The sequence below is a fragment of the Uloborus diversus genome, chromosome 8, assembly GCF_026930045.1.
Source record: "Uloborus diversus isolate 005 chromosome 8, Udiv.v.3.1, whole genome shotgun sequence".
NCBI classification, from domain to species: Eukaryota; Metazoa; Arthropoda; class Arachnida; order Araneae; family Uloboridae; genus Uloborus; species Uloborus diversus.
This window is the reverse complement of record NC_072738.1, coordinates 91,668,715-91,740,803: the sequence shown is the minus strand read 5'-3', so window position 1 is coordinate 91,740,803 and position 72,089 is coordinate 91,668,715. Positions and strand designations below refer to the sequence as shown.

General features: G+C 33.1%; 3 protein-coding genes across 3 annotated transcripts in view; 1 reads left to right on the top strand and 2 right to left on the bottom strand.

The window, feature by feature from the left end:
• Window positions 1-3,866, top strand: part of LOC129228485 (uncharacterized) — an 18,925-nt gene extending 15,059 nt beyond the window's left edge. Inside the window, exon 6 of the mRNA XM_054863166.1 lies at window positions 1-3,866. This exon is cut by the window's left edge and continues 597 nt beyond it. Within this exon, the coding sequence (XP_054719141.1) occupies window positions 1-3,866 (3,866 nt within the window).
• A 5,121-nt stretch (window positions 3,867-8,987) lies between these two features.
• Window positions 8,988-20,375, bottom strand: LOC129227614 (NADH dehydrogenase [ubiquinone] flavoprotein 2, mitochondrial-like). Its single transcript, XM_054862202.1, has 2 exons — window positions 20,296-20,375; window positions 8,988-9,813 (listed from the first exon to the last, which is right to left on the bottom strand). The coding sequence occupies exon 2, from the start codon at window positions 9,803-9,805 to the stop codon at window positions 9,053-9,055; it is 753 nt and encodes a 250-aa protein (XP_054718177.1). The 5' UTR covers window positions 9,806-9,813; window positions 20,296-20,375; the 3' UTR covers window positions 8,988-9,052.
• Window positions 20,376-32,344: 11,969 nt separating this feature from the next.
• On the bottom strand, window positions 32,345-70,725 carry LOC129228484 (cyclic AMP-dependent transcription factor ATF-6 alpha-like). The gene is made up of 10 exons (XM_054863165.1): window positions 70,638-70,725; window positions 66,317-66,492; window positions 53,936-54,019; window positions 51,265-51,372; window positions 49,146-49,246; window positions 46,467-46,700; window positions 45,280-45,441; window positions 43,194-43,314; window positions 41,007-41,091; window positions 32,345-33,787 (listed from the first exon to the last, which is right to left on the bottom strand). The coding sequence occupies exons 1-10, from the start codon at window positions 70,723-70,725 to the stop codon at window positions 33,555-33,557; spliced, it is 1,392 nt and encodes a 463-aa protein (XP_054719140.1). The 3' UTR covers window positions 32,345-33,554.
• Window positions 70,726-72,089: the final 1,364 nt, after the last annotated feature.

Sequence of the window (72,089 nt, the reverse complement as noted above, 5' to 3'; positions counted from 1 at the left end):
AATTTCAAGTGCCACCGACAACAGAGACACCAGCTACTAATAGTGTATACGATACTAAGGAGTGGCAAAAGCACACAATGGCACATCAACACCTGTCCAAGTTAATGAACGACTTTTTCGCCATGTCTGCTTCAAATGCACCCGGAAGAATTCAGTTAGATTCCAAGAACAGTGGAGAACAAGCATTCATCCCGAATTATAGAATTCCAGATGAGGATCTTTATGTAGGAGCAGAATCTGTTAGAGATGAACTAGAAGATTTACCTCCAGAACTTCTTGAAGTCGTTGATTTACTAACAGGCCGAGGAGAAGATGATGATCTTAAACCACAAGGCAGTCATGAAATTATAAAAATCAATGGACCAATAACCGATGCTCACTTGAGAAAAATATTTGCTGAAGAAAAGTTTGATGTGGAAAAGCCCCAGAAAAAATCAGAAAATAGAATTTTTAAGAAAATTGTTGTAGTCCCGGAGGAAGATAAAGACGATATAAGGGATATTGATGATATATCGGATTTTGCTTCATTAAGACTTGAACCGCTGTTGAAAAAAGTAATTTCGAAAGAAAAGTCGATCTCTGTCGTACCCTTCAAAAAGGAAAATTTCAGAGCTCAGTCACCTACAGTTTTAAGTGCAAAAAAGGTTCCGGTTCGTGTGCTTTATAGAGAGCATGTGAGTGAATCGAGACATCAAAAAGTTCCATACAAACCAGATGTTAAAATAGTAAGATCACAATTACCATCTCCGAGTTTACAAGTCATTCACAATGGAAGGTTAGCACAGAGTCGTCAGATGAAGTATCCAATGCAACAGCTACAACAACCTACAGTTGTCTTGCATCCACCTTCAATATATCCTCCACATCCTCCCCCACTTAGGAAACGCTTCCCTGTACCACCCTACCCCTTCGGAGGTATCAGAGCCACACCACACAGAACAAGATATGTTCCTAGACGAAGAAAGCGCTCCATAATGAGTAGATTACGTAGGCAGATCAGACACAATCATCAGCATTTCCTACCATATTCAAGTCCAGTATTTCCTGCGTATAATCCTAAATTTGTGCCAACATTTTCACCTTTCAAAAACATTCTTAGTAGAAACGTAATGCATGCATCGGGTACCCATTTAGCACCCTTTAGATATCCTGGATTTCAAATACCGAAGCCTTCATATAATAGGCCCCACATCTTCCCCCAAGCCCACCCAAGACCAGCTCCTGTACAGCATGTTACTCGAAACGGACATCAAACAGTCATTGTAGAGGAGGTACCTGTTCCAATCCCTGTCGAGGTACCAGCACCTAGCATGATGCGCCCTTCGCTAACCGGACCGCAGCAACCAAAACCTCTGAACGCATATCCTCCTATTCCTTTTAGGTCCCCATCATCTCCAGCTATTCAGACACCACCCCTAATTCAAAGACCGCAAAACCGATTTCCGTATCAAAATAATTACCGCCACTTCGGCATGCCATCGAATATAAGACAACCAACATTGAGTTATCAACACCCGGGGCCTTTCGTACCGCCATTACCACAAAGTTTCACGAGTCAAGGTCAAGTCTATGCACTCGGAGTGACATCTAAACCGTTTGCACCAGTTAAACAAGTGCCTCCTCGACCACCAAGTAACATACCGAGGAAATTCCCTAGACCTTATGAAAGCATGGATGGACTTATTGATAGCTATCCCAACTTCCCGTACTTTCAAGGAGCTTCGACAACACCAATATCAAATGAACCTGCTGTTGGTAGATTGATGTATAGTGGATACAAACCTCCAAAATCTACTTTAGGCACCAAACCACCTAAAACCAGCTTACATACAAAAAAAGAGCGAAAAGAGTCATCTACAGAAGCGAAAAATGCTTCTCGGTCAAAAACAAAACCAAGTTATTATTCGTACCACGAAACTCAAGCAACTCCAGTGCGAGAGCATCGAAACAACTATGACGAAAGCAAGCACAGAGGAAATACCATTTCAAAACCTAACAGTGAAAATACATCAAAAGACACTTCTGAATTTAAAGCACCAACTCAAAATCTGAGCACCAGCTTTTCAACATCATCGGAAGAAGGTGTGCCCCGAAAGCGAAGACCTGTAAGAAGACGAAAACCGAAACCTCAAAGTTCTACAACTGCAGGAACAAATACCCTAAATGATATATCCCCTACACCACCTCCACCAGAACAAATACCACCACCTCCAGCAGTTTACACCACTAAACCCGCCCAATACGAAACTCCTGAACCTCCGCTGAGTTTTAGAGAAAACAATAAGCCCCCCGAGACAAGTAGTATCCTCTATCCCCCTGCAGGTTATTACGGTAAAGATCAATTAGGGCAGTTTTTCGATTCATCAGCAAAAAGTTACAAGAAAACCTCAACTCCAAAACCATATCAGCAAAAATATCTAGGAGAAAGTGTGGCAAGTGATGAGCTCAAAGACTCAGTTGAAAGTTTTTCTGCTGAATATGGAGATGAACCTGCTTTTGGTACAAGATTGAAATCAAAACCACGTACTCAGGCTAGAAGCAAATCTTTAAAAGCAAGACAACCAAATCCTTCTCAAACACAAAAACAAGAAGTTCGGACCAATCCTAACAGTAAACTAGGCTCCAATCAGGAACAAATGAAAAAGCAACAGTACCCAGCTGAAAGGAATAACGATGCCAGTTTGAATGAAAAAAGTAGAGAAACGAAAAATATGATGCCGCCTCAAAGGCGTAGAAGACCACTTCCTCCAAGACCAAGAGTTCGTCCAGCAAACATTCCAATTTCTCAGCCTGATCCCGGTGCACATCACTTTAACTACCAAGAAACTCCAGGTGGCTTTTATGCAGTGCCTAAGGGGTTACAAAATTTCGTCGCACCTGGTCAAAGGGGGCCATCTTCTTTCTCGGGTAGCACAGATATGTTTGGCATTCCTCATCCTGTCATAGATCAGAGCATTTACTCATTAAGGCCGCATGAAACTCCGATTGATTTTAACCCGAATTTCTTTTCAGTTCCTAAACACGTTGCTCAGCAGCAACAATCGCCGCTGCATAATATGAACATCAAACCGATACCGGAATCAGCAAGAGGATTTTTTACAGCTCCAGATCCTTCAAAATTTCAAAAAAAGAAATCTGAAGAGAAGGAAACTCAAGAGAGAAATCCCTCGGTCGAATCAGCGAATGAAAATAACGAACAACAAAACTCTGCCACGAGAAAACTTCGAAAACCAAAAAGAAAAAACAGATACAACCCGAGAGTTAATGAGAACAAAGAGAATAAAGAAAACAACCACTACAAGCAATCCGAGGAGGGAAATGTTGGGGAAACGACACCTTCAAACTATAGAGACAGGACAACAACATCAAGTACCACTTTTGAACCAAGAACAACAACATTCACTGCCAGTTCCCCGAATGACATAAAAGAATCATCAGCTGTCTTCAAACAACGGCCACCACTCCTTCCAAAATCACTGCCAGAAATTTCAAAATCTCTCCTGGATGGCAAAATAGACTTTCAAAAGCTAAATGCCTCGATATCTACCTCAGTTTCGGTTTCAGGAGCTCTGCCTTCCCCCAATAATTCAGAAGAAAATAAAAAAGTATTTTCTTCCCAAAATGGAGGTTTGGCTGTAATTAAGAAAGGTCCAAAAAGAAAAAGAATACGACAAAGAATGACCACAACAACGGGTGTTCCTTTTCTCAATGACAACGAATCGAGTACTAACGCAAAATATGAAATAGCTGCTAGTGTTTTAGATATCATTAAAGCAACTACAGAAACAGAGAGACAGGCTTCTGGTTTTTATTCTAACAATTACGCCGACGAAATCCCATCTGCATCTAAAGTGTCAAGCTCTTAGTCACCAAGAACAGTTAAAGAAACCACAGACAAAACTATTAAATAGAGCAAATGAACATTTTTTATTGGAACGAAGCAAAGGGTTTTATAGTCACTGAATATCAAGAAAATGACAAATAAGCTTACTAGCTAAAGAAACCAATATTTTTCTCATTACCCTTTACTGGAAAGAGGGTGACATTTTCGCAAAACTTTTCTTTCCATGTCATGGCCTGTTTCGTTTGTTGTAAACCAAATCATACGTAAGTTTAGAGGATAAATGTAAAAGCGATGTAAAATTCCAGCTGCTGAATGTTACATAATTTTCAAGGACAATGTTTTTCAGATGCAACAAAACATACTTTTGACAAAACAATGAACTGAATACACGCTGCAGAATTGATGTTCATTTTCATATTTATGACAGAGATTCATATTACGATGGCAAAAACTGTTAATACTGCATCGTTAAAAATACGCAACTCAATAAGATAAGTGGAAAATTTTCTTCGGTTTCATATATCCTATTCATCATTACTTTGTATTGATAATTATTATGATGATTTAATTGATAATTACGATCCCATTTGAAAGTTATGGATGCGTAAGAGTCAATTTTGACATAATATTTGACTGAATGGTATCAAAAAAAAGGCAAATAATTAGTTGAACTCATCTTATAACATTAATAACCTTTTTATTTCTAACTGCACAAATTAAAGTAAAAATAAAAAAGTTGGTATTCTGAAGAAGCTTCATAACATTGAGTGGCTGGCTCCATCTCAAATGTGTTATTTCTCGCACAAAACTGGACATCACTCGAAATTTTCATTAAAAGAAACATTAGGTCAAGTGTAGTTAACTACTAAAATTTCAAACTTCAGTTCTTCACAAAAACTATATGGCAAACATTCAAATAGAATCAGTAGCAACTTCAAATGCATGTACAAAAAAAAACAATACTCAATTCCCTACTATTAACTTCAAGATATTCAATTTTGAACATAAATTACTTATTTGAAGACTCAAAAAGTATTCCACTGATCACTAAATCCCAAAGGCTTAAAAACATCAAATGTACTCATCACTCGTAGAATTGGGTCAACAATTTTTGCGATGAAATCTTGCCCTATGTTTTATAGAAATACATTTTGGCTGTGACGCTACAAAGTTTATATTTTTGTAGTAATATCCCTTCATTTTTATAAATAACACTTAACCTACTAAATCATAAGTTCTGCACATGTGTACACATACCTATACAATACAAATGCCAGCTGTTCGCATTAAGATAAGTTCTGCAGTGAGAAGTTTGATTTCGAAATTGTGAAAAACTTTCTACATGACTCGATTATTATTTGGATAGAGAAATGTTTTCTGCAGAAGAATTCTATCTCGACAATATATACTGCAAAGGTCGAAAGTAAACAAATGTACAAAATGTAAAAGAAATAAACATAGAGTTTAAGCAAAAAGTTGCACAGGAACAGTTTATTCAAATTGCTCCAAAATATAAAAGCAAATAATTCTACAAAAATTTGAACTGAATAGATTTTCAGTGTTTTTTTTTTAAAGAAGTATTTCATTTGCTTAATATCAGTTTAATAATGTTAAACAAAGTGTCAAAGATTAAGCGAAATTTGGAACACCTTATACACTAAAGATAACAATGAGTCAACCCGTGAAACTGGACAGAGTGAAAACGGAACTCTAGAAATTGTTTACGTATATGAGATGAAAGACTACGTCTTTTTAATTCATTCCTTGACTTTTCTCGGACAAACTCAATGTCAGAAAAAAGGGAAGATATGAAAGTGCCCATTTTTATGCGTTTCATTAATGAAATTACGAACAAAACAATGAACTTTAAAAAGCAATTGTTTTGGCACGTGCTAAGTGGTAATACTTGCTCAGATGGACTGAGTTGCCAGATGAACTTTTAATTTAATGCAATAAATATTGCACTTGTTGTTGAATGTTTTTGTACTGTTTGATATCATTTATGCCATTGTAGAACAATGAAAAAAATCATGTTAAAAGTATTAAACATATTATATACTGTTTTTGTGATATATTTCACCCTTTCTCTCTACTTAGCTCCGCCATTTTCAGTTTCATTATTTGCTGAAGCGGTAATTTTACCATTGGAATACCTTTGTCAACATCACTTTTTTTTTCCAGTTATACACCCAAAACGGCATGTTAAAAAAATGCTTGCCCGTTATGCAAGCGGGAAAAAGAACAATATTTTACCAAAATTTGGGATTCCCCAGGAATCCCAAGAGGTTTTTTGCATACGCTAATTCGGGGAGAGTTCGAAATAGTCATATTGGGCCACTGGTTGATGAGCACGGAATTTTAATTCAGGACGATAGTGATATTGCTAATGTTCTTAATAACTTTTTTTCGAGTGTTTTTAACGATAACTGTATTTCAACAGTTGACATCAACAAGACACAAGCTATAGTACAGCTTGAGGACTTTGTATTTTCCAGGGATGACGTTTTACTTCATTTGAAAAAAATTAAAGAGACTAAGGCTCCGGGACCTGATAATATTTATCCAAAAATTTTAGTTGAATGTGCGGAGGAATTAGCAGATGTAATCGTAAATATTTTCAATGCTTCTTATAACTCGGGGACAGTGCCAGAGGACTGGAAGCTGGCTAACGTTACACCGCTCTTCAAGAAAGGGTCTAAAAGGAGTGCGGGAAATTATAGACCTGTGAGTCTAACTTCGGTGATTTGCAAAATTTTTGAAACATTGATAAAAATTAAGATAGTAAATTTTCTAGAGACTAATAATCTATTGACTAGTTTTCAGTACGGTTTCAGGAAAGGTAAATCTTGTGCAACTAATTTATTACATTTCTATGACAAAGTTACCATGGCTTTGGACAATAGGAAGCCTGTAGATGTTGTTTACATTGATTTTCAAAAAGCTTTCGATAAGGTACCGCATGTTGCTCTACTTAGCAAATTAGCTGATATAGGAATAGAAGGGAAAACTTTCATTTGGGTAAAAAACTGGCTGACCGGAAGGAAACAAAGGGTAGTTGTAAGGGGAAATTATTCTAATTGGAGTGAGGTTTTAAGCGGGGTTCCTCAAGGATCAGTGTTAGGGCCTGTTTTGTTCATTGTTTTTATGAACGATATTCACAAAAATATTTCTGGGAACATGAATTGTTTTGCTGATGATGTCAAAGTTATGGGGACTGTAGAAAATGAAGAACAAGCAAAACAGCTGCAAGAGGATCTAGATCATATTACGGAGTGGGCCGATAAATGGGGGATGGCTGTTAATGTTGGAAAATGTCAAGTGCTACATTTAGGGCATGGAAATAAGTGTACAAGTTATTATTTGCAAGGTTCAGTCATTAGTCAGGCAGACAAAGTTACTGATCTGGGGGTCTTAATAAGTCAGGATTTAAAGTTTAGCCTACAGTGCAGCATTGCTAGTAACAAGGCCAATAAGATGCTTGGGTTTATCAATAGATCTATTTAATTAATTTAATTGGCAATAATTGGCAATTTAAAAATAAGTCAAAACAAAAAACAATTTTTGAAACATGCAATAATTTATATCATTTGCCAAACTACAGCTTTATATAGCGTAGAATATTGAGTAAGCATTAAACTTCTGTAGAATTACATTACGATTTCATTTTAATTGGTAGAGTTAAAAATAAACATTAATGAAAAAATTCAGCAAAAAAAAAAAAAAGATGATGAAAGAAAAGAAAAGTTATACTGGACATACGAGAATATTTTTAGCTGCTTTCATTTCATACAAGCGTTGCTACAGTACAACAAATCAAAATCGCAAAACTGATTTTCTTTAAAACTTTTGAACTACAATTTTTCAGCACTATTTCATTCAATGTCTTTCAAAGAGAAACTACGTGACGCGTTTAAATCTAAAAGCATAAATCCATTTGATCGTTTGCGCATTTAATATAGGCATCATATGGTAAATTTACTGTATTAAGTGGGTTTTTTTTATAATCGACTATTGTGGATGAATCTCGTCTCTCACAAAAGCTTGTTTACTGCTTAAAATTCACATAAATAGATTCGTTTAACATAAAAATTTAAAAAAATAATAATCATTTCATCAATTTTTAAATTACATTTAATGTATTTAAAAATGAAGTCCACGTTTTGATTAGTAAAAGTTGTTCAGTGCTGATCAATTTGATGTATTGGATAGAGCAAATTAAACAACTTGTTGCATACAAAATAAAAAGTTTGTGACTGAAAGAGTCACAATCCCATGAAATTTGATCACAATGATTCAGTTACTATGCTCTGATTCGTGAAACAGATAATTTGTGAACAATCTAGTACTAACCACTATTCATTTTTCTACATTAATGCAGAGCAAAAGATTGGCAATACCTGACGAAATTCTTGCCATGCGCAACTAGAAGTTTTAAGTTCTACATTCGGCGAAATTTCAGGGAGCAGTGTATTTTCAGTATTATTCTCAGCTCCAGTACTGCAATACCAAAACTACGAAAATGTATTTTTTAATAGATAGAAACAATGAACTATCATTAAGTTACAATACAAGAAAGATATGATATAGAGCTATTATCAAAGCATATTAATTTTTTCACAAAATGTTTTGGATATAAAAGCTATAGAATAGAAAGGAAAGACATTTTTAGAAAGCAAGATGTTTTAGACGAGGAGCAAACGAACTTGATAATCGTTTCTCTAAATACTTACAAAAAAAAAAAAATTAAAACACTTAGACAATAACTTGCAAATTTTCAATTACTGTCACAAGTTGGTGCACTTAACGTTGTACAACATTTCTTTATCTGAGGCCCTTAAAAATTAACAAATAAAATAAATGAAAGAAAAATAAGTTACATTACTTTTCATCATGAATTAATTTAATTTCTTTTAAGTCGATAAAGCACTTCCTTCCCTCTCCCATCAAGATCCTCTACCCCACAAAAAATTTCATTGGCGCAGTGTCTGCACCATGCCCCCCCCCCCCCCAAGTAGCACAAGTTAGAAGTTAATTCTAAAAATGCGATTTAAAAGCCCCAAATCTGGATCCTTGTGAAGACTCAATAAAATATATGCAGACATTAAAATAGTAAAAAAAGGACAAGAAAACAAAAACAAGGAAATCATATTTCAGTCACTTTTATTCTAAATTCATTTTATGTACAATAATATAACATGAAACCAAATTCTAAAGATCTGATCTGACACCAACTCCAGGTCCTGGTGGAGGCTCGTTGAGAGATGTTAATCCAGTCAACGGCTCACATGCAAATCTACCATTGCGAGGTCCAGCTTTTGGTACCCGTCCAGCTTTCAGGTCATTCAGAATCTCATCAACATCATCCAAAGACAAATCCTCGTAGTAATTGTCATTCACTTGCAGCATGGGCGCATTGACACATGCCCCAAGGCACTCGACAACACTCAAGGTAAACAAACCGTCTTTCGTCATGCCTCCGACATCGATGCCCAAGTTCTTCTTGCACCTTGTCACCACGTCCTCCGCGCCTCTAAGCATGCAGGGGGTTGTGGTACACACTTGCACGTGATACTTCCCGGTAGGCTCTCTGTTGAACATGGTGTAGAAGGTTGCAACCTCGTACACCCTCATGTAAGGCATTTTCAGCATGTCGGCCACATAATGCATGGCCGATATAGGTAGCCATCCAAACTGCCTCTGCGCCAGGTCTAGTAGAGGTATGACAGCAGCAGCCTCATGCCCTTCTGGATAGATGTTGATGATGGACTGAGCACGTTTTAGATTTTCGGGGGTAAATTCGAAAGGTATGTCAGGATTGTTCTCTTCTGTGTCACGATGGACAAATAGTTTGTCACTTCTAAGAGAAGCTGAAGAGAAAATGGTGCGGGCATTGTTCTCTGTGCATTTTCTTAGGAAACACCTCCGACCCGTTAGGAACAAGGACCTCGCAAGACTCTGCATTCTCAAACCTGCGGAATAAAAAAATAAAATAGTAAATAAAATCCTTTAGAGTGCACTGACATTAATCTTTGTTCATAATCAGTGCCATAAATTGATGATCTGAAGCTACTACACTTCTAAACAAATACTGGACTAAATGTTGATCGAAAATTTTCATTCAAAGAATGTAAAATTGTCTTTGAATAAACATGAGTTGAAGGGCAAAAGTTGAGAAAAAAAAAGTGAGAAGAAATACTTTTCTACTTTCACTCATTATGACTTCTAGTATTCAGTTAAAAAAAGCTCAGGCGACATTTACAAAATCATGAAAGGACTGTAGAACATAGCTAAACAACGAATTTACCTAGCCGTGTAACAGCATCGAAAGTCTATCGGCAGCCATACATCCCTCTCAGCAAGCTTAAGGTTTCAAGTTGTTCCAACAAATCCAGTTGTTTTTTAAAAAAATAATATTTTAAATATAAAACCAGCGTAAAATTCATTCTCTCAAACTGTTAAGTGCAATTTGTCGGCCAATTCTGACTATTAATGTTTTTTTTCCAGACATTTAAAACTTTAATCCCCTCCCTCTTAATGCAAGCATATAATTGAAATAAAGCTAATGTTTTTTGGGTTGCAATGCTATTTATCGTGTAGTTTATTGTTCAAGCTAATTTTTTATCGACTGAATAAATTCGTCGAACTCAGTCATCGTTAATATAACTGTATCTGTCATTGTCTGATCGAAGTATTTGAAACTGATTGAAACATTTCAGAGACACAATACTGCAAAGCAGAGAAAACAGCTCTTCAAAAAAAAAAAAATTGTCGCTCTGAATTTTTTCACATTTTTACGTTTTCAAGTGAGATTATTTCTCCACGAATAAATTTACCAAAGTACCTACTGAATGTGCCCTAGTTTTTATCATTTTTGTGTAGCTCATATTTTAAACAATAAATATCTTGTTACCAATAAAATTTATGTTTCCAGTCAAGATTCGGTTTCTGCATTTTTTCCGCGCATAAAAGCATCACATGATCCCCTAACTCTGCAGAGCAATTGATATTTAGATTGTTTGACAAATTTAAGTACACACAATGTGCTCTGGATAAGATGCCATGTATAAACACTTTTGTTTTATTTGCTGAATGTTGAATCTAATTCATACAAAATTCATTGGGAACAAGATGTGCCTTTGAGAGAATCCTTTACTGTCGGTAAATTAATGAAATGAAAACGCAATTAAGGAGTCGATAATAAGCAAAGACAGACAAAATTATACATTTCATGTCAAGTTAGGTATAATAAAACTATTTGTAAAAGCGTTGGACAAGGAAGGAGATTGCTTCAAATTAGATGTGTCTAAAATTTCCTAAGCTCAATATGGAAAGGTTAAAAGGCTGGAGATTTGATGGTCCTCAGATTCAGCAGTTGATTAAAGATGCAAATTTTATCAAAGTTATGAGTATTCCGGAAAATGAAGCTTGGAAGGCTCTTGTATTGGTAATAGAAAATTTCCTAGGTAACAAATAGAGCACCAAATTACAAGGAAATTGTACAAAATATCTAGACAAGTTCAAGATTTTAGGAGCAAATATGAGTATCAGGTTATACTTTCTACACAATCACCTGGATAGATTTCTGGATAATTAGGGATATTATAGTGAGGAACAGGGAGAGGGCTTCCACCAGGATCTAAAAGTAATGGAAGAAAGGAAACAGGATGCATGAGACCGTCACATGATAACAGATTACGGCTGGTTTTTAAAAAAGAGATTCTCCTAGAAAAAAAGTATAGAAGAAAATCTTATAAAAGGCATCTTGCTAAAGTATAACATGGATTTCCAACATTTTTTACGTTCTATTTACTTCGACGTATACTAATTTAAAATAAAAAAAAATGAGGTGTGAATAACTATTATTCTTTTTTCACATTTTCCGATGGTTGTAGTGTAAGATGAAAATTAAGATTTAAACAGAAACTAGAGAACATTTTGTAAATTCTTTCTAGTTTCATGAATAGTAAACAAAAATAGAAAAGAAATAGTTACATCCAGGGCAAAAAAATCACAGTTGGCCAGTGCATTTAAGGAAATAAAAAAGTTTTAATATACCATGTTTTTAAAATGAACTAAAAACAATAAAATATTTTCTCACTTTAGTTAGATTTAAAGCCCAACACAGTGCCAGAAATTCTTACTACATTATCCCGAAAATTTGTGATTGTGAGTTTTTAATAGCTGTCAAAATATCTGTAAGCATTAAAAGGAAAAACATGGAGTGCATGTACTACATAACTATAAGTATAAAGGATAGCTATCAATGAGAAAACGTACACCTCAGTTTATACCATTTTCAGAGCAATAAAATTATTTTAATAATAAATGCATCAATTCTCTATAGCATGCTCCCCATATTTTTCCTTTTAAAACTTACAAGTATTTTGATAGCTATTAAAAACTCCCAATCAAAAATTTTCTAGACAATCTGTGAGAAATTCTGAAACTGTATGGGGCTTTGAATCTACATGAAGCTTAGATGCTTAGATAAATTGTTTTTTTTTTTACTTTTTAGTTCATTTTTTAAACGTGGTACATTAAAACTTTTTCATTTGATTCATCACTATTTTTTGTTGTAGCTGTGTAGATGAACCTTTCAAAAGCGATTTGTCAGTTACCTATTTTTTAATTTTGATGCATTAAGAAATTGGTAAGTCAGATACTTTAAATTTGATTATATGGGTCGAAAAATAAGTGTTTTGACATTAATGAATATTTTTACTTCTTTTTACAAAAAAGGAAGTACTGTATTCGCGAAAAAATTTTCACTCAAAATTCGACCTTAATTTCCATTTTACTCACCCCCGAATGAATGTTGACGTTTTTTTTTTTTCGACTCGACCACACGTGGATAAGTTCCGCAGAACGTATAGACACGCAAAATATCCATTTTGACGATTCCCGAGTTAATTACGAGTTTTCTCGTGACGTCTGTATGTATGTATGTGCGTATGTATGTCGCATAACTCAAGAGCGGTATGTCCTACAAAGTTGAAATTTGGTACATAGACTCCTAGTGGCATCTAGTTGTGCACCTCAATTTTGGTTGCATTCTGGTGTTTCTAAAGGGGTCTTTTGCCCCCTTTTTGGGGGGAAATCATTGTTAATTTCGACGTGAACTCAAGTGGTTGTAAATTTGGCGGACACTTGGCGATATTGCCATCTTTTAGTCGCCAAGTTGGCGACAAAAAGGTGGCGTGTTTTCTTTTTTAACACGCTTTTATTAGCTTCACCTGTATGTATGTATATATGTATGTATGTATCTTGTAATGGAATCTTGCAGCTCAAATTTCGCCCACTTCCTGCGATCGGATTCTTTTGAAATTTGGCACGTGATCTCAGACCCGATGACAATGCAATATTCTATAATCAAATTAATTAATTAACCCTTTTAATTGTTAGTTTCCTCCAATTTTAATCAATATTTTTGCATAAATCCAACAATGTGAAAAAGGAAAAATTTAAAAAAAGCATCAAAAAGTGCTCGCAAAAATTATTTAAAAATATCTACAAAAACCTATAATTTTTCTGCATCAGACAAAATTTGTTCCAATGTTCCAAGGTAATTAGAACATGAAATATAATTGTTTTTAACTAAATTCATGCCAAAATTTAGGTGAGCCTTCAATTGGAAATTCATTGCTGATCAGACCATTGTTGAACAAAACTTTTATTCAAACGCATCTCAAATTTTCAAAGTAATATAAATATGATTTCTGCAAACATACATCGATGACTCACAGTAGCTTCCCATCGGGCCGCCCTTGTCTTAACTTTATGATATTACCTCGCACTCGTTTTATAAATAATTTCGTCGCCTGATAATTCTCCAACATAAGACTAAAAAGCAGAAAAATAAAATAATAGTTTAAAAAACTAAAAAAACACGCTTTCGTAGCAAAATGAACTAAAAAGTGAAAAATAATCCTTGGATGATAGTAGTTGAACAATCACTTAATTTTAATGTAATACAAAAAAGCGTGAGGGCTTCTTATCAGTTGTCTTGAATTTCTTCCATTTGTTGTCCAAGCAAAAATGTAAATAGACAGCACCCCACGCTTTTTTGTATTACATTAAAATTAAATGATTGGTTAACTACTATCATCCAAAGATTATTTTTCACTTTTTAGTTCATTTTGCTACGAAAGCGTGTTTTTTTAGTTTTTTAAACTATTATTTTATTTTTTTTAATCTGATTTAATTTGGCCACTGTTGGTGATAATTAGAGAGTAAACAACTGAATCACATTAAAATTACCAATAATGGGGAAATGACATTAAATTAGTGTAAAAGGAAGTCATGTGATGCACACATCAGCTGGCTTTTTGTGTATTTCCTGAAATTCAGGTAGCATTAACACTAGACCATAACTAGTTTTTAGTAGGAGGTTAACCCTATACCTCAGAGTCAGACTGATGTAAGTAAAAAAATTGTGATTTTCCACAAACTAGTGCATTGTATGTAGAAGCCTATTCTGCATCTAGTCAAGTGTAAGTAACTTTTAAAAAAAAGAACCTTTTCCATTTTTTACTAGGGTGAAAAGAGTGCTCATAACATCCTTTGCTTGGTAAAGAAAAAAGTTTTTTCTCTCTCCTGTAAAATTATCATAATGTGACTTAAGGTCTTTCTGGCTCTGAGGTACAGAATTAAGCGAGTGTGACCACAACTGGTCAAACCGGTGTGTTAAATTTATGTACATAAATCATAGTTGAAAATTAAAGAAATTTTCACAGCTCTAAAAATGCAATTTCTAAGTTCGAACACCGTGAGAATTAGTTTTTTCCATAACTATTCACTGGAATTGCAACATCATAGTTCAACAACAATGTAAATTTTGAAAGAAAAAAAAAACCCCTATCTATGCCCATTAGTCATATACCAAACTGTTGAAAATTTAAAGTGAATTTTACACAAATAAATAAAAACAATGCATTTTCACTGCCTGAAAATAGCACACATAGATGGCAGCACTACACAGAGAACGTATAATAATGCAGAAATATAGGTGAGAATAATTAATGCAGTACAATTGCAAAATATAAGTTTTCTCTTTTGTGGTAACAAAGTAGTAGCACAAATAAGCAGACAATGAAGCTCAATTCTATCAAAAAAGAAAAAAAAAAACTGAGCTAACATTTCCCTCCCCTTTTAAGGCGTTTTGGGGCTCTCCCCCCCCACCCCCCGATTTTCTAATGTTTTGTCACAAGCAGCCCCCATTTAGTTTCCGATTTTTATTAACTTTGCTTAATCTGTAAGCTTCCACCCAGCTCAGTTTTGGAAAACACTTTTAATTGCTGCTTTTTTTAGGTGGGGGAGGGGGGATACTGTTGTAAAATTGTAAGAGAGTGTCAAGACCCGAACAAGTCAACAGCTTTCTTCATCCAGATGAGAAGCCAAATGACCCCGATGTGGCACTTCAAGAAGTATCGATTTTGGAATGGGAATTTGGAGGGCTTTGTAACCACTAACGTACTTAACATGCCCCAGTATTATATTGTGCATGTAATTATTTTATAAAAATGTCCAAAGTAAGATAAAATTAACTGATGCTTGATTTTTTTATGCTAAGCAAATGAAAAAGAATTTTGAAAAGAGAAAATAGTGTACAAATGTCACACTGGAGTCAGGTGTGCCTACTCCCGAAAGAGCAAGAGTGTATCCCCCCTCCCCAACACAACAAAGATCCCTGGGCAAAAAAAGAGGAAAATACCCTTGAAAACAACTACCTCTAAAAATTTCAATGGCGCAGCCTGCACTCCTAGGTGGGCACCCAGGTGGAATCGCCTGATCTGTGGAATCTTGCATTAAAAAAAGGGACAATAAAACAAGTTAATCATACTTCTTTTATTAACCGACTTCAAAAAGGAGGCGGTTATCAGTTCATACCGTATGTATGTTTTTTTTTTTTTGTTTGTCCACTCATAGCGTCTCACCTAGTGAACCGATTTTGATGATTCTTTTTTTAATGGATAGAGGATGGCTCAACTTAGGTCCCATTACTTTGTTTGACCGTATTTGTTCTTTAGAAAAAAAGTTATGGGCAAAAAACAGTAAATTTCCCTATTAAATGATTAAAATGATATTGTAGCAAAGTTCGCACCTGTCATCCGTGGATAACGGTGGCTCAGTGGTAGAATTCTCGTCTCCCACACGAGCAACCTGGGTTCAAATCCCGACTCGGACAAAGTGAATTTTACTAAAATTTATTTCGTTTCTACTGTTTTCCGTATTTTCTCGAATGTTCTATTAATTTCTGTATCTTTCCAAGTCTGGAAAGTTCCAGCACTTTTTCAAGTTGTATATAAGGAGATGTAACGTTCATTCGTGGTTCTGAATTAAGATCTCGAGTTGAGACTAACGAGTATTCGCTTCATTTGGCTTTCACATTGTCTTCGCTATCTTCATCTACGCGACAATATGAAACTCATTGTTATAAAAGTTTGGTGCCATATAACGGTAACATTAATAGTAATTGTAATGATAATTTTGAATAAAGGCTTTTCTAAAGCAATACAGTGATATAGAGCCGCACTTCTTACTAGGTAACTTCTTACTTTTACTGAAATATCTACATTTACACTAAAAAGAATGAAATAAAAAAATTTTGAAAAAAAAAAATAGAACCGACTTCAAAATTGCTCTAAAAAGTGAAAAATAATTTTATTCTTTAAACACCATCGATAATACTTTTAAACATAATTTTTGAAGTTGGCGCAAAAACAAAAAGTAAAATCCATTGTAACCATGCTTCGTTCATATTTTTATCAAAAAATCATCCAAACTTAGGAACGAAACATTTATATCGTTACTCAAATATGCTGTCATCAATGCGTAATGCATGTGGTAGTGAAGAAACTGGACCTGGTTAAATTTATACTTGTAGTTGAGTTATGGCTGTGAATGGTTTTATCGATCGTTTTTGCGCCAACTTCAAAAATTATGTTTAAAAGTATTATCGATGGTGTTTAAAGAATAAAATTATTTTTCACTTTTTAGAGCAATTTTGAAGTCGGTTCTATTTTTTTTTTCAAAATTTTTTTATGAATTCCTAAGTTGCAATTCAGTCAACAATTTTAAAAAGTCCTAATGCTGAACTAAGGTTGCAATTTTTAAATATCAAATTAGTGTCATAAGTCATTCTGAGCAGCACTTTTTGCTTGTCCCCTCAGAGTTTTTTTTTTTTTCACGAACAAACTACAATCCAATTTTTTTTTCTTTAATAGTAAGCATTTGTGTTATTACATTCGATAAACTATTTGATTTAAAATTTTATTGCTATAATTTATAAAGATTTAAATTTTTTAAAAAATTTGTCCATATTTAGAAACACCCATAATGCTCAAAAACATTTTGGTAAAAGTCCAATTAGATAATTAAACCCTAAGTAAAAATATATTAGAGAGACAGAAACTTAAACAAAACCAAAAAAGTTTATCTTTAAATTTATATTAACATCATTACATTTTATTTCAATATAACATTTTCTTTATTAATGCCAATGTTTCATTTTATGATATGATATTTCATGTTTGATGCACACATATTTTGCATCTATATATTTTAAAACAAATGTTCAATTTTTATGATTGCAACTGAATACATTAAAATTTAATGCTAATATTCACCTGTTTTATAAATGCAACCATTGAAAAAATCTTTTGAAAATAAACTAAATAATAATTCACATAATATTGTGCATATGCTACTGCAAGTGTGAAATTTTATTGCAAAAAGGTCCCTTTGATAAAAAGAATTTGTTATTCCTAAGTTATTCATTTTTAGTGTAGAACTTTTATCAAAAAATGTGGACAAAATAATATTTTGTTCAGGACAATTTTACCTGGATTCCACTGCATTGTTGAATAAGGTATGATTAAAACTTAAATGCTAAGGTTGAGCTGCAAATTCAAAAAAAAATAGCGTGTAAAAGAAATGGCTAGCTATTTTCAAGAAGTTTTTAAAATAATATTTTTCTGCAGTATGCTGGTTGGATGTAAAACATTTACTTTGGTGCAGCTCAACAATATCTATAATGCATTATCAGGGGAGGAAGCAACTCAAGTAAAATTCTCTGAAGACTGAAATTTTCAGAAACTCAACTCCCCCTCCCTCATTACATCCCCCCTTCGAAAAAACTCTTCAAATGTGCAAAATCATTAGGAAAAAAAACATTTTATTATTATTTTTTAAATATAATTTTTTAGTTTTCTAATGTTGCCAGACCAAAATTTTCGGAAACTGTAACCCCAAATTTTTAGAACATTGGCTGCATAAATAGGTTTTACACAATCATTAAAGAGTCTAATGAATATCAAACACCAAGTCATTTGGGTAATTAAAAAAAAAAAACCTTGGCAACTAGTTGTTAAAAAAAAGAATCTTTCAGAAGCAAGGTTACATTGCATTTTTCTATAAACTCTCAAAAGGCATCTAAAACCTTTTGTTGACTCCTGAGATTTTTCAATTTTCCTCAAGTGTTTGATCCATGGAAGCCCATAATAAGGGGGCAAGTGGAGGCTCAAGCCGCCCTTAGAAATCAGAACTTCCTTGCTCTTAGTACTTTTTTCTTTGCAAAAATGTAAAAATATTTCTTCTCCAGCCATTAATGAATAAGTTATTAAAAATGCCAAACTTTACTAACTCTAATCTGTACTGAAATCAACCCTTAGAGAAATTAACCTGCGAAACTATGGGGAAAATATCGAAGCCCCATCTTAAAATTTTGCATATGTGCGCCCATTGTTTTTATTCTACATAAATCACACATCATGATTGTTGTCATGAGTGTTGAACATTTAAAAAAACAATTAAAACCAAGGGAAATTAGGGCAGCTAAAATAAAGCATTGTTGAAACAAGTTTTGCTTGTGACACATTTTTCTTAGTTTTAGAACTAAGAATATGTACAAAGTAACTGATTTTTGTAGTTTTCCAAATTTTAGGGAATGATGATAATTTTGCAAATAGAACTCCATATTTTGCTGTATAATGATAATTTTGCAAATAGAACTCCATATTTTGCTGTATAATGATAATTTTTACCGAATTGTCAGATAAAACTTGTTGAATTAGGACATTTTTGAACCGCTTGTGACCTCCCATAAGGATGCGACTGTGCAGACTATAATTTGACAACAAAATATGCAAACATTTCAGTAGCTAATTTGCGATATAATGAGGCATAATATGAGGAGTTATAAAGCTTGGAGAAGAATCTCTTCCCTAAAAACTAAATTAAAGATTCAATTTTACCCCCAGAACGGCTATTTCCTATAGTTATTTTATAAAACTGAAGAATGGCTTTGATTGAGAGAGTTTTTACAGTTATGAAGAAAATTTGGACAGTAGAGAGAGTTTGAACTGTTTTCCTATAAACTGTTAAACATTTGCTAAATGTTAAAATTAAATCAGAACTTTTATGTAGTGAATTTTGTGATGAAATTAATTCCATAAACAGTTATGTTTAGAGAAAAGTACATCTGAGCCACTAAACTAGAAACAACTTCTTGAGTGTAATATTGCAATGAAATGTTAAGGCATCTAAGTGATAATTTAGTTTTGTAACATTAGGTAAAAATCAGTATGAGCATTAAAAAATAGAAATTCAGTTTGTTTGTACTTTACATAAATATACTGGGTTGGGTCAGAAAAGTAAAAGGGGCAAACATTAAGGAGTGTTGTGGAGAATCACACAACCTTTACAAAGATGCAAAGATTTGTGCTTTTAAAATTTCTGAGGGTATTTGTATGTTTCAACATAATTACAAGCATCACTGCATGCAGGACCGAACTGAAGTCTTGATTAAATGTCCCTCCAAATTTGTTATTCCATATACTCGAGATCTATTTTTAATTCTCCACATAAATGTAGTACCATTCTTCTCTTTCGTTATAACAAAAAAATTTCCATTTTTTAAACTGTTTTAACTCTACAGAGATTAACAACCCTAGCAAGAAACATTTGGAAATATTATTAGAACTTGTTTGCTGTGAACTTTATAAAAAGGAATTTGTCACTATCAGTTCCTTATGCGTAATATTATGCATGATGAGAGCAGCATTTGCACGTTTTACTTCGTTTTAATAATAAAGTATGTAAGATAAAACTTGATCAGTCCGTTGTTTCATATCTGAAAACGATAGACTTCAACTCATGAAAGTATAACGTTATTAAATATTATCAGTAGAATTAATCATTTTTATTTCTACTTAATGCACAACTGAAAACACACAATATTAAATCAATATGAACGAAAATAATTGTTAAGAAGAACGATCAATGCGAGTTCTTTAAACTTTGTTTTCTACAATGTTTTGACATTTGCAGAATGATATAGAAGTGGAATTCCGTATCATAACTAAAGACTGAAGATATTATTAGATAATTTAATGCTGAAAACCAAGATATCGATCTTAAAATTAAAGTAATTATATAATAATTATTAAACTTACTCTTTACTCAAAAGTACCTTGATGTTTACCTTTCGGCAGTAACTTCAAGGAGAAATATATTTGTAAGAGAATACAATTTGGACGGAAACATACGGAAAAATGCGATAGCGATGTTTTGACTTACTTCTGCAGGGTGGCAGTACTATCGAGAACACATTATGTGTTCGATGCACCTAACCGGTCGACCAATGAGTAACCCTTTACTAACCGCAGCGTTCGATTATCCGTCGGTTACCACACCGGACACCGATTACCATTTTAAGCTGTTGATTGGTTGATTGAAGCACGTGATCATTAGCTGTCACGTGATTGGTTAACCGGTTGCTACCAGTTGAGCTCGTTGAACGCAAGCTATAAAAGTGATCACTGGTAAAGGCAAACCAGTTACTCAAAGGTTGCGTTCGACGAGATCGACCAAGTGCGACCGGTTAGTTAATCACGTGACAGCTAATGATCACGTGCTCCAATCAATCAATCAACTGCTTAAAATGGTAACCGCTGTGGTAACCGGTTGATCATAGAACGCTTCGGTTAGTAACCAGTTACTTACCGGTAAACCGGTGAGTTTCGTCGAACGCAACCTAAGAGTGCGTTCGACGAACACGACCGAGAGCGACCGGTTAGTTAATCACGTGACAGCTAAGACTTCAATCTGGAAATTTTCCGGGTTCCCCTTACCTTCTCTTCCCCTAACATATCACCAAAGATAAGTTAAAATTTTGTTTGTAGCGCTTCAATTTCCAAAAATATTCCCGGGAACAGTCCCAAATACACCTGATAACATCACCAGAGATCATACAATTGCGTTTCTGAAATTTCACTTTCCGAAAATTATCGAAGGAGAGCCCCCGAATTTCTCCTCTCCACTAACTTTAACAAAGATCTACTGCGTTATAAAAGCAAACTCGCAAATCCTCAGGGAGAGCGTCCATTTTCTCACCAACATCGTTAACGATCATCTTAAAATTTGTTTTAACACCTTCAATTTCGATAAATTTCCAGTGTCAAAAATCCAGCAAGTCAACCTCCTTCTCCTCCTGACATCATTGAAAGTTGACTAAAATTATGTTTTCTGAGCATGTTAAAAAATTTGTCGATCCCTTTTACCAAAGCTAGCCTACAATCGCGTTTTTAAGATCTCCATTTCAGAAATTTCTGGGATGAAAGCTTTTCCCGAATCTTTTTTCCACGCCTTAACACGGTCAAGGAAGATTGGGCGCCGTAAATAGGGCGCCGAGCACTTTGGGCGCCGGGAACTTTGGGCGCCGGGCATTTTGGGCGCCGGGAACATTGGGCGCTGAGCGTATTGCGCCCAGTATTCCCGGGGCCTAAAATGCTCGGCGCCCAATGTTTCTGGCGTCCAAAATGCTCGGCGCCCAATGTTCCCGGCGGCAAATTTTGAAACGCTCTCAATGCTTACGTTACGGTAGCTACCGGTTAGTTAACCACATGACCGCTATTGATCACGTGCTCCAATCAACTGCTTAGAATGGTAACCGATTGATCATAGAACGCTGCGGTTAGTAATTCGCAACTCCAACGAACTATAGGGGGCACTGAAGTCACTGTCTAATGGCGGAATTGAAAACTAAAACAAACGCACATGGTAACGAAGAAAATGCTAAAAGTGTTGTGATTTTTGTTCGTACGTATGATTTTTTCGCTTTATTCTTTTTAAATTAATTTTCAAAGTCTTGTGGATATTCTGACTCACGTAGAAAGAAATGAGAATTCAAGTATCATTACTAAACGTCAAACATTAATGCAAAGTACACGTAGTTCATAGTTCTAAGCAGCCATTTTCACGATGTTGAATTCGATATTTATCAATTCTTGATAAAACTAAATAATAATTGTGGCCTGACAAGAATAACAATTAATGCTAGAAAATTTAATATGACATTACAAATTATTACCAAAAGAAGATGATACTTCTTTGCTTTGCTTTGGCTAGCACTTGTTTTCCATTTGTAGCTGAGTTATTTCTCTTGAATTCCCGAGTCGGTTAATTTAAAAATTTTCTGTTTCGATTTTTCTAATTTCTGAGTTACGATCTAATTGTGTCATGTTATGCAAATCATCAACAAAATTCTCACGGATATATGGTGGTAGTTTTCTTTTCAGTTGATTGACAATTATTTCTTTTTACTTATCGAATTCTGTAATCTTACTACCATTTTATTCCACTCATGATAAAAATTGAAAATGGTTTAACTAAAAACGCGAAATCTCGCCAAGGCTACTTTGCTCGCACAATGCCAAAATTATAACCCTAAACAAATTTGGCGATACCTTTCAGCTGAGAATAAAAGGAATAAAGTAAATTCTTTCTCGGTTAAACATTTTTCATTTTGTTCTATGATAATATATTCAAGAAAATATTTTGCATACTGTCCATTCCAACTAAATGCTGCTGTAAAATATGGTAAGTTTAATTAATTTAAGATTAAAAAAACCCCCATATTCTTACAAATTCATACAAAACAATAAAATTTTTTACCTTGTATAACTTTATCCAAGTTTGTTAATCCAGTATTTTCGCTTTTACCAATTATTAAGGAAATAATGAAAACTAACATTATTTTGAGAAGCTCGAGAATACTACTAAGTGACGAATTAATTTCTGTAGCTGAAAGCAAACTAAGACACATCGATTGCGTTAATAAATACTCAGAACAAACTGCCTGTGTTTACGTCAACAGACACACGTGGAACGCTTCATTTGCAGTTTTGTAAATCACCGCAAGGTAGCGTATTCGAGCGCTGGAGTTCCGAATAGGTCGACCGGTTAGGATCGCCGAACAAAACCAATTACAGAGTACATTGGCGAAATGAGAAATAAAAACGAGCGCGTTAAACAGCATGGTAAACTTGGATACATTAAAGCAACCCCGATTAAAATATAAACAGAGCCGCCCCTTTAAATTTTGTGAGGTAGAAATTGCAATGCTGGTATTGCTGTTTAAAGTTTTAGTTCGTTTTAATTTCACGATTTGCCGTTTTTGTGTTGTGAAATATTTCCGTTTTCGTAGGATTTCTTCTGAATCTTAATTTACGTCTGTATTGTTGTTATGTTTGGAAAATTCTGCTTGCTGTAAACATTCGCAATAAACTCATATTGAAAGAGACGCAGATCAGATTTTAACATGGTAGATAATACATGCTGTTTCAAAATGAGTTTCTTTGACTGTTGATTTTTTTTTTATATTCTTGAGAATAGTAACTGAAATACAATCTGAGTGTGCTTCTCTTATGTTATTGATGTTTTAATTTATTGGTTTTCTCTAAACAATATGTTGAAGATTTTGGTTAGTTCATAAATTTTTTTTAACAATAAAAATGTCGTGAGAAAATCTGTAAAAAATACTACCATTTAATGATCTAAGAAATACATTTTATCTCAGGAAAGAATATAATCCTTTTCATTTAATTTAATTTCACCTTCATCTGTCTCAGTTTTTAGTTTTATAAAAAAAAAAAAAAAAAGGGGGGGAAAGGATGGGTGTGAAGATGTTGAGTCACTGCTCCTATGCTCTGTGGGGCTCGTGAGAATTTGAGCCCTTTGCACACTCCTCCCCCCCCATTTCCTAGAAAAAATTAAAATGACACTTTTGGCTACCACCAACTACTCGCAATCAGTAGTCATTAGCCCCAGGAACTGTAAGCTGTTCCATTTCGATTATTTTATGCTCCGAGCTTGTGTCACTCCTTAACTGTACTAAATCATTATAGTCTAATAGGTGTGAGTTCATTTGTATGCTAATAATAATATATTCAGAGCTCTATAAAAAAAAAATTTTTTTTGGCCTTGTTAATTTTGCCTGAATGAACTGATAATTGATAACAATTTGCAGATTGCACCAAAATCTTAATTATATTAAAATGTTCCCTATCAAAGGAGTTTACAGCAAATATTGTATAATTGACTTTGAATTCATAGCACCTGTGATAGTTAAGTTAGAGGGGGTAGGGGAGCCAAAGTGAGTGCCCTTGGCTAGTGCATTCTTGCACCCTTTGAACTTGTTCGTTTCCGTTTTTTCCCCTTACATTCATGGCATGTGAAACAATCCAGAAAACTTGCAGAAGGGGTTGCTATTCATATTGTATTGTAATTAACTCTGAATTTGGAGCACTTCAGAAGTGATTGGTAGTCGGGGGAAAGGGTTCCAAACATAACAATACAGACGTAAATTAAGATTCAGAAGAAACCCTACGAAAACGAAAATATTTCACAACACAAAAAACAGTAAATCGTGAAATTAAAACGAACTAAAACTTTAAACAGCAAAATATTTCGCATTGCAATTTCTACCTCACAATTTAAAGGGGCGGCTCTGTTTACATTTTACTCGGGGTTGCTTTAATGTATCCAGGTTACCATGTTGTTTAATAGAACGCGCTCGTTTTTATTTTTCATTTCGCCAATGTACTGTAATTAATACAAATACAAAAGTGACGACCAGCAACAGGCTCTGGGCCCAGCTAGACTGGTCCTAGTCAACTTACAATCCCCAGTGAAGATCAATGGCCCTCTTAAAACTGTCTACTCCTTTGCTCCATGCCCTAAATGTAGCACTTGACATTTCCCAACATTAACAGCCATACCCCATTTATCAGCCCACTCCGTAATATGATCTAGATCCTCTTGCAGCTGATTTGCTTGTTCTTCATTTTCTACAGTCCCCATAACTTTGACATCATCAGCAAAACAATTCATGTTCCCAGAAATATTTTTGGTTTTGGGAATGGGGGGTCCAGAAATGGAATTGGTTTTGTTCGATGAACCTCACCGGTCAACCGGTTACTAACCGCAGCGTTCTATGTTCAACCGGTTACCATTCTAAGCAGTTGATTGGAGCACGTGATCATTAGCTGTCACGTGGTTAACTAACCGGTAGCTACCGTAACGTAAGCATTGAGAGCGTTTCAAAATTCGCCGCCGGGAACATTGGGCGCCGAGCATTTTGAACGCCGGAAGCATTGGGCGCCGAGCATTTTAGGCCCCGGGAATACTGGGCACAATATGCTCGGCGCCCAAAGTTCCCGGCGCCCAATCTTCCCATTTCGTGTCTATGTACCATTAAAATCAATAATGACTGCTCCTATATGTAGCACCAAGTAAAGTTGGGTGTTTTTAGACTTCACACCTCCTAGGGGTTTTTTTTGCTACGCTACTGTGATTAGGTTCATATTGCTAATACTTAGATCCGTTAATAATTTCATCATGAACCATATTAGGCTGAAAATTACTCTCTCTCTCTGGATTGAAGATGCGTTTGAAACAATTAAGGGAGCTCCAATTTCACACCTCCCCCCCCCCCCTCGTTTGACCTCGCGACAGCCCTCCGTGAGTCACAAAAATTTAACTGAAGTAATATGCTATAGAAAGGTGAAAACCATGATTTTTACTATTTTTGATGCAGGATGTAACAAGAATTTTGTTACAAATTTCAGAATTCAAGGTTTTACATTTTTTAAATTTTCAGGAACTTGAAAAACAAATTTTAGTTTTCAAGTACTTTTCAATTTTAGGAACGAATCATGCAATTTTTGGGAAGCAGAGGCCCTAAGTTAGCTTGTTTAGCTTATAGATAAATCCAACAAAACTGGGAACAATATTCATAAGTAAAATGACTTTTATTGAGTTTTAGCTTTGTAAGGTTACATTTTTCTTCACTTTTAGAACAAAGCTATTAAAAACTAAACTAGAGTTCATTCAAGCGAATCTCTGACACATGTAGTGAACAGGAAGAAATAATTATTGGTGTTCTTAAAACACTGGGAGTCTTTTTATTCTTTCTTACCAGAATCAGCTTTACACAATGTGAGATAGAAGCAATAAAATACCAAAACTGTGATACGAATGTTCATCTTCTTACTTGACACAGGGCCCCAGTCGCCATTGATGAACACGGAGGACCTTCCACCTGGAACTCTCCAGTTGAGAGTCCGACGCTTTACCGATCAGGCGACTACGGCTCACTTTAATCCACAGTGCACAGGTCTTCATGATGCGAAGTCACTGTGGCTTCCCAAAATATGTTCTTACTTGGCAAAATTTTGCCCACGATTTGGCAAATTTGAAGACAATACTGCAGTATTAGGGCTGACGAGAGGCAGTCCCTGGATGTGATAACCGAGGTGTCAAGTATACTGCATGTAGGTCTGCCTTTGCCCTGGCTTTGGAAGCGGAAACTATGAGGAAGCTCGATCCTCTCTCCCCCCGTAAAAATTCTTTAAATATGCATTCAAAAATCATTGAAATCATCAAAAAAATAAAAATAAAAAAAATAAATAAATAAAATAAAATAAAATAAAAAGTTTTTTTCACTTTTTAAAAATTAATTTTTGGAATTCCCAATAATAATAACTACCAAAATTTTTGAAATTTTCTGAAATTTTGGATCACAAAAACCCTGTGTTTGGGATCCAAATACAGTGATTGTTTAACAGTAAGCAGGGAGCTTAATGCAAAAGTTTAAGTCATGGTTAATGTGATTATATGTTTTATAGAAAATTATTTTTGGAAAGCAATACATTTTCCTTAGGGTAAAATTTATTGGAAAAAACAAAAACAATCAGTGCGTTATATTAACAATTTAATAACATTTTCAGAAATATTGAAAATAAATTTTCAACAAAATTGAACTTCTACAGCAATTTATTCCAGACAGACCATTACTTACAAGAAGTAAAAATTCCAGTTCATCTTATGCACACATTAAAAAAAGGTAGATTTTTGAGCAATAAAAATATGCATATAAGCTAGCTGATACAAAAATGACATGATTAGAAAAGTTTTGATTAGTTGCATTAGAAAATAACACAGCATTTATTCTGAAATACTAAATGGATGAATCAATAAAACATGCCATTTATTCACACAGTCAACTTGTGCAGGTTGTAATTTCTTCCACAATTCTTATATCATAAAATCTACACACAGGAATGTTTTTAAAAGATCAAAAGAAGATCATGCATAACTTGTAAATACTGTTAAAGGCATATACATTTTGATGAAAGTAAATAACATAAAATTTAACATAGAAACAAACATAAAATTATACAATTGTTAAATTTAAATTGTTTTAACAACTGAATAAGAAAAGAAACTAAAAAGCTTTTAAGGTTCAAAAAACATAAACAAGAAACTTCAAATACAAATTAATTTGTAATAACAAATGAGAAAAAGAAAATTGACTAGACAGATTAAATTGTTCAAAACAACAATTCATATGAAAGCAAAAATAAAATAATGGAGGGGAAAAATAAAATAAAATAAAAACTTACACCAATAACTATTTAGTGTTCAGTTTTTCAATTTGATTAATGATTGCGCAACAATAATTTATAATAATCTAATAAATCGATTAGAAACTAATAACATTATTTGAATAACACATAGCATTAACCACTTGACATCCAAGACATATCATGAGTACTACATCCTGCCCATTAGCTTAGACTAATTACAGTGGTACAGTGCATGGGATTCGAGCTCTTAGTGTTGTTTTAAGATGGAGATACCTGTTTATGTAATGTGTTAAAATACATGTTTATGTAGGTTATGTGTTATCAGGCCCGTCATTTAGGTTAGGGAGGGGTCAATTACCTTCCCCCTTCCCCGCTTTGAAAAATGAATTTATTAAAACATAAGTGGGTGTGGTTTTTGTAACTTTTCGATAAAATCTGCATTGAATATACACCTTTTCTCTGTCTTAAAAAATTTTGATATGACGGGTCCGTGCGTTATGATATCTGTTCAGTAGGTCATGCTATCATTCACTTATCGTTTTATGACTTTGATCAAATGACGAAATGTCATTGGTCGTTATTTAGGCATCAGGCTGGCTTGTGAGAATGCAGCTATATGAATAGTACTTGAATAAAGAAGTCTGGGTGTCAAGAGGTTATTTAGAAAGGTAAAAAAATAAATTATCAACAAGTTTTCCGCAAAACAGTGACAATAATGCAAAGTGATTTGTGAAAATTTTAATGTAAAAGTGATAACATTAACACGTATTGGCTAAAATTATCTCAAGCTGAATATTTTTTTAAATGCCCCGTTCTTTCCTTTCGTTTACCAATTAACTTTATATTCTTTTCACTTACAACATTTGCTCTAATTGTGAAAATGCAAATAATTGAGATTTGTATCTTAAGGTTTGTAAAAAAAAAAAAAAAAACTTTAAACACTTAAACTACTGAGGTATTTATTTGGGAATGTATATATTAGACAACTAGTGGCACCCGCACGGCTTTGCCCGTAGTGGAAAATTAAAAAGTATTTTGGTTCCTCTGAATTTTTAAATAATGTATGATGAATCTCTCGCCAATTGGTTTGCTCATGTTACGGTTCTATGTTGTGGTAACTTGGTAATTTACTTGTCCATCTTATGATAATTTTACTCAGGAAAATGTTCTTAAAATTGGAATAGAAAAAGGAACAAAATCAAATTTTCAAAAAATCGCTTCGAGGTGCACATAGGGTGGGCCGAAAAAACTTTTTTTGGAAATCTGTTTTTGGATAGTGCGGAAAAGTTGCTATATGAGCCCGTTATTACCCATAAAAAATTTCGCTAAATTTGCTTAATATTCAGCTGGAGCTATTTGACCTTGAAAAACTGAAAAAAAAGGCAAAAATGCACTTTTTTTCAAAAAAAAAAAAAAAAAAGGGGGGAGGGGGTGTCAAAAATAAAAGTTTGAAGCTAGTTTCAGCAAACATTAGAAGTATCTGTCAGTGAATTAGTTGAAATCCTCAAAGACTTTTATACATTTCGTAGAATATTTAGATACGCTCCTTTAAGACTGAAACATGGGAAAAATGAAAAAAAAATTTCGAAAGTTTCGAAACAAGTAAATACTGAAATGTTACGCAATACGTTACTTAGAAAAAATAGTGAAACAGTTGGCAATAGTGAAACTGTGGCATCTTATTCTGGAATTGGACGGTTGCACAAAGGGGCCACATTCATATTCTGGAGCTATCGGACAACTTCTTAGAGATTGTGAAAAAAATCTGGTGGTCAAATTTGATAAAATTGACTGCAATCTTCTGGTTTTGGAAATGGAAGATATAAAAAAATTAAGTACTGAACAACAATATTTGGATAGAATCTGTCTTGCCGTAAAAGATGGTAGTTGCCCTTCTAGCATGGCTGACATTAGCCCAGGCAAATTCAGTTATGCGCGATGGCTGACAACTGCAAACCGTTTGTTACGCTTGTATATAGACACTCCAACTCCATCAAAAAATCTTACAATGCTTGTAAAGTAGGTAATGTTACTTTATGCTCCAATGTGGTTTGAAATAAAAATGAAACCGAACTGCCAGTATGGTGCCCAACATTTTTGGAAAATGATTTCTTTTGCAAGGCAGTTTCCAGACAACGTTAAGAAGATAATTTTCAAAGTTCTCTAAAATAATGCATATTTCGTTTATCCTGAACAGCTACTGTTGATAATGTTTGACTCAAGAAAATACATTCGGGAATTAGCTGTTAGGCGCATTCTGAACTCTAGAAATAAGAAGATGAAGAGCTCGGATGGTGTACGATTTTTTAAGTGTCCTAAACTTAATTTTAAAGCCGTTGATTATGTTGATTTAGTTTAGTTGGGCAAACTGTGTTGTAACAGAGCAACCTCTTACAATGCATCTAAAAGACCAATTATTTAAAGAAATTTGCAAAGAACAGCCTACAGAGTTCACTTTTGAGAAATTTCCCTGTCACACGCAAGCTGTAAAATGTTGTGTGAAACTAATAACCGAAGCTGCAATAAAAGTTCGTGGTGAAACTGCACGAGATGGATACATTCGTGCCAAACTTCAAGCTGAAAAAGAACTTCCATCATTTGATAGCAAGGGACAATATTGTTCCAAAAAATAATATTCATTATGCATGAGGTATTATAAATCAAATTTGAAGATTTCTTTTTCAAAATTTTAGCATCTCTATATGTAATTCTAGAAAATGTATGATACTATTGCATGATAATAATTACTATGATTAATAGTGCTATTTAATTAATTAGTCTATGATTTAATTTTGAAAAATAATTTTCACATTGGTTTTTAAAGAAGTTCCAATATTTTTTCATTGTTCTCCAATTTTTGATGTCGGAAAGGAACGGTTAAATGCTCATTAAAATCAATGAAACATTTTATGGGCTCGAACTGGCACATTCTATAACATTTTCGGTGCATTCCAGCAAAATGTTTGGAATTTAGTTTTTAAAAAAAAATTTCGACAAAAATTCATTTTCCTCTTTTTTTCGATTTTTCAGTGTCAAATAGCGCCGGCTAGATAGTTTTTAATATCCAAGAAATTTTTTGTGAGTGCTAACTAGCTCATTACGCAACTTTTGCGTGCTATCCAAAAATTGATTTCGAAAAAAAAAAATTTTCGGCTTATTTCGGTCCACCCTAGTACACACCCCCATGCTACAAACTAATTCTGTGCCAAATTTCATGAAAATCGGCCGAACGGTCTAGGCGCTATACGAGTCATAGAGATCCAGATAGGGAGACTTTCAGCTTCATTATTAGTAGCTAGTGGTACCCACATAGCTTTGCCCATAATTTAAAAATTAAAAGGTCTTTTGGTTCGCCTGTATATTTACAAATAATGTATGGTGAATTTTCTCGCTAATTGGCTTGTGCCCATGTTACGGTTCCACGTTATAATAATTTCATAATTTACTCGTCCATCTTCTGATAGTTTTGTTCTTAAAATTGGAATAGAAAAAGAACCACATTGAATTTTCGAAAAATCACTTCGAGGTGCAAACCCCCATGCTACAAACTAACTTTGTGCCAAATTCCATGAAAATCTGCTGAACGGTCTAGATGCTATGCGCGTCACAGAGATCCAAATATCCAGACATCCTACGGACAGAGAGAGACTTTCAGCTTTATTATTAGTAAAGAAGATTTAAAATGACAAAAATAAGTATTAATGAAGACTTAATTCGTATTTCCATTAAAATGCTTGGCAACTTGGCATATATTATCACTGAGTATAAAACCTCAGTCATTGAATTAATTCAGCTAACCACGTTTTGTGATCAATTGTGCATTTTTGACATTTTTTTTTATGGTTTTCCATTACCTCACATAAACAACTAACAGGAATGAAACAATTAATAATAAACAATGATGTACTGGGGGGGGGGAAATGTTTTCAATTCCCGATTTCGGGCATGAAATTTAAAAGAGCTAATCAAAGTGTTATAAACAATTTTTAAATATAGCTAAAATAACAACAAGAAGTACACATTTAGCAGATAACAAGACAACTTTATATTACATAACAGGTATAGCACCCATAATAAGGCAGTTTTTAATTTTTACAGCCCCCTCTCATGAAAAAAAAAAACAAAAAAAAAAAACAAAATGCAAGAGACATAACTTTTTTCTTTTTTGTGGTGTATCGTATTTATTGCAGAAGGTGGAACCTTGGTAGTGGTTCAAGGAAAAATCGGAAACGTTTTATCACATCTTTGGAGAAATGTGAGTTTTAAAAAGAAGAAAAATTAAATGGATAAGCTTTAAAAGCCTTCGGAAATGCACAACTTTTATATTCATGTACAAAAAGGTTTCGTTTTTGTGACCATGATTTTTGAAAAAATTCCGTTTTACCAATAAAGGTTTTCTGTCAATTATTGCTTTTAATGAGAATTAATATCAATAAAATCTTGCCTTTGAACTTTTTTGTAGCTTTGTGCAAAAGTCAGGCAAATTTCAAAATCTCGAATTGTGCTGATCCCAATATTGCCAGTTTTGAAATCTTGTACTGTATTAACATTTTTTTTTTTTGCTGTTAATTATCACAAATCTTCATTTCCTTACTATTTCATGTGCTTCTTTTTTGTCATGGATTCAAATACTTAGAAACTAAACACTTTTTTCTTTAATTTAAAGAGGAGTTATTAGAGAGTTGTTGAGAAGATAATATGAAAATTTAAATTCAGTTCCCGTGATATTTTAATCATATTATTTCAGCAACAACCAGAAAAACAATGGAAGGGGGGGGGGACACAAAACAAAGTAATGAGTAAAATTTGCATTAGAACAAAAAAGCTATCAATGGGAGCGATCAAGAACAAAAAATAAAATTCAAACATTTATAACTATCATTTAATGATTGTAATAAATACACATTTTTTTTCCAAGATGCTGATAATATCAGCATGAGTATTTTGTAGAACCGTAGGGGACTTTTGCCTCTATGGGGCTTCTAAGGTTGGCTGCCTTACGTTTAAAAAACACATGTGAGAAAAGCAGGAAAACAATTAAATGAGAAGAAATCTTTCAAGGAAAAAAGTTTTGTTTCAATTGTATAATTTTACAATATGCTATAAGTAACGGACATATCTATTCATAAACAAAAGATTACTTTAGAAATCAATTCTTTAAAAATATTCATTGTATCTTTTAGTTTTCTCAATTTTAATGACTGTTGCTGATATAGAGAAAATTAATGAAAATCACCTTAAACCTGATGCATAAAGTTATTTCAACAATTTGTTTGAATACATATACAGTAGGTTCTCTGTTTAACGACTCTCTATTTAACGGCTTTCTCTATTTAAAGACAGTTTTTCACAGTCCCAAATGGTCCACTATAATGTTAAAAGCATTCTATTTAAGGACGCATTCTACTTAAGGACGATTTTTTGTGGTCCCTTGAAAGTCGTTAAACAGAGAGTCAACTGTATAATTTGCTTTCAAGCAATTTTTTTATTTACATCTTCATTCAACAATACATGTAATAAACAACAAATTATCTTTTAGTTTCAAAACATGAAATAGGTTTTTCTTCATTTCTATTGTTTTTCTTTTGCTCCTTCTTTTTAAAACTAATTTTAATTTTCACTCATATGTGTTCTATTTCAACCACTGGTTGAATAACAGCTCTGTAATAGAAGAATTATATCTAGAAATAGAGTGCACTGCACTAGAGATTGTTCAAGCTCACCAATAAAGCAACACAGGTTTGTGATATTTTGTTTTATGTTGCAAACAAGCATGGCTTGGTAAAAAAAAATAATCGAGCATCATTTTATATTATGCTTGAATTTGTCACATAACATTCTTCAAAAATGCTTGTAAAATGCATTGATGTGCGAGAAATTTCATCCCTGAAATACACTACGAAATGGTTTTTGTTCAACGTCAATGTTTGGGAGTAAAACACTTCCAAATCCTAAAATCATACGTCATTTTGCAATGAAAATCAATGATATAAAAATATATCGTTTCACCCTTTTCCTTCAGTTCTATGAGAAGATTCAGAAGAAGAACCATGTAATCTCTGTCGATTCTGCCTAGTAGAACTCGAACCATGTTTTGAGTTTGTGTCTGTTCGGTTATTAGGGTCCTGTCGTAGATGCTCAGGGATGTTAGAGTGTTTGATATATATTAGTTTAGTATCCATGACTTCACAGTCAATTTGCATCATACTCACATGGTCCTTAGAATCCTTGATGGAATCTGAAATCATAAAATGTTGTGATTCACTATGTAGGAGAATAATTATTTCAAACAATTCATTGAAAAGTTTCATTTTACTTTTCAAGTATTATTTATTTTGCAGAAGCCAAGCTTCACTCATTTGAAAACTAAGCCTCTTATTGGTATTTATATCTTTGGAAGAAAATAAGAAATGCAATTCAAAATTTGTTTCATTCCAGTCTCAAGCAAAATTTTTGCATAAAATGATTTAAGATTAGAGAAGGAAATCGATTTAAAACGAAGGAAATCAATATCCATGGAATCTCTCTGTCAGAACTAAATTTAAGTAAACCTAATGTGAATATCCCAATGTTCTGAACACATTTTGATGGTTCCAGCAAATATATATGCACTATCCAGTCCTTCTCTATACAGTCGACTCTCTCTATCTGAACACTCCCTAATATGAACACCCTGATATTCTGAACAGATTTTAATTGCCCTGACAAAACTCCACAGATTTCACATAGGCTGACCTCCCTGTACTCTGAACACCCTATAATACGAAAACCTCAGCATTACGAACGCAATTTTCAACGCCATTCAATGATTACCTCTCTTTATACTGAACATGTTCACAATCGGTAATCGGGAATTCCTATGAACCAAATTGGAAAACCTGAACTATATCCTCAATTTTATCACATTGATTGAAGAACATTAAGAAGAAAAAGAGAGGAAGAAGAAATATTATTTTCATGGATACTGCTGCGTTTCATAAAATCATTCGGCTGAGCCATATGAGCCTGAAGTTTTGCCACTGAACAGCGTATTTCAAGAATCTAACCATTCAAGATCTTAAAAGTACGATTATCTACAAGTAATATGCGGTTGAGAATCACCTGGAAATTTGTTCACTTAAGCAATTAGATGATAACACGTTAATTGCATGAGAATACACTAGGGCTGGGTGATGCATCAATGCATTGCCTGAAATTGCAGCAACGCTGAAATTGCAAAATAGCAACTAAGATTGCATACACGAATTTTGGTGCTTCGGGTTACCCCTTTTTAAATTCAAGACGAGATTTCTTCCATAAGCTCACATTTTTTTGCATAAAAAAATTAGGTTCATTGTAATCTCATAACACATGTCTGTGATCTTAATTGCTATTTTGCACTTTCAACAGTTTTTTTTTCTCCCCATCTTTTGACAGCTTCTTGCTGGTGCTAGAATGCTTAGTATTTATTTTCTTCACATAGAATATATTTTGCAAAATTTAAACAAGCTGTTTTTAGTAAAACTCTTAAAAAAGAAAAAAAATGTACATCGTGATGCATCGTAATATTGCGATGTACGGTTGGGGGTGCATCACAAAGTAGAAATTCATACATAGCTCAGCCTTAGAATACAAAATGTAAAAACATATTAAAATTCTTTTTTTAAAGGTATTGTACCGATAACTGTATTATAATACTTTATAGTTGTTTGTTGCATAAAACTTTTTAAATTAAAAAAGAAATGCAAGAGTTTGTGTCCTACTGAGTTTAATCAGACATTGCATTAGCGTCTAATCCGAAATTCAGCACCTCTAACTCAATAACTGGCATAGCTCACTTGACAAAGAACTGAACATAGTTTATTAACGCAATAGAATACATATGTATGCATTTCCAATCTCCCTCTATAATAAACACCTTCATAATCTGAACACATTTGTTTGGTCCTATGAGAGTTCAGAATAGATGACAGTCCACTGTAATGAACACCCCCATAATCTGAACATTTTTATTCAATGCCATGAGTGTTCAGAATCTACTGAAAAAGAACGAAAATACTTCAATTATACTTTTAAAAAAATATTAAAATTTTGCATTTTGATTTATAAAACTTGCAGATAGTTATTTTTATGCACAAATTGAAGAAATTTGTTTGCACCTGCACCACGATTACATTTGATCCACCACAATCAGTGGTGGATACAAGGGGGAAGGGCGGGGCACGGGGGTCATGACTCCCTAACCCCCTGGTAATATTTGAATGTTTGCCTGAAAAAACTTTAAAAAAATGTCAAAACCATGAAAAAAAGTAAATAACTTTTTGAATTCAATTTTTTAGAGCATTAAAGAAGTGATAAATACAAAGAATGGGGGGGGGGGTCATGGGAGTCATGACCCCCCGCCCCATTCTTTGTAAGGTTCATTGCATTTGAGTAGTGAAAATGATCGCTTGAAAAAGAAAGAAAAGAAAACCTGATTGAAACCACAAAAAGAGTAATAAATAATTTTTGAATTTCCTTTTTGGGGGGTATTACATGTCACTTTTCTATTTATTAGTAGGCAGTAAAATAGCTTTGCTTGAGACAGTCTGTCTTCAGGGGCCAGTATAATGAAAAAAAGAAGTGTCTGCTGCCCGATCGCCAATAGTTATTGTAATGAGTAAATACTTTTTGTGTAAAGTTTCTGTTGATGATTCTTTTCAGTTGTGATTTGGACTTACAAGTCGGGCTAGAAATGTGAAATTTTAGTATCGTGTTTGGCTAAAACCTCGTCATATGAGGATTCCCCTAAATTAACCCATCGAATTAGAGGGATGTTTTTTAAAAAGTTGAAAAGGAACTTATGAACCTAAAACTGATGGAAACACATTCGGAGTTCTTGAATCAAACTCTGAGCCTGTGACGTCTTTATTCGCCTTTGATTTTTCCACAATTGAAAAGAATCAGTGAGTATTCATTAATGGTTCAAATTATATTCATAAAATATGTAATTTTAAAGTTGATTTTCGTCGCATTTATTACAATTATTTTAAGTAAAGTTTTATTGTATTTTTCTGCATACAAGATGAATGTGTCGAGTATCATGTAAATTTGTAATCAACGATGGATGTGTGTCCAGCGCTGAGTATTATGCTAATATTTAATCAATATCTAAATTTATCATGTTCATAAAACGTTTAATTTTTTTTAGATTTTCGTAGCATTTATTTATTGTATTGCGTTGGCTGTTATTAATACTGTGGTCTCAAGGACGTAGCCAAGGGGTGGGTCCATGGGGTCCGGACCCCCCCCTTCCCGAAAGACCCCTCTCCTTTTTTCTCAATTGTTGTATCTCGCTCAACAAAATTTTTCCGAAAGACAATGGTTTTATAAAAGGCAGCATTCTCCCCTTAAATATTCCCAGTAATCGGCAATTTTCTCAGCGCTTGATTCAATTCGGAACACGAGAACCTCGTGCAACAACTGCAGGTTCCCAATTTTCGTCCTTTTTTTGCTGTGTCACCTACTCCGTCCGAAACGGGGAAATGTCCCTTTCGACTTTCAAACCAGCTGGGTCCTGTGACCTTGAAATTCAGCCCCTCTCCTTGGTCCATCAAATTGCCATTGGCAAAGTAAATACAAGCATTTATTGCCACTTCCGCCGTATCCCACATTCTCATTGGCGTGGTTTTCTTTATTTCTTTCTCTTTTCTTTTTGGATTTTCGTGGATTTCGTAGACGCATGTTGTACGAAAGACATTCAGAGTGAGGTGCGTTCCTGGTGAATCAGTAATTGAATTCCGATTCTTTTCTGTTTTAACACGCAGTTTTTATCTATGTCATACTTATAGGAAACATATCTTGAACAAAATTGTATGCAAAAGAAAATTAAGTTTACCCAAACTAGGTAAGTCGTAGTGCTCCCTTTTAAAGTTTTCTTGATAATACGAGCAATTTTACGTGTTAATGTGTTTTTCCATTTAAAAACTAATTTTAGATTCTAAGCCAGCAGCGAAAACAGAAATTCTACACATTTCGTGTGTTTGAGGATGAGAAAAATAATTATTGATTTTTTTTTTTCATTTTAACTCTATATTTTTGGCATGGTTCATTTCAGATTCATTTTATTTTTTGATAAAAATTTTATTTGAACTTTTAGATTACTTTTAACATCTCTCTCCTTTCTGAGTAACAAATTACGTAGATTTTTTACTGATGTTTTCCCCCCAATATTTAAGCATGATCATGGAACATATTAAATGCCCCCCCCCCAAAAAAAAAAATTCGTGTTTGAAGGTAAAATAAATAAAATAAATGAATAAATAAAAATTGTAGTTGATGTAGCAAACTTTTTACGGTATAAAAATTGTATAGAAAAATTAAATTGAAAATTACTTGAATATTTTACTGTGATCAGTTTATGAAATTACAAGTTCGGCCATATTAAGGCAGGTAATAAGTAATTTATTAGAAATTATTACTTTTAAATCTTACTGAATTGTGATTCTATGATCCCAAAAGAAAAACAGTTAGTTTTCGACAAAAAAATCTTATTCGATGTTGTTCCATAAAACATATTTGTATTTGCATCATTGGAACACATTTTCTGATTGTTATTCACTGGCTTTGTACTATGGAGTTATTTAATTAGCATCTATGCATCCATCTTTAGTAAATTGTGAAGGTAGCATTAAACGTAACAAAAAACAGGCATGTGCATTTAACTATAAATTACTAGGTGAAAATTACCGCTCTTTACTGCGTTACAAGCAAAGAAACAAAAAAGGTGAATACGAGGTAAATGTTTTTGAGCTTTTCTTTTATATATTGCCTTTTTTTTAAACACTTATTTTCTTCAAGCTAAAGATATTTACTATTTCTTGCAATAGAGTGTTTTGCTAACATCGTATTGAAGAAAAAAAATCATTACCTGCGTCGTAAAATATGATATGTACTGTTGTTAAAATTAACAACATGTTGTTAAAATAAAATTACACAGATGCTTAATTTAATTCATTAGGTATACATTCCATTAATCGTCATGTAAAAGATCCCTTAGGTCGTTTGACTGTGAATACTCTTGACAAAATTAAATTCTTTTTGCACTTTCACATCGAAGAGAGTTCAGGTGTTTCCATCTGGTGGAAACTGGGCATCAAATTTTCCTGTGACATTCACATCCGCGCCTTAAGGTTGGCATATGAATGACTGGATGCCATACCGTTGGTTCGCACTTGGTTCGCACAAAAGGCTAAAGCCTCTAACACAGCCCCGTTAGAAAGAAAAAAATAATGATAAAATACGCCTTTTCCGATATTTAAATTTTTTTCGAACAGCTTTCACCCTTTTTAGAAATAGCGACTTCACTTGAGAACACCATTTATTTCTTGCTTCTCTCTTTTTTTTTTCCCAGCTAACTGAAATCACTGTGTCAGTTGGCTGAAGAAAGAATATATATATATATATATATATATATATATATATATATATATATATATATATATATATATATAAAATGGTTGCAACAAAGGAAGCCTCCGTCCCTCAAAGAGTTAATAGTTTGTTCAAGCTTTTAATTGATGATTAGGAATGATAATTAGAAAACGGATAAATTTGGAAATATCATTCTATTTCATGTTATCAAAAGAATATTATAAATGTAAATAAATAAAAACTAATTCAAGCTTTTTAAATGAAACCTTGTTAATATTTTTGTTGAGAGAGTTGTGGGATTTTGCCTGAAATGTTGTTCAAATCGGACAGGGTTACGTTATGTAACATTCATATAGTTATACATTCGACTCCATAGATATAGATTTATTTATCCTCATATAAATAATGCCGATGATCGAGTAACCCGCGTGTTTCAACAATGAATTCGCACCACGGCATGATATGTAATTCGATAATATGTTTTGGTAATGTTTAACATGCAAGGAAAGGCTTTATTGTGACAAGGCTGAACTCGATCCGGTAACTTGAACAGTTTTACTGGTAAGACTGTGTCATATCAGAGGAATGAAGAAACGAAAACAATGAACGCTATCTACTGGAGTTTAGGGTTAATGCACTGGTGTTAGAGTTAAAATTTCAACTATCAAAATATCCCCAAACAGGCAATTGCTTCGTTCAAATGAAGAAGAGTTGAAGCAATTTTCACCCGTCATGCCTTGACGGGAGACTTTCTAGTTTTCAAATAAAATGGCATAAGTACAAATGTACATATTTTGCTGAAATATATTACAAAGCTTTAATATTTTATTAAATTATCGCATGCATTTTCCAAGTAATTTCTAGAACAGTTTTCGTTTCCGTTTTTCTTTTATTGTGCCCTTTTTATTAATAGAAAATATATCACTTATTTTCAGGAGAACAAAGGTTCACCCATATTTGGAAACTTTGTATGTGATAACTTTCAGTTTAATGTTAATTTACAAACTGACAATAATTAATTTACCACTTAACATAAACTTTTTGTTAACTAATTTTAACTAATGACTCTATTAATTTCAATTATTTAATTAATTTTAGTTAATTATCATATTTTAATGATCAGTTTTAATTGGATTTATCTTAGTCTTGTGTAATTATCAGCTACTAATTCTGCTTTAGCATGCCTCCTCTTTTGAAGTTCGTGCAACCTTGGACCCCCCCCCTTAACCAAGTTCTAGCTACGTGCCTGGTGGTCTAAACAGATTAAAATACAACTTAACTAGGTCATTTTAATGCATTGAATTATTATTAATTAATTTTAAATTAATACTACTCATTTAATTTATAATAGTTAAAATTAATTAAGTTTGCAACCAACTAATGGCCGATTTTGTGCTTTTGTTGACAGCTAAAAAAATCAAGAAAAACAGTGTACATAAGACTACATTCGTGAGGATGACCCTCTCTAAAGTGAAATCCTGTATCCGCCCCTGACCACAATCACCATAAATTTCAAGTAATAAACATTTAGATGAAATGCATCTTAATACATAATTCAGTTACATTTCTGTTTAATCGGGGTGCTCACCCACTGAGAGCAAGGGCGCACCCCCTAACTCTTACAAGGTCCCCCTCAAAAAAAGCAAGAGCCCCCTAAAATGAGAAAAATATCCCCAAAAAAACCCCCTAAATATTTCAACGGCGCAGCCTGCGCCATGATCCCTCCCTTCCTAGGTGGGCACCCCTGATTTAATAGCTGGTTTCTGTAGTTAAATTTTCTTTCTGTAAAAATAACAATGAGACTGAAGAAGATAAAGAGACCCGGCATGATTGTTTTGCTGAAGAAAAGATGCAGTTTGATTTGATACTGAAGAAGTGATATTAACTAAAACAAATAATGGAGATTTTTTACTGACTTCCTTTCTTCAAATAAATACCCAAGAAGAAGAAAAAATAAAGTTTATTATATTTTCAAATAATTTCAGTAGTTCATTTACTAGATTTTTTTTTCACTTTGCAAGGAAAAACTTTGTTTTAATTATTACTTAAATTTCAAAGCTACTCACCATTAAAAGTCATTGCTGGCATAACAAAAGACATTCGTGGACGATGAGTCTGATTATGAGCAATTGCAGGCAGCAGCAAATGATCCTACAGTTGGAAAAAAAAACATGTAAGTGAGATAAAGGACTAATAGCTTATGCAATGATGAACTTCTCATTTTATATATGAAAACACATGAATTGAAAGCAAATGAACACATTATTTTCAAAATTTGTGCACAAGGTTCTCACTCAAATCCTTTTTTAAAAACTGCTTTCAAGGATCTTATGGAGCACTTTCAATGACCAATTCTATAAGATAACAAGTTCCTAACATTACAAAGTGTATCTAAAACACAATACGCAACCAAAAATCCCAATATAAAAGCAGAAGATTTCATTTTTCTTTTTCTTTTTTAAAATTTACTTGATTTTTCTGATATGGATCATTTTCAAGGACCTATTCTATAAGAATTACATGTTCGTAACATTACTAAGTATCTAAAATGCAATATGCAACCAAAAATCCCAATATAAAAGCAGCAGATTTCTTTTTTCTTTTCTTAATTTACCTGATTTTTCTGATTTGAAGGGGGGGGGGATCATAAAATAGTAGTAACAATCGCAATAATTTTTGTAAGAGTCATTCTTTAAAAATAAAACAATTTACTGTATTCTCCTTTAAAGTTATCCAATGTCATCCAATTTAAATTTATGGAAAACCTTGGCTCTCACTTTTAGAATTAGCAAATCAATTCAACACCATTATAGTTGATCAGACAACCCAATTGAGGTCAACAGCTTCTTTTGAGTATTTCCCCACAAAGATTTAATATATTCATCTTTGATATCCAGTTCTTCTCCAAAAACTGAACTAATTTATTTAAATATTTCATTGATGGTAGCTTTAATTTTTAAATACATCAATGAGTTCCTCTCTAGTAGCTTTGTAACTGATTTTGAAAGTGCACACTTCTTGTTTGGAAGCGCACTGAAAAGAGAAAGCTATTGGCGTTCAGAATGGGAAATACAGCTATAAAGCTGATGCAAGGTAATAAAGCACCAAAAACATTTCTCTTTCCTGCAAATTCCCCACAATAAGTATTCTTTTTTTTTGTAACACTTATTACACACGACCCCCTCCCCATACACAAAAAAAGAAAACTTTAAAAAATGCCTTTCCCAGAATTTTCTGTGCGTGGGGGGGTTTGGGGGAGGCAATGGGTGCATGCTCTACATATTTTATAAAGGAGAAAAAAAACATAGTGAAATGCATAATTATATTGTTTCTAAAATCCTGGGGAATGACCTGCCCCACTGATTTCCCAAATGATGGACCTTCCCTCATTTCCTAGTGCGATAGATATGCCCTTTAACCAATTTCCTTCCTAAATGCATCTGAAAAGTGCCTATCAAATTTTAAAATTAAATAATGCCTTTATTGATCATCTCACTGCTGCAGAAAATAAGTATTTAGTGGCGAAAGAAGAATCAAAAGAGAAAGTTGAAACTTCTTTGTTGCCGGAAAAGTCTCTGAATACGTACTCAAGAATTTTACTTTTCCACAAATAGGCAAAATTGCAAGAGATAAATTTGAAATCATTAGGCCTTTTTAAATTTTTGACAAAACGAAATAGCAGCAAATCAGTTGAAGAATTAAAATTTGTGTTAGCGATATGGCTTCAGAATCTGCTAAAATAACACAATTTTTTTTCTTAATTGAAAAAAAAAAAAAAAGGAATATGCCTTTACATGCCACTGTTAATATTCTGACATGCCATATTGTTGAATGCATGACCTGGGTTGGTCATCCTAAAGCCCTGAATCATAGAAGAAGTAATAACACGTTTGCCATCTTGGAGCAACTGCAGTTTAATCAGAACTACTTAACTATGTTTCATCATTACATTATCTACGTATTACATGTCTGAGGATGTGTAGTTTTCTTTTTTTAGTTTCAGGCAAAACATTAATATACATTACAATTGCAATATGATATCAAAAAAGCAATCAAAACATAAAAATCTGGTATAAAAAAATTCCACACACATTTTTTAAAATCTCTTTGTGAGGACATATAAAATGGTGATAACAGTTTGTGTTTGAGTAAAATCACACAATTGCATTGATATTGACAAATTCTGATAAAAGAAAGTACATATTTTAATCATAACTAATGAATTATTGCTTAAAATATAAAAGTATCATTACCCCTGAAAATGAAACAAAATAAAAAGTATCTTCTCTTCGATGAAGTTCACCAAAAAACTGCTCATATATTTTTCTTGGGGTTTCATAAATTAAAATCTCATTCCAATTTCTATCTTCACCCCTAATATGAAAAGAAAAAAACATATCTAGAAATAAAATTATTTTTTTACAAAAAAAAAAAAAAAAAAAAATACAAAATACAGAACTGGCAGAAAATTTTAAAGGTATTAAAATAAGGTATCTGAACCTAATCCTGCATTCTGCAGTTTTACAAAGGCAACTTTTAGCAAGACATTGAAAAATTTATATTAGATATAAATGAAACCATTGCCAAAGTAACATTATGACTTTAATGGAAACTAAGTTTTAGAAAAAGTTTTACTAATTATAGAAACAAAATAAGATGAGGTTGGAATATAACTGTGAAATGAATATGAATAAATTACACTTTGTGATTTTTTTCTTAAGAATATACTATAGAGATCCTTTTTACTTTATAAGTTCCAATAGCAAGAATTTCAACACAAAACTGAATAGTTAAGATTTTTCTACAAAAATGTGGCAGGGCAAATCTTTAGGAAATTGGAAAAGGTGCTACAAGATCAAAAAATATTTTGTTTATTAGCAAATAACTTATATACAAATATGTTCAAAAAGGATTAATTATTTTCATATTTGTGAACAGCTATTTTTAGGCTAACCAAACATGGCTCTTTAAAAATTATCCTAAAAAAATGGCTTTCATGGCAGTCATTTTATTGATACTTATAAATTTATCACACTATGCCATTTTATTTCCCTTTTTTAGATATATAAATCTCGAAACTTTATACACAATCAAAAACAATACCAATAATGAAACCTAACTATTAGGTTAGAAGCTCCCATAGTGGGTACCATATAGGTGGGTTGGGGTGCCTTGAAATGTCCATGACATGAAATCTTTGTTGTTAATTAAACAAAAAAGTGTAAAGGTTTCTCATCAAAACTTCACCCGGTTCCATATGTATTTTACAAAAAGACATTAAATACCATTCTATTCCATTACTCTACATACTAGAACTTTAAAAAAGTCTTTATTTCATTAAGTACATGACAAGTGGCAACCCTTTTTCTATATAATTTTTGGTCTTTTCTGCAAAAAATCATACAAATATAAAAACATGTTTAATTATCTGTCTCTAAGTATGTATCTGCAGTTTTACTTTTTTACAATTAAATGAATAAATATATACAGTTGAATACCTTTATAACACCGCCTATAAACTACACACCTTTTCAAAAGTAAACAATAGATTTTGAAGTTTAAAAAATCCCTCTGTTTTGCCTTGCAAGCATAAAAATTGTTTGGCAAATTAAATTTTGAAACACTTTTTCATCTTTTTATCTTAATTTCAAAGCTTTTAAATGAAAATTAGTATTCACAGTGAAGGAAAATACCAGATGACTCTTTAAAATGCAGCTGTTGTGAAAACCATGAAACTAGCAGAAGTATAGGATAGTTCACTTTCTTTTGATTGTGAAACACATTTCTTTGGAAATGATTAATTGTATAATTAGTTCTTTTATGCTCATTGCAGATAAAACTCATTCTGAAATGCTAATATATAGATGTATTCTGAATATTAGTTTCAAAATTTGTGAAATGACCAACATAACACCAAAACCTGTATAACGCAAAAGCTCTGGTCCCAAGGTATGCCTTATAATGGTCTTCTACTGTACTTATATATGGATATAAAAATATTTAATATACAGTTGAGATAAATTAGGGTGCCCTGAGAAAATTTTAATTGTCCAAAGGGTGCCAAGGTTTGGAAAAGTTTGAAAACCCCTGCATTACGCCACAAGAAAAAAAAATTTAGAATAAATATTCAAACTGAGACTTTGACAGACAATATCAATAACATAACTACTTTATAGGTTTGTGGGTGGTGGTCTTTGAAAACATATTGGATGGACCATGGCTTACAAGTCCGGAAAGCAGTCACATCAGTGGGATAACATTTGTTCTTGGAAAAAATGTATAATAAACAGTCATCGATTTGTTATACATACTTCAATGATAATTAAATTTTCAAGTTACCATACATCTCTTTGAACCATTCTTTGTCTAAGACCTGATTGCAGTTTTGGCAGAGGCAATACAGGAGACTTGAGATTTATCTTATTCTTTTTAAGTTTGGAATGATTCAACTTCTGCTTCTTTTCGACTCTTTCCACCCATCCAAGGAGATCATTCTCCAACCTGTAAATTTTAGATGATATAAAGACGGAATGCTTGAATATTTTTACTAGTCAATAATATGTAACTGGATAGTAGTAATAAAAAAAGATAAATTACCAAAGTAATTATTATACACTATTTTGCAATGATTTTTTTTTTTTTTTTTTGAGGTTCTATAGTTTAATTGTTACATTATTATTGAAGCTTTTTTCCCTTTTGAAAAGATGCATAGCATCTTCTAAAGGCAGTTTTGAGGAAAATTTCCTGCTCCATCTCATCAGTTCAGGTCACCCCGAAGACAAAAATGCATGTTATCGACATCATGACAAAAGAGCAGACTGGAGAATGTGTGGAGAAGGTGACATAGTTTTTGTTAAAAACCAAGTATTGAGTAATTTAATTCTTGGAGCATTGTTTATACTATTAGAAAGTTTAAGTTACTTTTATCTATAGCCCAATATATTAGAGTTTACTACTCTTTGTTTGCACACCACTCACTGAAAATATTTTCAGTTAAGTCTTTGCTCACCCTCAAAACTTTGACACTTTTTTTTTTAAATCACTTATTGACCCTTTTGCTGCATGATCATTTGGTCATACAGAAATAATATAAAAAATGCACAGTACACAAGAGCATATAGAATGAAAAGTTATCTATTTAGAGAACTGTGCATTAAAATAAACAAAGCACAAGTATTTTAACAATTTTAAAACTTTCAGTTTTCATTTAAAAAAAAAACCATATTAAAACAGCAAAACAAGAAAAAAAAAAATGCTTATTATTTTGGAGCAAATATTTAAACGAAAACATCATAATGAATAATCATCTAGATCAAAATACTTAACTTTATCTTTCAACCTAATACATTGTTGGAAATTCAGGAAAAGTTATAGTAGTATGATGAAGTAATGTTAACTATAAATATTTCTGCAATTTCTTAACATTTGGTATTCTTCCAACAAATCTAATAAGAATTTTTGAAACCATAGTTACTAATAAAAGCAAATTTCAGAAAAGAAATAATAAAAGTGAAAATCATTGCTACCTCAAAGATTCTGTTTTATTGATATGATGATGGCAAGATGATGAATTATAGGATTGATCCCACTCTTCAATATAAGAAGCAACTTCTCTCTTTACATATTTGCTCCGAAAGTCTGTTTTGGAACTGTTGGTTAGTTTTGTTCCATTTTCATTCTCCCACAGCAAAATTCTTCCAAATCGATGCCCTTCAATGTCCTGTTTCAAAGGCTTCATTTTTTTGGCATCAAAGACGGAACTAAAAAGCATTGAACAACAATAATTTGTGTCAAAAGTCAAGTAATTTACTAAAAACAAAAGTAAGATTAAAAAAAAATTGTTTTGTCTCATTATGTTTTTACATAAATACAAGTGCGACGACCTGCAACAGGGCAACAGGCTCTGGGCCCAGCTAGGTTAGTCCTACTCAGTTTATTAGTCCCCAATGAAGATCAATGGCCCCTCTTAAAGCTACCTACCCCTCACTCATTACAGCCTCTTCTCGTAAGCTGTTCCAAGTGTCCACAGCCGCAATTAAGTAATTGTTTTTCCAAATATTTAGATTAGCCTGAGATTTGAATAGCTTAAAACAATGTCCACTTGTCCTGTTTTCCGTGCAAAAACTTAACTTCTTAACATCTTTCAATTTGATAAATTTAAACAATTGAATTAAGTCCCCTCTGACTCTCCTTTGTCCCAGGCTATACATATTAACAAGATAATCTTTTTACAGTTTTTTTTTTTTTTGAAAGTAGGGAAATGTAGTAGGCACAGGGAAATAGCGGTACAAAGTAAAATGGTAAAATATTTTTAGTTTGCAATGCTACCTATCTAACAATATTTTAACTAATTTCTTAAACAAATAGATTCCAGCCAAAAAATGAATAGCTCTAAAGATAACAGAAAATAATAAAATAAGTCATTTTCAAAATTTGATACATTTTATGTAACTTTTTGCGGTTTATTAAAAAGTTTTTGCTACTATAAAATGATACAGTTCTTTCAACTAACATTATAAGCATTAATTGAGACCTACTGATGACTAGTACATTACTTATTTAGTTAATACTTGACATGTTGTGCTATTTAAATGTTTAATCAACTTGTTAAGTTCATACGGGGCAAAGTGAAGTGGTTCATTTTGTTTACATATTCATTCATTTATTAAATCACTTACATTTTCAATTATTAATTGATTCTTTTACATTCCATCATTCATTAATTCACTTATTTATTCTTTCATTCACTATTTTATTCCTCAATTACCTTTTCTCATTTATTAATTGACTAATTTATTTATTCATTTATTGTTCGAATATTTATTCATTTATGTGTTTATTTAATTATTCATAAGATGAGAAAAATATTTTTAAATAATTAAACAAAAAAAATTTTACAAGAAAGAGTTTTTATTTTTCACTTTGCCTGATGCAAAAAAAAAAAAAAAAAATGAAAGTTTTCGTCTTTTTTAAGGTACAACTTTAATATCAAAAATAAAAAATAATATTTCATAGCAAGTTTCTTTATAAAATATATGATTCTCCACAGAAATCACATTTAGAATTTACTGATTTGTGATTGTTCTTTCCTCCAACAAATTTTTTAATCTATCAACTTATTTTTTTAATTACAGATGAACTCACTTATAACGAGAGAGAAGGGTTTTTTGTGCTCGTTATAGCCAAGTGCTGGTAAAAAGCAGAGTCTGTGAAAAAAAGTTAAAATTACAACAGTTTAAAAAGTTAAAATTTGCTTGTTTTCAATTTTTCTACAGTGCCAAAAATTTTGGTAAATTTCATTGAACTGTCTTCCTATCCTTTTCTTGCTTTATTGATGTCTTTCAGGGAACACACATTGGCCAAAACACTGTCATTTTCACCCCCTGGATTTGAAAAAGTAGGTTAATGGTAATTCAGCTTCAAATTCTTCACAATTTTTGCTATCGTTGTCATTTTCATTGACTTTTTTTATTTGAATTAGCTTGAATTTGAGCAACAATATAATGGGAAACAAGTATCTCGGAAATGATAACACTGACGTTTACAAATTATGTTATTTTTCAATGTTTCTCCAACTACAAATAATACTTATTTTAAGATTTTAAAACTTATCATTTTGCTCGAACTCAATAGAAATTTTATAAATCACAAAATTATTGCTCGTTTTAAGCGGGATTTGCTCGTTAAAAGTGAGTTTTGCTCCCATGGACTTAACATTGTACTAACCAAATATTTCTAATTTCCTTGTTAAATCTGAGTTCTCGTTAAATCAGGGCTCGTAATAAGCAAGTTCGATTGTACTATTAATCCTCTTATATATAATAGAAAATGATTGAGTAACCAACATGTTTCAACAATGAAACTCGTGCCACGGCATGATAATTTGATAATATGTTTCGGTAATGTTTAACATGCAGGGAAAGGCTTTATTGTGACAAGGTTGAACTTGAGGTAACTTAACTGTTTTAGCGGCAAGACTGTGTGATTTCAGGGGAATGAAGAAATGAAAAAATGGTCAACAATAACTGCTACCAGATGGAGTTTAGGGTTAATCCACTGGGGTAAAGGGTTATAATTTCAACCATCAAAATATCACCAAACAGGCAATGGCTTTGTTCAAATGTAGAAGCAATTTTCATCCATCATACCTTGACGAGCGACTTTCTAGTAAATGAATAAATGTATATATGAATAAATGAACTTACCTATAGTTGCTAAAATTCAAAGTAAGTATGCAAATCACAAACATGAAACAGAATGTAGTTTTGATTTTCTTAGGAGAAAATGTAGATTTTAGCTTCAAAACCTATTAAACAACAAATGAAAAAAAAAAAAAGAAAAGAATCACAAATGTACCTACAAATTCACTATCACTACTAACACTTAACAGAATAAAAGCAAAATAGTGTACTAAAATATAGTTTCTACTTACTAAAATTTTATAAATCTGCAAACAAAATATTATTAAGATAGATCAATAATGGATATATAATGGCAAAACAGAAAATTGAAAAATTAAGTTATGAACAGCACTCTTTTTACTGTCATTTTAAAAATTAGTTTTATAGTTATATTTTTAGCATATATCATTTTTTACTAATTCCATATAAAACAATTTTTTTTAAATAATCCCTGAACTAATCCTTTTAGCAAGTTGAAATTATCCTTAGTGATTATAATTAATCCCTTCCCATGTACTTAATAATGACCTTAAAGGGTACAAAAGGCATTCATAAGTTAGTATAATCTTTTCCACAAAAATCAAGATAGTTTTTATGAACTAAGTTATCAAAAATATCTTACTTACATTTAATGTATTTATTATTTTTAACTTCAAAAAAAAAAAAAAAAAAAAAATCATTAACCATTTGAGTAAACAAAAGTGGCCACCATTACAAAAAACTAGTATGTTGTGGCCAACACAAAACTTTCTTCTATATTTTTCTTTTTTTTTCCTGATCCCTCCCCATGCTTGACGAGGAAGCAATATTCCCAACAAAAACAAAATTACACATGCAAAAACTTGACGACCATCCCAATGTCTGAATTATTGCAAAAGCAAAGCAAAGAGCGAAAATTTAAAGTTATTTTAAAAGCCTTGCTTGAATTAATTACAAATATTTTATTTGTTAACAAACTTAAGATGGCAACAGTTAAAAATTTTAAATCATTGAGATAATATTTCCGATCATTTCCGTACAATTAAAATCACGAGAAATACGCAGACGACAATCTATTACGATTTATCTTTCTTATTGTTGCATTAATAAAGCTATTTTTATTTAAAAAAAAATCAACACCTCTTGGAGCGATTGGCGTCAAAATTGAACCAAAGCCTGTTTACATATGGATTCACATATATTCCAAATTTCAACCAGATCGTAGCATTACTTCTTGAGATAAGGCACTCACAATGGAAAAAAAGAACGGGCGATTGCGCTACCCCCTTTTTAGCTGTTGACACCAAAATAAAATCAGCTCTTATACCCACTAAGGGCTACTTGCCGATAAATTTTTCTTTCATTCCGTTCATTATTTCTTGAGATACAGCAATCACAATTAAGGACAAAAAATGTTCTATAGCTCAACCCCCGTTTGAGTTATTGACACCAAAATTGAATCAGCACCTGTTCCTGTTAATGACAACATATGGACCAAATTGTGTTTGATTCCGCCAGTTACTTCCTGAGGAATAGCAAGCACGCGTAACTCAAGAAACGTCCCATTGCTACACCCCCCCTTGGAGGAATTCACGCCAAAAACTAATGGGCACAAGTTCACATAGGGGCACATATGTGTACCAAATTTTGTTCGATTTCATGCGGTAGTTTTTGCTGTAGAGCGGCCACAAAAAACTGGTCACACACAGACGTGACACGCACACACAAACAATTTCCAAAAATAGTTTAAATGGACTCAGCACACCTCAAAACGTTCAAATCCGTCAAAATTCGAAATTTGAAAATTTGCATGAATCCAATACTTTCTTCTATATATTAGATATAGAAGAAAGTAACAAGCTGTTAATGAAATTATTACTATACTGGCCACTGGTGACTAATGAATATTCGTAACTGAGTCATCAGATGTTTTAATCTGTTGCTTTGTTGATGAGAATATAGCACTAAAACAAAACGCAAATAACTTGCAAGAACTATGTTAAAAATTCAATTACGTGGCAGCAGTCAAAATAATTTGATGGAAGAAAATATCAGAGTTGACAAATAAGGATAAATAAAATACTAAATAAATGTTTCTAATTTACTATAACATAGAAAAGAAATATATATTTCAAACAAAAAAAAATATTTTCCATACACATACTTCATTTTCAAGAACAGATATTTTTAATTTCAGTTGACAGTTTTCTTCTCGCAAACTACAGTTTTCAGCAGTCATCTGCTTTAACTCGGCTTCCAAGTTTTCAACATACTAAAAATTAAAAAGTTCAATTACTATTTACAAAAAGTTACATTATTACATCATAGTTTTAAAGCAACAAGCAAATATTATAGTCAAGTATCAGTTTTTTAATGTATCATCAGTATAGAAACATCTATTAAAGAAACAAACTCTTTTGAAGAATTTTGGAAACTCTTTGGATCTTAATTAATGATAAAGTGGAAAAAACATTGGACAAACATTAGAAAGAAAAAAAAAAATAAAATAAAAGTTATTTATCTGCAAAGAAAGAAACTAAGAGTTAAAAAATTTTTAAGGAACATTTCATTTAACAATGATTTTCAATTCCATAAAAATATATCTATTTAAACATGTCAACACTTTTTTTAATAATAATTTTTATTTTAGTATGTTTTTGGTTCACAACAAGTAAATTCTCACCTGCGTGGCATGTCACACACCTAGTGTGAATGCTTATGTTGCTTAATAACCTGTTTAATTAAAAGTATATACTTATTTATTTATTACTAGTAGTACCCGCACGGCTTCGCCCGTAATAGCAAATTAAAAGGTCTTTTGGTTCGCCTGTATATTTACAAATGATGTGTAGTGAATTTTCTCGCCAATTGGCTTGTGCCCACGTTACGGTTCCACGTTATGATAATTTCGTATCTCGCCACTTGGCTTGTGCCCACGTTACGGTTCCACGTTATGATAATTTCGTATCTCGCCACTTGGCTTGTGCCCATGTTACGGTTCCATGTTATGATAATTTCGTAATTTATTCGTTCATCTTATGATATTTTTTTTTCTTAAAATTGGAATAGAAAAAGAACAAAATTGAATTTTCGAAAAATCGCTTCGAGGTGCACACCCCCATGCTACATACTAACTTTGTGCCAAATTTCATGAAAATCGGCCGAACGGTCTAGGCGCTATGCGCGTCACAGACATCCTACAGACATCCTACAGATATCCTACAGACATCCAGACATCCTCCGGACAGAGAGACTTTCAGCTTTATTATTAGTAAAGATTCCTTTCACAAGTGTCGCAAATACTAATTCTTTAAGTATATTTATTTTTTTTAATATTGTGTTTCAGTTCGTTTTAGTAGGACAAGGTGTCATGTCACACAATAAATTCTCACCTCCGCTACCTAAACACAAAATGCCATTCCTCATTAACGCTTAGCAAGTAATGTCATCAAATTTTATTTTCCATGAAACAAAGGAGCCCCCTTGTTTATTTTCAGCCATAGTTGAAGTTGTGAGACTTTTGTCGAAAAATAAGAGGATAGATTTTGCTTTAAAAATTTAGTGTGGTTCTTCTTACTTCTCACCTCCATGAACTTGAATTTCAGGGATGTAAATTAATGTAAAAAAAGAAGTGAACATTGTTTCATATGCTTAACGTGTGCAGATTGTAGCAACAAAGAAAAAAAGTTCTGCTATAAAATGTATCTATTATGCCTATATTAATGGAAAATTCCTCACCTCCGTGGATCTCGCCTCCGTGACAGACCTTACCAATGTCATTATTTCTGAAGTGAAAATAAATGATGGAGAGGAAATACATCAATAATAGGCAAACAAAATTTTAAATTGCCAGTATATCCTCAAATTTACTGAATACTATTTTTTAACATACATTTGAAACTACGAATTAAGACCTAATATTATAGTTCCACTAATCCTTCAAATAGCTGATTGTTTGCACAATTAACCAAAATACTACTTTGATATTAAATTGGTCTAAATTTTTAAATATTAAAAGTTTTTTCTTTTTTTTATTTCCGTGAACAAGGCATCTTTTAATTCTTTTTATTTATGAGTTAAATAATTGGAACTTAGCTGGGACATTGTTTCTGGTTACTTTTAGTAGGTAACACTTTCATGTAAGAATGAAAAAAAAAAAAGTTTCAAAATTGAAAAATATTTGCGTTCAAAAGTAACATTTTCTGGAGAATGTGACCCGTATATATATATTTTCTTTCACTTCTAATGGTTCCTCTAATTGATATTGAAATACTTTTGTCAAAAAAAAAATTCATTTTTTTGTGCGAAAATTATCAAATGTTTTTCGATCTGTATGTAAATTATATTATCATACAATTACTTGCATTATCAAAGTTAGACAGTATTTTAACATACAGGGAGGGGGTGAAGGGAGAAGGAAATAGCATCAGAGAACTTAAGTATGAGAAATTTTTAATTTTATTACTTTTTGCTGAAAATTTCAATTAAAACTTCCTGAAAAAATGAAAAAAAAAAAAAAAAAAAAAAAATCCAGAACGAAAATAAACCACTTTGAAAAAAAAATGTTTTTTCCCCTGTTTTATCGGAAATTTTAAGGTTTTTTCCGACTGTTTTCATATCTATACCTGACAATTCCAGTTTTCCATGTTTTCCAGGTGCGTGGTAGTTTTTGTCTTCAGAGAAGAGGTTAAATTGTAACTTTATTTTGCTTTAGTTCAAAAGATAGAAGACTATTTGACACTAAATATTCTATGCCCCAAAATATAGAAGATAAATATTAAATAATCCCTTGTTTAACAGCACTTAATTTAAAAAGTCTGCTTTTAAGAACTTACTTCTTTTCTCCTCATTCGTGACTGATGTGCAGACTGTCTGTTTTTAATTATTCTTTCCTGTCTTTTTAACGCAGCTGCACAAAACTAAAAAAGAAAAAGAATAATGCCTGAATTGTGGATAATAATATGAAATATTTTCTAAATATGATGGGATAAAGCATGGTAGGAGGGTGGGAAATAATTCGGTAAATAAAGTCCACTGTTTGCGAAATCAAACATTATTAGTAATAAGTTCCACAAAGAACTCTGAAGAAATTTGTGCTTAATTCAGTGAAGAAAAATTTTGTGGAAGTGGATATGTTCAAGGTTCAAAGGAAGAGGGGGGGGGATGGTTCGTCTTTCCTTTTCTATGGATAAAAAAAGGAAACATCCAAAATATAGAAAGAGGATGCATCCTTTATTCCGGAAAGCATTGGAAAGCTTTCAGCAGTGGAAAATCAAAAATTCATTTCCGTATCAGCTTTGCATTTTTGTATCAGCAAAAATGCAAATTTTGTATCAGGTGAATTCACAGTTTCGTAACAATTTTTTAAGTTTTGTACACTTACTACACAGTTTGAACCAAATACAAAACATTTGTAACAGAAAAGTACATAAATAATTTTTAAAACCCAATTTGGTAGCAATATTGTAATTTAAAAAAAGCGCAAAAACAACTTTTAGTAAAAGTACGATTAATCATAATACATACTTAACAAGAATCTGAATTTAGTTCTGCGGTTATTTGCTAAAAAAATGATAGGTCAAATTTGACCATGTTCTACTTTACGGATAATTATATGTGTTTAGAGTGGTATTTTTCTATGCCAGAATTTGTTAAGCAGAAAAAATATGAGCTACCAAACATGGTACAGTAAAAACTTTCATATAATTCTGCATTGAAATTCGATAACTTTACGTATCATGTTTTGTTTTCACACTCCTGAAAAGATGACAAAATTGACAATTCAACTTTTGGCAAACAGCTATACAGAGTATGTTTCTTAACAGTTGTTGCAAACATTTGTCATTTATTTATTTATAGCATTACATGACACTGACAACAATTAAAGGATTTCAATTTGAAAATGCCTTTTGTATATTTATTACATACAAAACTAGAGAGAGAGAGAAAAAAAACCCTTCAAAAAACATATTTATAAACAGCTTCTAATTATTACAAAAAAAAGAAGGGTCGGCGGGGGGGGGGGGGGGGGGGGGGGGGGGATGCTAGTATAAAGATGTGAGATTTTTTTTATTTTGGTATAAAAGAAAAAAAAAAACTTTTTTTGGAATTGATTAGCTGATTTAAAAGTAAAGTTTTTGGGTGCAAAAAACAATTTCTTCAACAGACAGATCTGAAAATAAAATAAAGTTTAAAAAATCGCATAAATTAAAGATTTACTTCGAAGAAACAAAAATTTTTATGTTTCAACATGTCATGAATATAGTTTAGAAACCATTATATCAATAAGTTATTCAGGTGTACACAACCAAACTTGTAGACAATGTTTAAATTCTCTCATCTTGGATCAATATATGAAATTTTACTTTTAATACTTAAATAAATAAGACCCCTTGAACCGACAAATAAAATTTTGAAAAAATGAATAAATATATACATAAAAGCTTCTTAAGCTTTAAAGACTTTTTGAGTACTTAGATCTTTGAAGATTTTAAAAATCCTTAAAAAAGAAGCTGAAAGTATTTCAAAATTTTAATTAACAACTACTGAAGAAATTATTTATCAACATTTATATAAAAAGAAAGCTCACTGATTCTTTTTAGGCAATAGAAAAATTAAAAAAAAAAAAGGATATGCTGCTCTCAATATTACTTACTGGGGGTGCATTGTAGACTTACCTCCACGTGGTGCACCTGGGCAACGGTTTAATCGGCAGAATGGTCTACAACTTTGGCAGGCACTCTATGCGATATCCATATGATCGACGAAGACGTGGCGGAGTAAGGCTAAATGTGTTTCAGTGGAATGCGGGTGGCATGTCTCAGCCGAAAAGAAGTGAATTATTAACGAATTTGAATACTCATGATATTGATGTCATTATCATAAATGAAGCAAACCTTACTATGGAGAAATTGAAGTACTATGTTTTCCCTGGATACACTATGTATTTATTGCCAAAATTTCGCCAGATTGCTAGTGGAATACTTGTGGGTGTGAAAGGTATTCTAACATCTGAGTTCAAAATAGTAAAAGAAATGGGAACAACTAATGACAAATGTGAAATAATAGGTCTAGAAGTATGGAAGATGGACTTTCTTTTTAGGATTTTTGGTTGTTACAACCCTCCCAATAATAAACCAGATTTTACAACATTACATATTTCGGAAGGGACTATTTTCCTTGGCGATTTTAATGCACACTCGAGTTTATGGGGATATAAGGATGTAAATACAGCGGGTACAGAAGTTGAAGACCTTTTGAATACAAGCGTATTGGAACTTATTTTTAAAGCTTACGACCCACACACATTTTTGCACTATAACGGCATTGGAACATCACCAGATCTCCTGATGGTCTCTGCAGATCTTGCCCAAGAAACTACAAGAAAAGTCATTGATGACCCTGGTTCAGGACATAGAATGGTTGTGGCAAACATCGATATTGCTAAGTTTAACCAAACACCTCCAAAGGATGTATCCAAGATGTCTTGGAATTTCAAGAAGGCTAAATGGAGGGAATTTAAAGAATCTTTAGAAGAATCGCTGAAGATGGAGAATTTTGACTTTTCAAACAGCATTGACAAAACTTGTCATACAATTAATAAGGTTATTATTGCGTGCGCTAAAGAGTGGATACCAAGAGGTGGAATTAAATGTTATAGAAGCTTTTGGAATGAAAATCTCGAGCAGGAAAAACAGCTGAGAAACAGACTTAGAAAAGAAGCTGAGATAACTGGTAGTCCTGTAGCTGTCAGAGCATGGAGGAAACAAGCAGCAATTTTTAAGAGAGCTATTATTAACGCTAAGCGTGAAATTAATTACCAATCGGACAGCCTTAAAACTTATAAATTTTTTGCGAATATACAAGGTAAAAAATCATCTCCACGTAGGACTTTTTTACAGGTCAATAACAGAACTTTGTGTTCTGATAAAGATATAGCAAATGCATTTGTACAGTTTTTGGCACAAAATCAAAAGAAGAGTCCTTTTGCAAGAAGAAATTCGAAGGTCCTGAAGAGAGAAATTAAGGCAAGATCAAAATTTCAACCCCAGTTAGGTTTTTCCACAGATATTTTCGTGAATCCATTCTCCATGTCTGAACTACGTCTTTCGATTGCCTCTTTGAAGGACAAAAAGTCACCTGGTGAAGATGGAATACATCCAGAATTTTTAAGGCACCTTGGCCCTAACGCATTGCAGACAATTTTAAAAATATTTAATGAATCTTGGAGAACAGGTATAGTACCTTCACAATGGAGAAAAGCATTGATTATTCCAATTTTAAAAAAGGACAAGGATCCAAATGATTTGAAAAACTACCGCCCGATTTCCCTCACTAGTGTACTCGGTAAGACGATGGAGAGAATGGTTTTTAATAGACTTAATTGGTACCTTGAAAGTAAGGGATTACTTGCTGATGAACAAGCAGGTTTTAGAGTACATAGATCTACAAACCAGCAGGTGGCTCTATTGAGTCAAGATGTAAAAGATGCTCTAGATCGAAGCAACTATTTAACTGCAGTTTTTGTCGATTTTAGATCCGCATATGATTTGGTTTGGAAAGAAAAACTATTTCTTAAGTTAAAAAATTTGAACGTCCATTTGAATATGTTTAATTGGTTATTCACCTTTATCAAACAACGTTTGTGTAGGGTAAGATGTGGAACTGACTTTTCAAAATACAAATTACTTCATACTGGATTGCTCCAGGGAGCAATTTTGAGTTGTATTTTGTTCAACATTTACATCAATGATTTGATCCAGTCGATTAAATCTATTCCAGGTATTAAATGCCTTCTTTTTGCTGATGATTTGGTCATATGGACTGAAACTAAAAAACGCAATGGAGTCAAGAACATTGAGGAGACACTTAACAGAGCTATGGGGGCATTGTCCAGTTGGTGTGATAATAACATGTTTTTAAATGCTTCAAAGTCAGATGTTCAGACGTTTTCGCTTGCACATAAGAAAATAAAACCTGAAATAAAATTTAAACAGGATATTCTATCCCATACTGATGAATATGATTATTTGGGAGTAACTTTTGACAGCAAGCTTAATTGGAAATCCCACGTTGAGAAGACTGTTGAAAAGGTATGCAGACGTTTAAACGTATTAAAACGCCTAGCGGGCTGCAAATGGGGCTGTAGTCGTAATACGCTTGAAATTACCTATAGGACGTTTGTTCTCCCATTAATGAGCTATTGCTGTGAGGTACTGAGCACTGCATCAAAACATGTCCTAAACAGAGTTGAAACTATACATAACCAAGCACTCCGCCTAATAACAGGAGCCGTGAAATCAACACCACTGGATGCATTGTTTTTATTTACTAATTTCAGATCAATAAAATCATACATAGAGGAGAAAACTCTACTTTTATTTGAAAAAATGCAAAGAATACCATTTAGAAATGAATGGAAACTGGAGTTGCACCCGAGATCTCTCAAAACGCAAAAGGGGTTTGTGCAGTTTGCGCTTGATACAAAACGAACGTATGACATCAATTCTAACCTACAGTCGCTCCCTTTACCAACAAACCCATGCGAATACGAACCAGTGAATTATGATTTAAATTTGAAACAGCCTGTTTTAAAGAGTGAGACTGACCAAGTAGTTCTTAGGGCCATTTCTCTGAAGACGATTTACACTAAATACCCCGAAAGTGAATGGATACATATATATACCGATGGGTCAAGAGTAGCAGACCATATAAATGCAGGTGCAGGCGTCTACAGTGAGCACTTTTCTTTTTCTATTCCTGTTGGTAAATATGCCTCTGCATTCGATGGAGAGGTAAAAGCTATACACCTGGCTCTAGATCAATTGAAATACCATGATTTTAAACTTAAGGGATGCGTTGTCCTATCGGATTCTCAAGCGGCTATTGAGACGATAGCATCGATAAAGAGCTGCAAATCGCAGGAAATTTCTGAATGTCGCAGTTTCATTAACGATCTGGTGCAGCAGAATATAAAAGTGGTGTTGCAGTGGATCCCTGCACACTGTGGAATTAGAGGAAATGAGCTTGCTGATGCTCTGGCCAAGAGGGGGTCTGCTATTATTCAACTACCAAATGAGCCAGTCCCATTCAATGCAATAAAGTTATATATAAGGAAAAAATCAAGAGTTTTTTTTTGGCAAGACCTAAAAGCTAGAAGCAACCACAAAGTTTGGTTTATAAACCGTGATTTTGTCCCTTCAGCACCAAGAGCAGAGTCAGTGCCTTTGTTTCGACTTTTAACTGGCCATGACTGTTTACCAAAACATCTTTACCGCTTAAGGATTGTGAAGAGTCCCAATTGTCCCCTTTGCAATTCAAACGAAGAAATGGACATTCGTCACCTGCACACTTGCACCCAGCTTTCCAGACGTAGCCTGTGTGACCGTTATTGGGAAGCAAGAGAGCGTATCGGCAGCTAAATATTTCACCCTATTGTTTCTGTATTTTTCCTTGTTCTGTGTATTGTGTTTGTTTTTGCTATTTTGTTCTTTGTAACCTTTTTTTGCTGCCAGCCATTGGAAGAAAAAAAAATATTACTTACTGTTTTGTATGTCGATTTACACATTACCTGCCGTGGCCTCACATTTGCATCATAGTTAACTTCACTTACTGTCGATGTGTCACTTTTGATTAGTTCAAATTTCACCAGGTACCAGAGAAAATTTTCTTACTTAACATTGGTAGTATCCGGTAGATAATGTATTGAATAAACTATATTTTGCATGAAATACACTCCCAGCTCAGTCATTCCAGCCGAGGACTGCAGTTTTGTGCTTATTAGCACACCGAAGCATTGATTCTGTTATTTGTCTGGTCAGTGCTAGTTCTATATTAGCTACCAGTTTGTTAGGCATTCTTGGCCTCCTTAAGAGGTTTTTCCATCTCCATCTTAGTCACTTCCTATGCCAGGCTGATGAGTGCTAATAAGCACGAAACTGCAATCCTCGGCTGGAATTTATGATCTGGCAGTGTATTTCATGTATTTCTGCCTTAGCCCTGGTTATAGGGGGGTAACTTACTGGAAAAAAACTATATTTTGTTTTGGCAGCCAGTAGTAATGTGCTAAAGAAACTACTTTTTCAAAAATATTTCAAAAGAAATGGATGCATGTATGTGTGGTAGAGATTATACTGCTTAAATAGTTTTTAAAAAAAGAAATTTTAATATTTTTATTAATTCTTAGGATACTTTTTATACATATAATATTAAATTATAAGTATGGAAATGTGGGACAAAGTGACATAGTTAAGAGAACTAACTTTTTCAAAACGAACAAATTGGAAATAGTGCTGAAAATTACGGTACATAAAGAAAGAACGATGCATTTGAAAATAAAACCTGTATCGAAACATTATTTTTTATTGTTAGCAGTAAATTTGTACTTCCAAAAAAAGGTGGAAATTTTTCACTTTTTTTTATGGGGCAAAGTGAAAAAGAATATTTTTTTCTAATGAAATATTTTCTATTTGATTGTTGATCAAATAAATGAGTAAAATGAGAGAAAAGGATCAATGAATTAATGAAAAGGAAATAAAACAATTAACAAATGAATAAGTTAATACATGAGAAAAAGTAAATGAAGGAATAAAATTGTGAATGACAAAAAAAAAAAAAAAAAGTAAATGAATGAATAAATAAGGGAATTATTAAATTAATGATGGTAAAAGGAAAGAATAAATGAATGAATACATAAGTGATTTTATAAAAGATTGTATAAGTAACTGAAACAAACTATTTCACTTTGCCCATCTGCTTTGTCACATATGCACTTGACTAACTGTACAAAGCATTTAAAATACAAATAAGCATAATATTAAGCAAATAAATACTGCACCGAATATAAGTAGGCATAAATTAATATTTTAAATGTTAATAACAAGAATTTAATCATTTTATAATGACAATACTAATTTTTGACTTACTACAAAATATTACAATATGAGCATCAATTTTTGAAAAGGACTTGTATTATCATATTCTTTGAATTTCAGAGGTAATTTTTTCTTGACTGGCGTAGACTACATACAATACTACATAGTTAAAATATTACTAGATAAATGGTGCTAAAAGCATAGTAAATATTTTCCCATTTCACTTTGATCCATTATTTCATTTTTCCCCACATTCCACTACATCTTTTATTCAAAACATGAAATAATTATAAAATAAAAAATAAAATAAGCCAATTTAAAGTAATATAGGTGAAAATAACTTTTACTTTTTAAAATTGTTGAAAAATTTACAGGATGCAAAAGGATTGGCACTTAAAGCACAGCACGCAATTTTCGGTACACATAAGCAATTCTTTACATTCTCTTTAACTTAAGCTTCTTTTTAGCTTTCAATGACGAAAAATGAATATAATAGCTATTTTTTCTTGTAGGGAACTTTTTGGATAATAAAATCTCATTTTTAGAGCAGTTTGGCAAAAAAATCCCGAATTTGGCCGTTTTGTATCAGGTTGTATCAGAATTTGAAAATTGCTGCAGTTTGTCATTGATTTTTCCACCCGTGCTGCTGCAACATGGCAATAACTTATCATCTGGGAACTTATGACGTGCTTCATACATACTACAACATTTTGCATATACTTAAAACTGAATTGTTTTTACAAGGTAGCCAAATAAAAGTAAACTGAAACAATGAAAAAAAAGGTGAATAAATATGTTTTATTACCATAATAGAAAAAAGATATAAGTTCCAAATTTATGAAATCACATGCTCAATATGTCTGACATCACGTGCAATAACATGACATATTTGCAGATCAAAATGAAGCATCACAGACTAAAGTGTAGGTGGCCTTAATTGGTATTTGAATTGCACTTTTTTATACTTTAAACTCTTTTGCAAATGGTTTTGCGATGGCAATGAGATTTTTGCTGCTTTCATCAAAGCTGTACTCAAAAGAGGGGTTTATGGGTCCTATGAGGAGTTATGAGGAGTTAGATTGGGAAACTAAGGGTGTAATTTTGGGGGACTCTATGGTAAGGGAGGTGGGTAACACAGTTGGGAGAGTAAAGCGTAAGGTGGCTAGGTGTTGTTTACCAGGGGCTCGGGTAAAAGACGTTAATATGGTTGCTGAAAAGAAGGGAGTATTGAATAAGGAGGATATGGTTACTTTGTGGGTGGGAACAAATGATGTAGGCCACAGTAAAAATGAGGAGTTTTCTAGGGAATGGGAATCCCTGTTGGATAAAGCAACCAGCTTTTCGACGAATGTCCAAGTGGTTGGTTTGCTTCCCAGGTATGGAGTGCACAGGAGCTGGCTAAATCAACGTGCGAGGTGTATGAACTTGCTACTGAAGTCAATTTGCGAAAAGCGCAGTATCAGGTTCATTGATGTATGGAGTCATTGTAAACGGGATTGGATTGCTAGGGATGGCCTGCATCTGAGCTCTACAGGGGTCAAAATGGTTAGTGGATTAATTTTAAGGGCTTCGGAGTCAAAAAACTAAGTTGGAATGGGGGGCATGGTTCATGCATCAGGTATCGAGAGAATGAAATTTTTTTAGGTATTGCTAGGAATGGAAATAAAGTGACGAACAAGAGTAGTAATGTTAACAATTGTAATTTAGGAAATTTCAGGGTGTTAAATAAAAGCAACTTAGGCATGCTTAAAGTTTTCTATACCAATGCTCGCAGTATTAGGAACAAGATGGATGAATTGAAAAGCATAGTTATGGATGAGAAGTTGGATGTTATTGGAATTACAGAGACATGGGCTACCGAATCTGATGCAGAGTTATTACATATTGCTGGGTATAATTTGTTCAGACAGGATAGAGTAGGTAAAAGAGGTGGTGGGGTTTTATTTTATGTTAGAGACAATTTTATCTGCAATGAATTGGTCATAAATGATAAGCCTACTGATATTGATATGGTTTGGCTGGAGTTGATGAGCAGTAAGGGCAAAAAGCTACGCTTTGGAAACATTTATAGGCCACCTAATTCAAACCAGGGACAAGATGAACAGATGTACCGTATTATAAGTGACATGTCCAGTAAAGGATCCGTTATCATAATGGGGGATTTCAATTTTCCGGGTATTGATTGGAATAATTTTTATCCTGGTAATGGCAAAGAAGAGGAATTTTTAAAAGTAATTGGTGACTGTTTCTTAGATCAAGTTGTAACTCAGGGAACTCGAGAGGAGGCCATTTTGGATCTAGTTTTTTGTGACATAGGTAGTTTTGTTCAAGGGTTGAGTGTAGGGGAGCATATTGGAGATAGTGATCATAACAGCATTAGGTTCCGGGTTAAATTTGAAGTGTGCAAAGATGATAATTTTAGGTTTGTGCCCAATTTCAGAAACACCGATTTTGTTGCACTTAGGCAGAGCTTGAAAGAGGTTTTTTCGTCAGGGTTGGAAAATAACGACGTAGATCAGCAGTGGACGGAATTTAAGGATAAACTTGCTAATACCGTTGGGGACTATGTTCCATTTAGGAGAAAAGGTGTTAGTACCAAAATTTGGCCCATGTGGTTCTCCAGGGAGACTAAAGAAGCTCTTAATTATAAGCAAGCCACTTTTCGTAAGTTTAAAGAAACTGGTCACAGTGCGGAGAGGCTCCAGTATGGTAAGGCAAGGCGAAATTTTAAGTATTTGGTACGGATTCAGAAAAGGGAATTGGAGCAAAGGCTGGCAGATGACATTGATGGGAACCCTAAGAGGTTTTTTGCTTACGCTAATTCTGGGAAAGCTCGAAGCAGTCAAATTGGGCCTTTGGTTGATGAGTATGGAAATTTAATCCAAAACGATAGGGATATTGCAAATGTTCTAAATAACTTTTTTTCCAGTGTGTTTAACGATAACTGTATCACAACAGTTGACACTAACAAGACACAAGCTATTATACAGCTTGAGGATTTTGTATTTTCCAGGGAGGAGGTCTTATTTCATTTGAAAAAGATTAAAGCAACTAAAGCTCCGGGACCAGATAATATTTATCCAAAAATTTTAGTTGAATGTGCAGATGAATTAGTGGATGTTATTTTGATTATTTTCAATGCCTCTTATAACTCGGGGACGGTGCCAGAGGACTGGAAGCTGGCTAACATAACGCCACTCTTCAAGAAGGGGTCTAAAGATATTGCTGGGAATTATAGACCTGTAAGTTTGACTTCGGTGATTTGTAAGATTTTCGAAACTTTGATCAAAATTAAGATCATGAAGTTCTTAGAGACTAATAGTCTGTTGACTAGTTTGCAGTATGGTTTCAGGAAAGGTAAATCCTGTACTACTAATTTATTGCATTTCTACGACAAGGTTACCTCAGCTTTAGATAACAAAAAATGTGTGGATGTTGTTTATATTGATTTTCAAAAAGCTTTTGACAAGGTACCGCATGTTGCTCTTCTCAGCAAGTTAGCTGACATAGGAATAGGAGGAAAAACTTTACTTTGGGTTAGAAATTGGCTCACTGGTAGGAAGCAAAGAGTAGTTGTGAGAGGAAATCATTCTAATTGGAGTGATGTTTTAAGTGGGGTTCCTCAGGGATCAGTTTTAGGGCCTCTTTTGTTTATTATATTTATGAATGACATCAATGAAAATATTTCTGGAAGCATGAATTGTTTTGCTGATGATGTAAAAGTTATGGGGATTGTCGAAAATGAAGAACAAGTAAATCAGCTTCAAGAGGATTTAAATCATATTACGAAGTGGGCAGATAAATGGGGTATGGCAGTTAATGTAGGGAAATGTCAAGTGCTACACTTAGGTCATGGAAATAAGCGTATGAGATATCATTTACAGGGTTCAGTCATAAATCAGGCAGAAAATGTTATGGATCTGGGTATCTTAATAAATCAGGATTTCAAGTTTAGTCAACAGTGCAGTATTGCTAGTAACAAAGCCAACAGAATGCTTGGGTTTATCAATAGATCTATTTCAAACAAATCTAAGAAAGTTCTTCTGCCTTTATATAGGAGTTTAGTAAGACCTCATTTGGAGTACGCTGTTCAGTTTTGGTCGCCTTATCTGAAGAAAGATTTTTTTGTATTGGAAAGGGTTCAAAGAAGGGTAACTAAATTAGTAAGGGGACTCTCAGATTTAGATTATGATACCAGACTTAATAGGCTTAACATGTATAGCCTGGAGCAAAGGAGAGTCAGAGGGGACATGATTCAGTTATTTAAATTTATCAAAATGAAAGATGTAAATGGATTAAATTTTTGTGGGGAAAGCAGGACAAGGGGTCATTGTTTTAAGCTATTTAAATCTCAGGCTAAATTGGAAATCAGGAAAAACTACTACTTTAGCAGGGTCGTGGGCACTTGGAATAGCTTACCGGAAGAGACGGTAATGAGCAAGGGGGTGGATAGCTTTAAGAGGGCCATTGATCTTCATTGGGGTCTAATTAATTGACTAGGACCAGCCTAGCTGGGCCCAGAGCCTGTTGCTGGTCGTCACATTTGTATTTGTATTTGTATCCCGATCTAAATCTACTCAAAATAGTATTTCAGAGAGTCATATCGCTTCTTTAAATACGCCCTAATGCACTTCCAATATAGGATCCCCTTGAAAATATTTCTGGGCAGGCAGGATCTTAGCTTTCGTAACAATTCAATGAAAATATGTCCATAAATGGTATATGTTGACAGAATCTACAAAGATGGGGGAGGGGGGAACTAAACATAAATAAAGCAAATTTGGTTATTAGAGTTATGTTAATGCCAGAACTTTGAAGTGGTTTTCAAGACATTGCAATTCTTTATTAAGGCACTTAACTTTTGGTCAATCTGAATGAAAGACCTCTGAAAAGAAAACGGGAACTCTTTGTTCAAACATAAGAGTTTTGAGCAATCTTATATGCATGTTCAAGGGGGAGAAAAAGATCCCCCCCCGGAAAATAGGGGTGGGGTGTAAGTTTATGAGGGGACATTAAGAGCACTTCTTACTCAAAAGCACTACACGACATAAAAAGTTGCTCATAATTATGTATAATTTCCTTCCTTCTTCTATGCTAAATTTTATCACTGAAACTCAACAGGGGTACATTTTTATACCATTTACGTTTCAACAACATTACTATATTATTTCAGATAAAAAAATATTTTTTTCAAATGCTGATATTGCATGATGAAAAATTAAAATTGCAACTCTTACTCTGTGCAGTTACAACATTGTTTCTTAGATTTCAACTTATCACAAAAAGATAAACATTTCATTGAAATTTAAGATTTGAATTTTGAGATTGAATATCTGATGTTACCTGGGTGAGGCCATCAGCTTCCTTCTTATTCTGAGCAGTCCTGTTTGATCCAGACAAAACTGCAGTTTTAGATCCTTGTAGCTGACTTGGAACAGGAATGGCTACATTCAATGGAGTAGGTAAGGTCCCAGAAGTCAATTTCACTATTTGTTCAGAGTTTAAGACTGTTTTCTGACCTAGTGAAAAAGTTACACATAACTTTTTATGAAGTACCAATGTATGTACCAATGCAATTAATAACTGATAAAGAAATTAGTTTTTTTTCTAAACAGTGAATACAATGGATTACAAATACAAATGTGATGACCAGCAACAGGCTCTGGGCCCAGCTAGGCTGGTCCTAATCAATTTATTATTCCCAATGAGGGTCAATAGCCCTCTTAAAGCTGTCCATCCCTTTGCTCATTACCACCCCTTCCGGTAAGATGTTTCAAGTGCCTACAACCCTACTTAAGTAGCAGTTTTTCCAAATTTCCAGGTTGGCCTGAGATTTGAATAGCTTAAAACAATAACCCCTCATCCTGCTTTCAGTGCAAAAATTCAACCCATTAACATCATTCATTTTGATAAATTTAAACAACTGAATCATATCCCCTCTGATCCTCCTTTGCTCTAGGCTATACATATTAAGTCTATTAAGTCTGGTATCATAATTTAAATCTGAAAGTCCAATTACTAGACTAGTTACCCTTCTTTGAACCATTACAATACAGAAAAATCTTTCTTCAGATAAGGCGACCAAAACTGAACAGCATTCTCCAAATAAGGTCTCACTAGACTCCGATATAAAGGCAGAAGAACCTTCTTAGATTTGTTTGAAATAGATCTATTGATAAACCCAAGCATTCTGTCGGCTTTGTTACTTGCAATGCTGCACTGTTGACTAAACTTCAAGTCCTGATTTATTAAGATACCCAGATCAATAACATTTTCTACTTGACAAATGACTGAACCCTGTAAATGATAACTTGCACGCTTATTTCCATGACCTAAGTGTAGCACTTCACATTTCCCTACATTAACTGCTATACCCCACTTATCCGCCCACTTAGTACCGTAAAATCCCGAAAGTAACCTCCCCCCCCCCCTATTTTCAAAACAAAACTTGTTGATTTCAGAAGGGGGGGGGGGTTATAATCGAGATTTTTCTGAAAAATTAGCCAAAATAATTGTTTTTAGTAGTATTAATTTTAGAGTACAGAAAAGAAATAATCAGTAAAAAAGAGTTAATATTAATGAAGAGAGAGAGAAATTAATTAATAAAAAAACATGTCATAATTTTCTAGTAGTAATAAATTGCATGAGGGCGCCATTTGTTTTCGAAAGAAAGGATTTTGCACCTTAAGTTGGCAAAACCCCTATAATTTATAGCTTGAAAATTCATTATGTACTGAATGTAATAAGGTTACAGTAAAAGAAACAAAATCTTAATGTTCTTGTTTCAGAATAGAAGCAAAAATCGCAATCACGGCCGCAAAATCGTTATGAAAATCGTAATTTCGAAAACTGAGCTTTACAAAGTTCGTGAACGCAAACACAGACAAATCTCTTACTTGATTTAGTAAAATTTACATTTCTTGTGATCCTAAACTTGTTCAATTACATTATTTCTCCTTTTAAAAAGGTTATTTTTAAGTTTCGCGCTACTTTTTAAGCAACACGTTTCCAAAATGGCGTCACGTTTCCAAAATGGCGCCGTGTTGAAGATCGTTCAGTTTCACAAGTCAGTACAAAAATGCTCCTTCCAAAAGGAAAAAAAAAAATGCATTACAATCGTATAAATTTCTTTTGTAATACATATGAACAAAAAAAAAAAAAAAGGCGCCCTTGCATCAAACGGAGTCTAGACATTTTGGAAGGAATAAACCATGGAGACCATTTTTTTTCCTTTTTTGTTTAAATCATTGTGTTTTCTTTCTTTCTTTTTTTTTTTTTTTAGAAAAGCAAAACTGCACATGGAAGGAGAACTAAACCTTTGTTAATGCTTTCCAAGTAAAGCAGAAAATGTTATCCTTCTTTTATTGGAGGGAGTGGCAAATGAAGATGATCGGAAAATTTTCAGGCGAAGGGAGGGGAGGGGGGTATAATCAGGATTTTAATGAGACTTCACTTTCCACAAAAAAAGGGGGGGGGCTATAATCGATAGGGGGGGGTACTTTCGGGATTTTACGGTAATATGATCTAAATCCTTTTGAAGCTGTTTTACTTGTTCCACATTTTCTACAATCCCTATAACTTTTACATCGTCTGCAAAACAATTCATGCTTCCAGAAATATTTTCATTGATGTCGTTCATAAAAATAATAAACAAGACAGGCCCTAAAACTAACCCCCCCCCCACTTAAAACATCACTCCATTTAGAATGGTTTTCTCTCACAACTACTCTTTGTTTCCTTCCAGTCGCCCAATTTCTAAACCAAAGTAAAGTTTTTCCTCCTATACCTGGACTGAAAGAAGTGCTTAAACACAACCAACGAAGTAGTGTGCATTGAAGATAGTAAATAATTGTGCTGAGCGACAGTGGCGCACCCACGGTGGGAGCTAAGGGGCTTAAGCCCCTCCTAGTAGCATGAAGATGAACCCCCTTGACCAAAGAATGCCTAAAATTGCATTTTTTTGGGGGGGGCCTTGAGTTTTGGAAATTTTCTAGGAGTGCGCTCTATATCGCCAAACTCCATCCTAATTTCATCAAAGATAACTTAAATTTTTTTCAATTCCTTTAAATTTGAAAAATTTCCAAAGGTGAAAAATTTCTACTTACCCTCTCCTTCTTCTCTAACTCGCCCAAAAGTTGCCTAAAATGAGTCTTGGGGACTTATTACAGGATAAGAAATGTCAAATTCCTAACGTCACGAAAAATAGTTGAAAATCGCGCGTTATTAAAGACTTCGATTTTGAATATATTTCGGAGGAAATCTGAACTCTTTCCCTTTACTACTAATACCACTAATGACAGCCTTCAATTGCATTTTTCCTCAATCATTTCTAAAAACTTTACGGAGAGGGTTATGAACCTCTCCATTCACCTAGCATCTACCCCCCCTCCCCATCTCCTATTAACATCACTAAAATTAACATCACTAAAATTTCGCTTTCAATGCTTGAGAATAATTTTCGGGACAGTTCTCCTGAAAAGCTCACCTCTGTTTATTCTCTGACGTCAATAAGAACTCCTTAAAATTGCGCTTTTTGGGACTTGTAACTTTTTTTTTCGGGGGAGGGCCATTTAAAACTTTACTGATTTTGCCTTTCACTTTGCTTGTCTAAAATTCTTGCGAAATTTCTAGCCCCTCCCAGGAAACAATCCTGAGTGTGCCCCTACTGAGCGAGCAGTTAAATTAGCAAGTTATTTTAATTTGCAACTTACTAGTGAAGAAGAGAAATCAGCGTCAACTCATTTTTCAAATAGTGGAACATTTAACCGAAAATTGGTGAAATTGCAGTTTTAAAAACAAAAAAAAATAATTTCAGCAAAAATAATATTTAGGATTAAAATTATTGCTCATTATTAAAAGAAAAACATTAGAAAAAATGCTTTTGTGTAGAGTAAATTTTATGAAAATTAAAAAAACAAAAATTTTACTCAATTAGGTTTTCGAAACTTTTAATGGCATTGAGCTGCCAGTCAGCCAATTTGTAACCCAAAATAAATTTTTTTCTCCTATTCCCATATCAGATAGTTTGCTGAGAAGAGCAACATGCGGTACCTTATCAATAGCTTTTTGAAAATCAATATAAACAACATCCATACACTTTTATCTAAAGCCAATGTAACGTTGTAGTACAAATGCAATAAATTAGTAGCACACAATTTACCTTTCCTGAACCCATACTGCAAACTAGTCAACAGACTATTAGTCTCTAAGAAAGTCATAATCTTAATTTTGATCAAAGTTTCGAAAATCTTAAAAACCACTGAAGTCAGACTTACATGTCTATAACTCTCAGCATTACCTTTAGACCCTTTCTTGAAGAGCGATGTTATGTTAGCCAGCTGCCAGTCCTCTGGCACTGTCCCTGAGTTATAAGAAGCATTGAAAATATTTAAAATAACATCCACTAGCTCCTCTGCACATTCAACTAATATTTTTGGATAAATATTATCTGGTCCTAGAGATTTAGTTGCTTTAAGTTTTTTCAAATGAAATAGAGCCTCCTCCCTGGAAAACACAAAATCCTCAAGCTGCATAATAGCTTGTGTCTTGTTAGTGTCAACTGTTGCAACTTGCAATTATGAAGACAATTATCATTTGGAATATATCATGGAATTTTAAGCAACAGACCACACATGAACACAATTAAGAAATTTTTTTGATTTACCAACAAAGTGACACAAATCACATGTTAGTTTGTAGAATGTTATCTGTTCACCAAGCTCAATTTTCAAGAAATCTGACATAAAATACATTGCAGTGAACTTCAAGGGACTGCTGTTTTTGTTCGGTGTAACAGGAATTTTGTTGTAATGGAATTAAAACACTGTAATCAGGGTCGTTTGTTTTTTTCGTGGCAAAAAAAAAAAAAAAAAAAAAAAAAAAAAAAAAAAAAACATTGGGAAAAACTGCCATGAACAAATATAATTTTGTTCATTTCATCCACTTTTTTTTCAGCAAATTGAAAGTAAGAAATTAAAAATGTAGAACTTAACAATAATAAATAAATACATTGATTTTTCTTATTTAAGGTTCCTTTTGATTTTAAAATATCACACATGCATTTGTTTAAACCCAAAACTGTGAGAGTTTTTTTAAATGAATATTTAAAAAATAATAATAAATTAATTCAGAAGCTTTTTCATGGTAACACAAACTTAAAAAAAATAAACATTAATGTTAAATTTAATAGACATTATAAAACACTTAAAATTAAGTAATTTTTGACATATGTTTATCTGTCACATGGAAGTCCCAATGCCACTTATGCATTTACAAAGCGAAAAGCAGAGATAAAATTTTTAAAATGTTTGAATATCAAATATTGAAACCTTAAATGAAACAAATAATGAACTGATGTCAACAGAAAATGATACATTTTTTTTGGTTTAAGTTTTAATTTAATGTTTGTTTTCAGTTTTGACTTTGGTATTTCATTCAAACTTAACCAAAACCTCTTCTAGCATCATATGTTTTCAAATAAATAAATGTTACAAAAAATTACTTATAAAATTCTAACTAAAGTTTGAAATCATATTATTCAATCATACCATGAAATATGAGTATTAAAAAAAATTTAAAAAAAAATTAACACCTGAAGGTTTTTTCTTACATTAAAATTACTTTAAATGTGATAATACTAATAAGTAACAATTAGAATTAATTTTGTACTGTGTTACTAGCAAAAAAGAGACTGAGGGTACATGATTCAGTTGTTTAAATTTATTAAAATGAAAGATGTTACGGGACTAAAGTTTAGAACTGAAAACAGGACAAGTTGTCACTGTTTTAAGCTATTTAAATCACAGGCTAACACGGATATTAGGGAAAATTATTATTATAGCAAGGTAGTGGAACCTTGGAACAGCTTACCGGAAGAGGTGGTATTGAGCACAGGAGTAGATGTTTTAAGATGGCCATTGATCTTCACTGGGGATTGTTAATTGACTAGGACCATTCTAGTTGGACCCAGAGCCTGTTGCTGGTCGTCACTTTTGTATTGGTATATTAGGAAAAATTATTATTTTAGCAGGGTAGTGGAACCTTGGAACAGATTACCGGAAGAGGTGGTAATGAGCAAGGGAGTAGATAGTTATTAGAGGGCCACTGATCTTCACTG

Excerpts from the sequence above, each read along its gene's own strand:
- LOC129228484 (XM_054863165.1), bottom strand. The coding sequence starts at position 70,725 with ATGTATTTTATGTCAGATTTCTTGAAAATTGAGCTTGGTGAACAGATA. Across the intron at positions 54,020-66,316 it reads AAGCTGATGGCCTCACCCAG|TTTTGTGCAGCTGCGTTAAA; the intron begins GTAACATCAGAT and ends TTTCTTTTTTAG. Across the intron at positions 43,315-45,279 it reads ATGGTTCAAAGAGATGTATG|GGGTGAAGATAGAAATTGGA; the intron begins GTAACTTGAAAA and ends TTTTCATATTAG.
- LOC129227614 (XM_054862202.1), bottom strand. The coding sequence starts at position 9,805 with ATGCAGAGTCTTGCGAGGTCCTTGTTCCTAACGGGTCGGAGGTGTTTC.